The following is a 72,089-nucleotide window of genomic DNA, read 5'->3' as shown; positions in this document are numbered from 1 at the left end:
AGAAAATCACTAAGTTATTCGAACTTGGGACCTAATCATTCTAAACTCATAGCAGACATATGATATTGTTTTTAGTTATTTCCAAGTTATGCTCTGATACTAACTTCTCTCATGCCCCAAACTCGAAAACCGGGCTCACAAACTTCTCGATCGCCAAACTCTGCGCGGACAGCTTCCGTAGTGCCTCATTCCCGGCACCCATATACCAGGTTCCGATCCTGGGATCCTACAAGGAGAATTTTCAACATGAATTTAATTCGTAATAAGCATAACCATAAACATAACCCACAAATAATAACCAAGACACTATCACAAAATCCACTATGATAAAAAGACTTTAAGGTATAATGCGCATAAAGGAAATACAATGATAATAATAACGGGTCCTTACTCTTACCCAGGTGGTAAACTCTCAGGAGTTTCAACACCGGGTCAAGGGTTCGAGTACCCACCAGTGATGAAATCCCACGGCGTGCGTGTATGGGTGTGTGTGCATGTGTAAGCGTGTGTGTGTGTGTGGGGTGTGTGTGTGTGTGTGCGTGTGTAAAAAAAAATTAACAAAAACTCTTGAAGCTCTGCAGCACGCTCCTACTCCTGCTCAGCTACGGTCTGGCGTCACCTGCACGCATCAATCGTGCATAAGCTTATAAAAAGCTTAAAGGGTGGTGAGAGTGTGTGTGCGCAATGTAAGTGTGCTCAAAATGTAATATCAGAGTAATGCGAAATATACTGGTAAGTCCATGAATATTATCAGTCGTACTAAGGTTATGCGATGTAAGGCATGAATGTTATCGGCCATATCAAGGCCATGCGATGCAAGGCATGAATGCTATCGGTTATATCAATGTTATGCGATGTCAGATGCAACTCATGCATATCAATCCTCATCCAAATCCACATATCAATGTAACTCATCACTAGAGCATCAAATATCAATACAATTATCACTCTAGATAATCACCGGAGTTTAATACACTCCAAATGGCACTTCCCCTTTTCCAGGTGCGCAGTCCAAGTGAGCGTAAAAAACCTCACTATCTGCTTGGCCAATAACCTGTTAATACCTATCCGGCACGTCAATAGCAGACCCATTTGTGAACTGATCATACTCAACCTATCAATTGCCCGCTATCCTCGGGGGGGTAAGGTCACACCCCCTTTCAACCGACCACGGCACAGTGAGAGAAACGGCTTCCTGGATTCAGCCCTCGTGCACTCATGTATTTACTCGATCTCGACGTTGGATTCATCCTCTGGTACCATCATGTTTAGGAATTTTCACCCAAGGACATCTATGGCGCTCTGATGCTAGTGATAGTATTTTCGGTATCCAATCTGGCTCTCCATGATATGCCTGTGAAGGCCACGGCCCCGATGTCGCTAGGGTGTATAGTAACCACATTACACAATGTAAGATGCATGAGTCATACAATCCATCATGCATCAATCCTGCGCGTACGGTACGCTCATGAGGGACAACACCACCTATCTGAGAGTCCCATAAACAAGTTGCCAGAAGCCATATGCAATGGTGAACCTCATCTCATCACAAGCATGCAGATGATGTGTATGGGCATGTATCATGATGCTATGCTGTCACATACTCATAATCGGTATCAATAATTGGCATATATGAAAGGCAGGGTCCATAAATGAACAGACAATCTAAACCATAATATAAACATTGACCCTCGACAGTGGCTATATCAAATCCGGTAACACGAAGTCATCCGTCTACGGCGATGATGGACCATGCAACATCAATGGGGCCCAATGATTTGGGTTAACCCACTTAGAGAATGATGTGAATGGGCGTAATAGGGCCTAAGGAAAGGTCACAATATGGATATTTAACCATCATTGCCCATCAATGTGGACATTTAACCAACATTGCTCCCAATGAGTGGCCCACATAAAGCCTATCATATAGTGGGCCCATGGCCTCATATAAGGGCTTAATATACATCACCATGGGCCTCACTCATGGGCCTCATATTCATAATATTGGGCCTCACCGAATGGGCCACAATTACATCACAATAGGCCTCCTCACATGGGCCATATATACATCACATTGGGCCTTACTCATGGGCCTCAAATACATCATACTGGGCCTCATCTTATGGGCCTTAAATATTTCACGATGGGCCACGTCCCATGGGCCTTGCAATACATCGCAATGGGCCTCACCCCATATGCTTCAAATATACCACAATGGGCCCCATACACGGGCCGCAAATATATTTCAATGGGCCTCATATACATCAAGCGGTTTGCACCATCTACACCATTCATCTATTTTTAGAGATCATTTAAGAGCATTTCCCCAAAAAAAAAATTGAATCATATCGGAAGATCATCTAGACCATACCACAAATAACAATGGAGATAATGATTTTCACTGTTAACAATTCACCGGGCCCGCCATAACGTTTATTTTCCATCCAATCTGATCATAAGGTCACAAAGACCTAGATTAAGAGGAAAACAAATTTCATATTGATACAAAGCTTCTGGAACCCCAAACAAGTTTCAATGGTAGGCGTTCAATCCTCCACTGGTTTATGCTGTGTGGTCCACCTGATATGCAGATCTGTCTTATTTTTAGTCCCAAGCCTTAAGACGAGCTCACCATCCGGATGGACAGTTTGGATGTAACACATACATCAAGGTGGATTTCCACCATCCAGATCACTGGACGGTGTGGATGCAAGGCACATATATCAGAAGTGGGGGCCATGTCCCAGCTGGACGGATGGTCAGATCAAACACAGAACCTTGCTGATGCCATCACAGCAGGTGGGTCCCACCGATTGGACAGTGTAGATGAAGAACACACATCATGGTGGAGTCCCATAAAACTTGGTGACGTCACTACAGTAGCTATGGTTGCTCATCCAGTGGGTGGACGGACGGTTAGGATCATTGTTGGCCCCACGTGTGGGTGCCACACATACATTCCAGCGGGCACCACCGTCCAGCCCATCTGGACGGCAGGGATAAAACATATATATCATGAGGGGGCCCCACAGATGTACGGTTGGGATCTAACACATATCTCATGTGGGCCCCACGCGTGCTGACGAGATGTAGCAGCACGCTGCTGGTGTGAGACGCACCAGCCAATCTGCTTCCAAGAAGGTGGGTCCCACGTGGGGCCACCATATATATATATATATGTGTGTGTGTGTGTGTGTGTGTGGGGGGGGTACTATACGCTCAACCATATTGTACCTTCTATAAGGTCGAGTGCTGACGGCACGTTATTCTTCGGATGGTAAAATTTTTATCTCTAGCATATTTTCTGCAAAAGTCTTGTACCCGTCGTTGAAACCCTACTAAGGCCCGCTATGATGTTTATCTGAGATCCAACCTGTTCATAAGTTAAGGCATACATGAAAGAAGGGAAAACACAAATTTCATCTTGATCGAAAACTTTTGTGGCCCTTGAAAATTTTAATGATGGGCAGCATTCTATCCATTGTTTTCTATGGTGGGTACATTCCAGCTTTGGATTTAGCTCATTCTTTGTCTCATGCCTTAAATTGATATCTCCAACTGAATGGACAGTATGGATATAACACATACATTTATGGTGGGTCCCAGATAACTTGGTGACATAACCTGTTCAGAGAATCCGTATGCGTATTGTGTCCTACCCCGCACATACAGTAATCCATCTGGGCAAGGCTTTGTGGGACCCATCGTGATGCAACTATTTTATCCATGCTGTTAAAAGATTTTCTCATATTGTTTCAAGTTATTATCCTAAAAATGAGGCAAGTCCACAACTCTAGTGGACCACGACAAAGGAGGCTGCACTGATAATGACACTCACCGTTGAAACCTTTCTAAGTGCAAGCGTTATGTTTCTTTACCATCCAACATATTCATAAGGTCATGTAGATGTGAGTGAAGTGAAAACACAAATATCAACTTGATTTGAAACTTCTCCAGCATGCAAGAAGTTTTTAATGGTAGACGTTCAATCCCACCTTATGGTCCACTCAAGCCTTGGACCTGCCTCATTTTTTGGTTCATATATTAAAATGATTTGAGAAAATCATTGAACGGTGTGGATAAAATAGTTACATCACACTGGCCCCCACAGAGCCATTAATCCATCCCCACGGGGTAGGACGCAATCCGCGTTCAAGTGGATGTACGCGGATTAGATACTAACAGGTTGAGTAGTGAGTCGACTACTGAGGTTACGTCACCAAGTTCTGTGGGCCCCACTATAATGTATGTGTTGTATCCACACCGTCCATCCATTTTGCAATATTATTTTAGGGCATGAGTCAAAGAATGAGGTAGATAAAAATCTGTAGTGGACCCCACTACAGAAAATAGTGGGGAGAGTGATTCCCATCATTGAAACTATCCCAACGCCCACTATAATGTTTATTTGAAACCCAACCTGTTCAAAAGTTAGAAAAAGACAAGAAATAAGAGAAAATACAAATATCAGCTTGATCTAAAACTTTTGTGGCCTTCAGAAGTTTTTAATGGTGGGTGTCACTATCCTTACTGTTTTCTGTGTTGGGCCCACTAGATCTTTGGATTTAACTCATTCTTTGCATATTGCCCTAAAATGATATCTCCAAATGTATGGAAGGTGTGGATATAAAACATACATCATGGTGGGGCCCACGGAACTTGGTGACGTAACTTCAATAGCCAGTCTAGCTACTCAACCGGTCAAGATTAGAGCACGAAGTGGTTGGAAACAACCTGAATTGAACTATTATCATTAAGAAATTCTAGAAGTGGCATAATGTTTGGTAAGGGCCAACCTTAGTGTTTGTGAGAAATCTACCCAGTCCATCAGTTTTTAGAGATCATTTTAGGACATAGGGTCAAAAATAAGCTGGATCCAAGACTCAAGTGGGCCGCACTAAAGGAAAAGATGGGTAGGGAAATTCTTACTGTTGAAACCTCCCTGGGTCGAAAGTGGTGTTTCAATTGCATTCATACCGTTCATAGCAATATTCCTACCGAGATGAACTTAAAACACAAATATTATCCTAATTTATAACTTCTATTGCCCCACGAATATTTCAATTGTGGACGTTCAATCCTCATATTTTCAGCCCATTTGAATCTTGGATCTGGCTCATTTTCAGCCTCTTGTCCTAAAATGATATGAAAAAATAGATGGACGGGGTGGATTTCACAGAAAAAAAAAAAAAAAAATCACAATAAATCCCCTGTTTATAGGGCCGAGTATATACTCGGTTAGTTCTCTCCTTCATCTCTCACCGTTGAAGATCTATCCCCCATCCAACGGCTTAGGTGGTGACAACGCCCGACCTTATGGAATGGTTCCATACGGTCGAGCGTATAGTACCTTTTCCCATATATATATATATATATATATATATATATATATATATATATATATATATATATATATATATATATATAATCATTATTTTTTTTATTTAAAAAAAAAAAAAAACCAGCGTCTAGGCCGTCCAGGGCCTGGATGCAAAATACATATATATCATGGGGGCTACACCTACCACCATCCAAGTACGGACGGTGTGGATAAAACACTTGCATCGTGTGGAGTCCACGTGGTGGCCCACCAGAGTTTCTGGATCAAGCTGATATTTTTATTTTCCTTTATCCAGATCTGTACAGGAAGGACGGCCACGTGGGCCCTGTCCACTGGACGGTGGTCCAGGTGGGCTGCTAGCCCCTGATGGGTGGGCTGGACGGTGCCACTAACGGACAACGTGGATGCCACACGCGCTAATCAGGCTGATATTTGTTTCTTCCCTACACCCAGGCCTATCCAAACAGACAGTTAGGTGGGCCCACTCGATGGACGGCATGGATAGGATACATTTATCATCGAGGTGGGCCATCAATAAAAGAAAGAGAGATAGAGAGAGAGAGAGAGAGAGAGAGAGAGAGAGAGAGACGTGTGTGTGAGGGAGGTGCTCTGCTACTATGAGCTCCTCTACAAGTGTTGCAACATTTACATCAAATGGGTCCCACCACAAGTGGGCCCTCAAATAGAAATCAAGGGTGGAAATCCCAAGATCACCCACCAATTGGCCTTCTTCTTGGTCCCTTAGCTTCATTAGCTCTTAAGCTTCTTCTTTAATAGAAGATGATAAAGATTGAAGGGTAGAGATGAGGATTTAGGGGTAGGGAGTGGGCCACACACTAGGGTTTCTCTCCTTTGAATTTTTTTCTCATGGAGGCTTGGAAATGGTGGAGAGAATGAGAGAGGAGAGGATGATGTAAGAGAGATGGAATGGGAGGAATGAGTGTGTAAGGAAGGGATGGGTGGTGTAAGAAAAGAGACATGAGACTTGACTTTGGGGATGGGAGAGAGATGGGAGTCATGCCTTGTTGGTAAGAGAGGGATGAGTTGTATACTTGACTTGTGATTGATTGATTGATTGATGTGATGGGTTATAGAGATTCTCTTGTAATTCACAACATGCGACATTTTTTTTAAAATGAATGCGAGCCCACAACTCTTGGCCTGGGTATTGCATCGGCGCGCGAGACGCGGAGTTGGAACCGTGGCGACGACGCGGTCGCTAAGGTACAAGTTTTGAGTCGAGTCAAGTCAGATCTTCGGGATGCGACTTAAGATAGCGCGCAAACGCTGATTATAGGTCGCGGGTTGCCAAAATTCAACCGGGAGGATCACAGGAGTCTACGGAACGGTACGGACTAGGATACAAGCCTTACAAAAGGAGCGTCTCTTACCCCAGTCAAGTCTCATAAGGAAAAGAGTTCATTGCATGATCAAAGATTTGAAATTTTAATTTTACTATCCCCTCCTTCCATGACAAGTCTCATCATGTAAATGATTTTGATGATAGAAACCTGACTATGGATTCAAAAGTGCTTTTAAACTATACATGTACGTTAAATCATGACCATTTAACTACTCATCTTTTTTTTTTTCCTTAGCAACACACTTAATGATTGGATCATGCCAATGGGCAAAGTCGAGCCATTCATCATTGGCCCCAGCTCAGCCCAAACACCAATTCTAGATTTCAAGCTTGGCCCGGTCCTCTATGCTAGTTCGCTTTGGAATTGTAAACTTTTCAAAATTTTCAGTTTTTGGATCCAAGCAAAAGATCCCCTCGTCGATATTATAAAATTTAAAAGCTACAAAGTAATAAATATGATATTTACCTTAGATTTGTGATTTTTTATTTTTTTTTCCATTTTTTTTACACCCACACACACCACGTGGGCACTCGAACCCATGATCTCAGTGTTGAAACCCACAGAGTCTACCGCTAACTCATTGTATGATCAATGTAGGGGCCCTTAGATTTATGATATATGATCAATGTAGAAAGTCCTATTATCTCCCCAATCCCAGAAACCAGAGAGCCGAAACACCCACACAGCCCAGACGAGTAGGCCTAGACGGGTGCAAGGCGAACCTTTGCCTGCGTGCACACCTGTGTCGATCTTCCTCCCTCCCTCCTCACTTAGGGTATCAATGGGCCAGGCTCAGCCTGAAAAAATCAAAATTTTAAATAGGCCCAGCCCAAAACAGTTCAAATCCGGTCCAAACATCAAGATCAGTCCATTATGAGTATCCTGGATAACCATGTGGATCCCTTGTTCGAGCGTGTGGACTTCTCATACCACATCCTAATACCTATGTCTAACCACACCCATGTGCCACCAATATAGTCTCATAGGATGGGTCAAAACTCAAAGCACTAGAATCATACAACACAACTTCAAGTCGAAGGATTAGTCAAAGCCAGTACATGATCAAGTCAATTCAGTCCTGGCATGATGGATCTCCTAAACCTGAGTCTGGATGCGATCCTCCAATGTAAGTGCTTAACCAGGCCTAAGCATAAGAACTAATTTTCCATGAACACTCACACTCCCGAGTGGGTTGGGGTTAAGGCAGCATGGTTAACCCGATGGTGGAGACCTTCCATCCTAACTCATTATTAGTTCCCACACACAAAATGACTGATTAAATTACTCACGGATTTCCCACTTTCGTTATATGGTCATGGAATTTATGATATTGAGATCCATGAAATACAACTATTCCTCCATCGATGGCCCTTGTGTCCAAATTCATCTTTCCCCTAAGACTACCAGAGGAAACCCTACCCTTTAACCAACAAGGTTTTATATGTTTTCATCAGTTCCACACACAAACAATTGAGGAGAAAGAATAATAATCCACTAATAAAGAAATTGAGGTCAAGCATAAAACATTGAATTTCCAAAGCACACAATACTAACACTCAGGCCAAGATTAGGGTCAAAGCCCTAGCCCTACAAGGCCAGGCCGAGCAGCCCGGTTCTTGCCATCCCTAAATGACCTTGGTACTTTATGAGGAATTGTCACACTCTATAGGAGGGTTGACACTAGTAGGAAAATTCGAGGTTGACAACAAGGCATGATGAGAGGTTGTGTGCCGGGCTTGGCACAATAATAACAGGGTTGTCACATTTGGGCCCATGGTCGAGCACGGCCAAAGCGAGGGCATTGTGAGTTGATAGGGCTAAGAGAGCAACAATCTTCTTACTATCCTGATTGGAGAATGTATGGAGTGGAAACCCAGCAAGACATGGATCATGGGTTGGTGTTTATCTTGTTAGGTTAAGAGCCTTTGATGATTATTCTGGTGATTCAGAGGGCTTCTTTTCTTTACCCAAGGCACAAAGATGGGCTTAAAAGGAGGAAAACAGGGATGAAAAGGATGGATTCGGGGCAAAGAAAGGAACTCACCTCTTTGGTGAGAGGCAGAAGCTAGAAATGAAGGGCCACATAGCACACCATCAGAGAAGGACCACCTAGGTCACCATCCTAGTCTTTGCAGATCTGACTTCTCAATTCTCAATGTTTGCCCCCTTCTTCCTCAAAGGTCCACCCCAATGCCCATATATTTCAATGAAGGACTACCATCAATACTACTAGGAACCATAGTTCTAAAACTTTGATAACTCAGCTCTAAGATCTGCCAAGTCAAGTTGATTCAATGGGTTTTTGACCGAGTCACTACAAAACTCACTTGGGTGTTAGATTTTGAATCGATACAACTCGTCGGGCTAGCTTGCATACACGGTTAACTCAACGGAACTCATGGTGACTCAAACTAAGTCACTCGAATGGTCCAAAACTTTTAACAAAAACTAAAAATAGCCTATGAGTTTTCAAACTCACAACCTTATTCAAGGAAGCAAACCCACCATGTGTTGTGTGCTTGTGTATTCCTCTACTAGATGTGAGACATGGTGACTTGAATCAAGTCACTTGTATGGTCAACAAATCATCGTCATCATTTAAGCCTTATCCCACTTAATTGGGGTTGGCTACATGAATCCTCTTATGCGATTCCACTCTATCAAGGGCCATAACTTTGGTTCGAAATAGGTTAATTCTTTTCTTAATAGCTCTACCTATGTCCTTTTGGGCCTTCCCCTTGCCCTTTTAGAGGCTTCAACTTGTACCAACTCGCTCCTAATTGGCGGAGTTTTGGGTCTCCATTGCACCCGACCAAACCATTTGTCTACTTTTCTTCATCTTATTATATATTGGCACTACTCCCAAGTTCCCTTGAATGCATTCATCCCTAATTCTATCCTCGTCTTGCCACTCATCCATCTGAGCATCCTCATTTCAGCTGTACTCATCCAACCTATGAACCTTTTTTTAAAAGAAAAAACTTTTACGCACCACAATGGGTCTTGTACCCATGACCTTACTGTCGAAACTCTTGTGAGTCTACCACTAAGCCATGAGTAAGGACCCGACTTATCCTATGAACATGTTGTTCCTCAACCACCCAACATTTTTGTCCCATAAAGCATGGCTAGTCTTATAGCTATCTTATAAATTTTCCCTTTCAGCTTGAGTGGCACACTACTATCACATAAAACTCAAAGACACATCTTTGTTTCTTCCACCCAGCATGGATTCTATATTCTATAGGCAACATCCTTCTCAATCTCTCCACTCTCATGAATTATCCACTCAAGATATTGAAAGTGGTCATCTTGGGAAACTTCTTCGTCTATTGTCTTAACTAATTCCTTGTTTTGACTCCTATTGTCACTAAAATTGCACTCCATATACTTTTTTTAGTTTGGAATTGTAAACTTTTCAAAACTTTCAGCATTTGGATCCAAGCAAAAGATCCCCTTGTCGATATTATAAAATTTAAAAGCTACAAAGTAATAAATATGATATTTACCTTAGATTTGTGATTTTATTTTATTTTTTTCCATTTTTTTTCTACACACCACATGGGCACTCGAACCCCTGATCTCAGTGTTGAAACCCACTAAGTCTACCACTAACTCATTGTATGATCAATGTAGGGGCCCTTAGATTTATGATATATGATCAATGTAGAAAGTCCTATTATCTCCCCGATCCCAGAAAACAGAGAGCCGAAACACCCACACAGCCCAGACGAGTAGGCCTAGACGGGTGCAAGGCGAACCTTTGCTTGCGTGCACACCTGTGTCGATCTTCCTCCCTCCCTCCTTACTTAGGGAATCAATGGGCCAGGCTCAGCCTGAAAAAATCAGAATTTTAAATAGCCCAGCCCAAAACAGTTCAAATCCGGTCCAAACATCAAGATCAGTCCATTATGAGTATCCTGGATAACCACGTGGATCCCTTGTTCGAGCGTGTGGACTTCTTATACCACATCCTAATACCTATGTCCGACCACACCCATGTGCCACCAATATAGTCTCGTAGGATGGGTCAAAAATCAAAGCACTAGAATCATACAACACAACTTCAAGTCGAAGGATTAGTCAAAGCCAGTACATGATCAAGTCAATTCAGTCCTGGCATGATGGATCTCCTAAACCTGAGTCTCGATGCGATCCTCCAATGTAAGTGCTTAACCAGGCCTAAGCATAAGAACTGACTTTCCATGAACACTCACACTCCCGAGTGGGTTGGGGTTAAGGCATGGTTAACCCTATGTTGGAGACCTTCCATCCTAACTCGTTATTAGTTCCCACACACAAAATGACTGATTAAATTACTCACAGATTTCCCACTTTCGTTATATGGTCATGGAATTTATGATATTGAGATCCATGAAATACAACTATTCCTCCATCGATGGCCTTTGTGTCCAAATTCATCTTTCCCCTAAGACTACCAGAGGAAACCCTACCCTTTAACCAACAAGGTTTTATATGTTTTGTTATATGTTTTCATCAGTTCCACACACAAACATTTGAGGAGAAAGAATAATAATCCACTAATAAAGAAATTGAGGTCAAGCATAAAACATTGAATTTCCAAAGCACACAATACTAACACTCAGGCCAAGGTTAGGGTCAAAGCCCTAGCCCTACAAGGCCAGGCCGAGCAGCCCGGTTCTTGCCATCCCTAAATGACCTTGATACTTTCTGAGGAATTGTCACACTCTATAGGAGGGTTGACACTAGTAGGAAAATTCGAGGTTGACAAGGCATGATGAGAGGTTGTGTGCCGGGCTTGGCACAATAATAACAAGGTTGTCACATTTGGCCCCATGGTCGAGCATGGCCAAAGCGAGGGCATTGTGAGTTGATAGGGCTAAGAGAGCAACAATCTTCTTACCATCCTGATTGGAGAATGTATGGAGTGGAAACCCAGCAAGACATGGATCATGGGTTGGTGTTTATCTTGTTAGGTTAAGAGCCTTTGATGATTATTCTGGTGATTCAGAGGGCTTCTTTTCTTTACCCAAGGCACAAAGATGGGCTTAAAAGGAGGAAAACAGGGATGAAAAGGATGGATTCAGGGCAAAGAAAGGAACGCACCTCTCTGGTGAGAGGCAGAAGCTAGAAATGAAGGGCCACATAGCACACCATCAGAGAAGGACCACCTAGGTCACCATCCTAGTCTTTGCAGATCTGACTTCTCAATTCTCAATGTTTGCCCCCTTCTTCCTCAAAGGTCCACCCCAATGCCCATATATTTCATTGAAGGACTACAATCAATACTACCAGGAACCATAGTTCTAAAACTTTGATAACTCAGCTCTAAGATCTGCCAAGTCAAGTTGATTCAATGGGTTTTTGACTGAGTCACTACAAAACTCACTTGGGTGTTAGGTTTTGAATCGATACAACTCGTCGGGCTAGCTTGCATACGCGGTTAACTTGACGGAACTCATGGTGACTCAAACTAAGTCACTCGAATGGTCCAAAACTTTTAACAAAAACTAAAAATAGCCTATAAGTTTTCAAACTCACAACCTTATTCAAGGAAGCAAACACACCATATGTTGTGTGCTTGTGTATTCCTCTACTAGATGTGAGACATGGTGACTTGAATCAAGTCACTTGTATGGTCAACAAATCATCATCATCATTTAAGCCTTATCCCACTTAATTGGGGTTGGCTACATGAATCCTCTTATGCGATTCCACTCTATCAAGGGTCATAACTTTGGTTCGAAATAGGTTAATTCTTTTCTTAATAGCTCTACCTATGTCCTTTTGGGCCTTCCCCTTACCCTTTTAGAGGCTTCAACTTGTACCAACTCGCTCCTAATCCGCGGAGTTTTGGGTCTCCATTGCACATGACCAAACCATTTGTCTACTTTTCTTCATCTTATTATATATTGGCGCTACTCCCAAGTTCCCTTGAATGCATTCATTCCTAATTCTTTCCTCGTCTTGCCACTCATCCATCTCAACATCCTCATTTCAGCTATACTCATCCAACCTATGAACCTTTTAAAAAAAAAAAAAAAAAACCTTTACGCACCACAATAGGTCTTGTACCCATGACCTTACTGTCGAAACCCTTGTGAGTCTACCACTAAGCCATGAGTAGGGACCCGACTTATCCTATGAACATGTTGTTCCTTAACCACCCAACATTTTTGTCCCATAAAGCATGGCTAGTCTTATAGCTATCTTATAAACTTTCCCTTTCAGCTTGAGTGGCACACTACTATCACATAAAACTCAAAGACACATCTTTGTTTCTTCCACCCAGCATGGATTCTATATTCTATAGGCAACATCCTTCTCAAACTCTCCACTCTCATGAATTATTGACTCAAGATATTGAAAGTGGTCATCTTGGGAAACTTCTTCGTCTATTGTCTTAACTAATTCCTTGTTTTGACTCCTATTGTCACTAAAATTGCACTCCATATACTTTTTTTAGTTTGGTTAATTTCAAACCATTTCAATTCCAAGGTGCCCCAATTAATTGGAATAAGGCTTAGATGATGATTCTAAAGCACCCCTCCATAAATATAGCTTTGTGTTTACACCCTCCTCCATCCTGTCAATCAAAACTATGTCACCTGCAAAAAGCATACACCGTGGGATTGCTTTCTACAAATGCCTCCTTTAACTCACCCATAATTAATCTGAAAAAGTGTGGGCTCAATGCCGACCATTGTGCAAGCCTACAATAATTGGGAACTCATTATCTTTCCACCAGCGGTCCTCACATTTGTTATTGCTTCTCGTACATTTCCTTAATCATTTCAATGTCATCTTACAACTCCTTTCTTTCCCAACACCCACCAAATTAACTCTCTAGGGACCCTGTCATAAGCTTTCTCTTGGAGATCCTTCCTCCTCTCCCTATATTTCTCCATCAATTGTCTAAATAGGAAAATAGCTTTAGTGGTAGATCTCCACTCGTTTGGTCATCAATTATTTAACAAAAATTAGTAGCAAACTCAAACCAAGTCACCTATATGGTTAAAATTTTCTTAAGAAAGACTATAAGTAGACAATGAATTCCAATTAGTTTTCGACTGAGTCACTAAAAAACTCACTTGTGGGAGTTATTCCTGAATTGACAAACTCATTGGGTTAGCTTGCATACTTGTTGACTCGACATGATTCATTCAACACAACTTGTGGTGAGTCAATCCAGTCGCTCCTATAGTCAACAATTTTTTAACAAAAATTAAAAAGTCACCGTGTTTCAAACCCACAACCTTATCAAAAGAGGTAAACGCACCATGTATTGTGTGCTCATTTATTCCTTTACTTGATACAACTCATTGTGATTCAATCCAAGTCACACACATGGTCAACAGTTTTTTGACAAAATAAAATAAAAAAGAATTTTAAAATAGCCAATGAGTTCTCCTCCTCTTGCTTCTCCTTCTCCTCATTACCATTGTCATTATCACCATCACCACCACTACTTCTTGTTGTTGTTGGGCATAATTGTAATATGCGCCCCTTGACAAACTAAAATGAAATGTGAGAGGTTCTCCACAGTAGGACCTTTTTACAGAGGACTTGTTGAGGAGAAATGACAATTTCAAATAGTATCTGCTTTTTCATTCTGTTGTAGATCGAATTGTTAAAAAAGAAAAATTACCTTCTAAATCAGAAAATGTTCACTATATTGGTCTATTCTGGAGCGAATTTAGTAGTGGTGAGATCAATGCGTGCTGCGAAATGGTCGACACTGACATTGTTTACTGGTCTCGAAGTTCGAAGAATAGACACCTGCATATCACATTTCAGAATTCAATTTCTCACTTGATTAACCAAATGACTCATCAGGTGTGATTCCCTCCCTCTCTCATTCATCTGGTGGGTGCCACCATGTCAATTCACAGGGCCAAAAAATCGGGCAGGTCTTCTCATTGGGCAGGCCATACAAATAAAATGAATAATGACAGCAGTTAAATTTCTTCTGTCCATCCAGTTCTTTCGTACACTTTGTAGTACAAGTGATGGGCCGACCAGTCTGAACTCCGGGCAAGGGCATCCATACTGTAGGCTGGACCACTCCCTCAGTCAGCAGCACATGTATGAGAAATATAGAGCCAAAAGAAATGATTTACAGTCCATTCATCTTAAACATGAACAAATGGCCTGGATCTTGCACACTTGTGCCATATTGGCACGCATGCTGCAGAGGCCCTTATTGATCTCCTTCACATGAATCTCCTTGGAATCTCTCATGCAGGAAACTTATATAAACTGAAGATAAAAATATAAAAAATCAGATAATCCCAATAGTGCAATTCATTAAGATGGGGTACCTTTGGTCGATCCATAGAGCTCCCAAAGTAACCTATTCCAAAGGATGAAGACGAGTAGGCAGCAACGAGCTCTACTGCTTTCAACTGGGATGAATTTCCTGAGGCCTAAAAGCAAAGAATTCAAGCATTGGGAACCTTCCGTGGCTGGTCGAGATAGTAGAAACCTGAAGCCCACCCTCCCCACATAGGACTGCAATATCCAGCCCTTGCATCAGATAGGCCTCACTGTGTACACACCATGGTCAGAAGATTGGACCAGTCCAGCAATCATGTGGGTCCCACATGAATGTTAAATGTGAACCTCTCATCAATCTTTCTTAACCATCGATTTCCATGCACATGCAGCACAATTGATGACTGGACCAGCCTGATTTTGGGCCACGGGATATGTACAGTCAGCCCCAGCTGATAAATCTCACTGACATTTGCCAGATTGTCACATGTAGGGAGAGAGTTGGCGACGTTTAGGAGCTCACCGGCGTTTTCAAAGCATCAGCCTGCACAAGCAACACTCCGGAACCTCTATCCACACCTTGATGATCACTCTCATGGACAATGGACCGCAGAACTTTCATACAAGCGGAGGCTGGACCTGCTTGTGATCTGCAGCAATGAAAATAACCACATTGTTACAAAAAAGAAGAAGAAGAAGAAGAAGAAGAAGAAGCTTGCCACTATGGTTTTTTCTGCTTTACTGTAACTTTGATTGGGAAGCATGAAAAGCACCATGGTTCACCACCATGTTTTTTCTGCTTTAGTGTAACTTTGATTGGGAAGCATGAAAAGCACCATGGAGCAGCATCAACAGTGATGCTGTATTACACCCTCTCTTTATTATACAAGCACTTTTCTTTCAACTTTTGGTATTTTAGAATGGTACACTTTATTTTTCTAACAACCAAGTAGAGAAAGGGTTGTATGCATAAAAACATAAGGTTTATATATCATCTGCCTCTCCATTGTGGCATCTAGTAACCACAGATTTTATTGTTGTTGTTGTTATTTTCTGTTGCAACTGTCAATGAACCAAATCCAAAAGTTGATCCAAACACGCTCAATCAAGAGATGGACGAAGTTAAGCAACATTATTCCTTTGCATCATAGGACACTTGCAATGTCCTTGAAACCAATGTTACAAACTTGAGTGGGCATTTGCATGGACTCAGTGAGTCAATTCAACCCAATCAAGTACTTGAGAACTTGAAAATTCACTTAGAAAACAATATTGAGCTCGATAAATACGAAAAAAGCAGATTGCAGCATAAGCTTTCTAAGCTCAAGAAACTTGATTGAGCATTCAACTGAGTTTGACTTGGCTCAAGCCTCAGGCCTTGTCGTTGCAGATGCAGCTTGCTACTAGTACTAGAACATCATGTGTAGGACTTCAACAAAGGTACTAAGGCAAAAGCAAGCAGCAACCAACTTGACTTCAAGAGGAAACAAATGCAAAGGCTCTTAGTGAGAGTTGGATTACCATTTCTCCCCATGTGCAGGGTGGCAAGTATGTGAGAGATCAAGGGGGTTCATCAGGTCGCACAAAGAGTTTATTTTTATTTTATTTTTTGGCCCAAATATCAGGCCATCGAGTCATCAGGTGGACCATGTTGAAGAAATCAGCAGCAACCTGCATTCAATTTACACGTGGCCCATTTGACAAGCAGACCAGATTGATTTCTGGCCCAAGGGATTTACGAGGCAGGGTTAACCTGTTGAATGGTCAAGATCTTGCACACATGCAACATTAGCCCGTTCATCGAAAGAAGGATTATTGGGAATCCTGCTCCCATGAGAAGCCTTAGCTGGCTCAAATGTTTATAAGTAGAGGTTAGAAGTTAGGAGCATACAGCGATGATGACACACAGCATTCGCGTGCTGCAAATCCTTTCATCAAGTATTCTCCAGCTCCTGTAGCACAGCAGCCGACCATGAATGGAGCCCCAAAAGGACCTTTTGAGGAAGCCCAGCATCCAGAGCCATACATCGCCGCCAATCCAACACGCCCACTAACCTATAAAAACTTGCCAATGTCACATCTCTAATTATTAAAAGAAAAAACAAAAATTACACCAACACGTTACAACCAAGAAAGCATCACTAACAACAATATTTTCTTTATGAACATTACAAGATACTAGGTGCAAATGATTTCTTTTCTGATCGATAATAAATTTTATTAATAGAAACACCCACAAGCAAAAAGCTACAAAGATCCATCAAGGAAACATTTAAAAGTTCCCAATACATAGAGAAGAATGAAGGATGCCTTCCTAAGCATGGGAATCGGCCCTAGGCATTTGATGATCACTAATATGCAGATTCCAGGAACATAGTATCAATGCCTTAAAGGAAAGATTTCATGGAGGATGGGTGGACTCCTTGAGGCCCAGGCTATCACATCGCAAGAGTTGGTTTCCAACATATGCATCCAGTGCACTTAATTAGTGAAGATTTCCAACCCCATTTTGATAGCCAACAACTCGGTTTTGTTCGAGAGACACTTCCTCCCAGTCCTGAAAAATATAATTTCATGGTACCATGATCCTCCCTTAACAGGAACAATCCTAGATGAACAAGATTTTCCAAAGAGCTACCATCTATATTCAGCTTTCAACAGCCTGGAAGAGGAGCCAATCTAGAGGCAAGAAGGATCATCTCCTTTACTCATCCAAAAAGCAAAACTCCAGTGATATCATTTTTACCAGCAATATCATAAAATCAATCACTGGATTCATCCTCATGTCATCACAGGAAGTGACGACTCAACTAGGAGAATCACAATTGTCCAGAGTTGTGAACAACGTTTCTAGAGAAGCATCATTAAATTGTGCTTTTGGATATTACCAGTTATTGTATCTAATGTTTCCAAGGAAACAAAAAGTTCAATCAAGTGTTTGCTGGCCTAATTAACTGTACATGGGGAGCCCACTATAGGTGATCTGATCCTAATCATTCCTGTGGACCCCATATGATGGATGGGAGATACCAAGGAAATCTCTCCCATTGGATGATCAACTCTGACTGACCTCCAATTAAATATGGACAGAAAGTTGTAAATGTGCATTCTCATTGGAAAGCTAGGATCATGTAAGAGGGGAGATCTTAAGGTAATAATGCACATTGCATTATGGGTCCAAAGAGATCAATGGCTTGGGTTACCAAAAGGTTGTGCCACCCATACTATTGTTGGATCAAACAGAAAAAAGATGGCAATCTCCTTTGATGAAGCAAGGTTGGGATGAATTCCACTCTCAAGAGTACCAATCCTGCTCCCCCATCATGGATATTCCATGTCCCCAAAATCCTCCGGTTGGAAGGTCCTCGCCACCAATCCTAGGCCTCTTATCAGTAGAATACAAGCCTACCATGGCCCCTCCATATGGTGAACTACTAGGATTTTAGCATGGAGGTTATTTGTGGCATCGCCCCATCCGTTCCACAGTGAGGTGCGGCCTAACAGACCAAAGGTCAACAATAGCCCTGCTTGTACAAGCTGTTAAAGCCAAGTATCATATTCTTGTGAGTGGAGCATCATATAATCCCACAAACTCATGATAGTGTTAAAAAAATATAATATAATATAATATAACAAATATGGGAAGGCACCATCAAAATGAAATATTCCACCAAAAAAAAAAAGAAATCAGCACCTCAGAAATATACCAAAATCAACAGAAAACAGCAAATGTTTCAAAAGAAGGTTTTGCAAGCAGTTATAAAAAGCCAACAACTAAGTAAGAAAAGCAAAGGCAGAAGAACTAAAAGCCATAGAAGCAGTTATATGTCTAGGTCGAGAGCAAATGGAAACAGTAAAATAATATATGAAAGGATCCAACAATCAAGTGCACACAAGGCACACATGTATGAGATGTGGAAAGTGCATCTGGGGAGCCATGTTGTGGATGATCATGCCCCATAATTACAAGTCCCATGGTCCTGGCCACTGATTGGAGGATCTTTTACCATTGAGTATCCAAGATATCGCCGTCCACATCTAATCATCAAAAGTCCTCCAATTGGTGGGGAAGATGATCCAACCCACGCGATTTTTGAGGTACAGTGTATCAATGTGATTTTTGCAGATGACAATTTGATTCATTGTGAAGCCTCTAGGGGTCAAATGAGGAACCCTAAAGGGCTGTTGCGTCGCTTTGAAGTTGTGTCAGGCGACTCAGGCCTGAGGATTATTTGAGTAAGAGTGTCATTGTGGGGGTGGCTATGGATGAAGGGGAGGTGAACCTGTTTGCTGAGAGGTTGGGTTGCAAGTCTTCCCAACTCCCTATGCAATATCTTGGTCTCCCGATAGGGGGAAATACCAAGGCCATATCTTTTTGGATCTGGTTGTTGAACAGATGGCCAAAAGGTGAACCAAGTGGAAAAAATCCTCTCATTAGGAAGGAGAATGTCTTATTAAAGCAGCTCTCTCTAATTTTTCTGGTTTATTCTCTCTCCCTTTTCAAGATGCCGGCTAAGGTGGCTAGCAAGATCAATAAAATCCAAAGAGGCTTCCTGTGGGTAGGTCATGTAGAGGGGTGGAGGTTCTGTCTCGTAAACTGGGAGGTGGTTCAAAGGCCGAAGAAGGAAGGGGGCCTTGGGATGGGGAGGTTGAAGGAAAAGAACTGTGCATTTCTTGCAAAATGGAGGTGGAGATTTGGAGATGAGACAAAGGCATTATGAATAGAGGTTATTCTTACAAGTAATGGTCATGTGGGGGTGGTGGCTGGTTTCCCTATAAAGTGTTAAATCCCGTTTCCCGTTGGATCATCTGTTTGGAGAGTGATTAGTCACATTGGTCGAAGATCAGGTCAAGCTGATAGGTGTATCCTAGAAAGAGTGGGTACGCTGATTGGAGAAGGTTGTAGATTTGTTGCCAGGCTTTCGAATAAGGTTTTGGAAGGATGTATGGGTTGGGTATTCATCACTACCTGACTCTTTTCCCTCTTTGTTCTCCCTTGCACTCAATAAGGAGATGACTATGAGGAATGCTATGAAGTTTTGGGGGATTCAAGGGTTTGGAATAGTGCTTTCCAAAGGAATTTGAATAAGGATGAATCTAGAGATTTCGCTGCTCTTATGGGTATCCTTTATGAGGCTACCATTGACACATTGAGTGAGATACCAAGTATTGGAAGTGGGCATCCAATGGTCAATTCTCTACTAAATCTGTTTTTCATGAAGCTTAATGAATCTGGCCAACCTCCCCATCCATGTGCTAAATTTTGGAAAGTCCCTATTCTGCACCAAGTGCAAGAGTTCGTATGGATGGCCATTGCCAATAAGATCCTTACCAGTTACCACTGACAAGTAACCTATTGATCAAATGTGCAAGAGGTCTAAGGAATCTATTGATCACCTCTTCCTGCACTAGCAGGGTGCGAGAGTTATTTGGGATCAATTCTTTAAGCTATTCAGAGTCTGTTGGGCCTTGGAGAGGTCTCTGGGTGACGCTATTGCAGGATGGGACCGTGGCCTATTCTCGAATCGGGGAAAGTGCATCTGGACTATGGTCCCATTCGCCATTATTTGGGGACTTGAAAAGAGAAAAATGCATGGACTTTTTAAGACAGAGCTCAATCTATCAGCTCCCTATCCTTTATATCATCTCCGTGGTCGGCCCTTGCTGTCCCAGAATTCTCAGGGGCTTCACTTGCTTCTTTAAGGCCAATTGGGAGGCAATTATCTTTGGGGGATAATGCTTCCGAGCTGCTGTATTAGAATTGTTTATCTTTTCTTTGTTTTGTTGGCATTGTGAAGTGACAATAGGGTCACATTTCAGGGCTGCTTCCTGTTTCCCTTTCCTGTGTTCTGATGAAATCGTCGTCTTTCAAAAAAAAAAGAGCAGATGAACCATCTCCCATGCATGTGTGCTACTTGAAAGAGCATGGTTGAATTGTGATTAATATACAATGACAGAATCATATTGGATGAAATTATAATTAATGCATAAAACGATAACTTGTCTATAACCTTCAATGCAATACCACCACTTGAGGCCCCCGATGCTATGTGTCCTTGAGCATCAACACAAATCACTCCAACCGTATCCATAATCCTATCTTCTTCAGAACCATCCTTCACAGATTGCTCCTCGCCCCCATTGCTGGTCTCCTCTGCAAGATCACATGGTTGAGCTTCTGATTTTGGAATGGAATACACAGCTCTAGAAAGAAATTTTCCCTATAGTTAAGCTTCCCAGACTGAAATAAGGACACAACTGATCTCCTATCCAAGTTAAGGTGTATAAAGGATATTCACGTGTAAGACTTGCATTTATCAAGAGAAAGTGTAAGATAGGAAATAGACCCTACCACAAGGACATGATGGCCGGCAAATCCAATATACTATCTACCCATGCTGTGTAAACTTGGTATCTAGAGAGAACAAGATGACTGGAGACAAGGGAAAACGTGAACTCTCTCCATTTGTCAAAGATCAAGACTTAACAATACAGCACAAGAACAAAGCATAGAAAATGAGATGGAGTACAGTATAAGTACTACCCACCTATTTTTGAATTGCACATACTGTGATGCTAACACCAACAAAGATACAAATGAAGAGCCAGGAAGTGAACTTGACTGCAAGTAACTCCTCGCTTTCTCTTTCATTTCCACAGTCATTTGAAACACCAGTTGGTCAACTTGTGACTCAGCCAAATCAAGTTGAATGAAAACCTTATTTGCCCAGTATTTGGGAAAAACCGAGGTCACCTGGATCGCGGGTCGCTCTAGTGCATGGAAAGGGAATGGGTATGCAGTATGCAACTTCCTCCAATACATGGTATGATAATGTAGGTTAGTTTAGCACATGCACTAGGTATGTGAAATATAGTTTTATCTATGAATTTATATTGTAATTTATGAATAAAATGATGAATGTTATTACTATAGACCCATACACAGTATTATATCATGCACATTCGCTTACATCAGTCAAATTTTGTCTTACATTCTAATTATAAATTTAAATCACAATTTAATCAACACTAAAGAGTATAAACCATGACCCAATCAACATTCATGTTCTTGACCCACCTGGTTGACCCACTGAGTCTGGGGTTAACCTACCTACTGACCGAGTCCGGGGCTGGATTTAAAACTCATTAGATGTTACCAAGCAAACATAAATCCACTTTACTCGCCTTTCTATTCAATACTTTCTTTCCTATCTATCTGTAATACATAACACTCTTCATTCTTTTACATTTTCTTATCCTAGATTAAGAAAGAAATGCTTCCAAATTGTATTGAAGTGCCAAATGTATACATAATACTCTTCATTCTTTTACATGATTCTTTTCAAATTACATGAACAATCCAACAGGAGAGAAGACTTCTTCATAGCTTGGTTTTTTGAAAGATGGCCACCACAATCCAGCCACAAATTTCAAAGTTGTCTAAAGACAACTACGAAAATTGGTGCATACAGATAAAAGCTTTTTTCGGGTCACAATATCAATGGGAGCTCGTCACTGAAGAGTACGTAGAACCCACTACGGAGCAAGAACCCGCCTACTCCACTGAGCAAAAGACCGCCCTAAAAGATCAAAGGAAGAAGGACAAGAAGGCTATGTTTCTTGTCTATAGATGATACAACCTTTGAGTGGATTGTCAAAACAACATCAAGCAAACAAGCATGGGAGACCCTAAGCACCATATTCAAAGGCATCAATTGTGTAAAGAGGGTCGGCTATAAACACTCAGAGCCGAGTTCGAGGCCGCACATGTGAAGGAATATGAGACCATTTTTTATTTTTTTTCAAAATTGTTTGTAATTGTTAATAACTTAAAAAGAAATGGTAAAAAGATTGATGACATTTGTGTCATTGAAAAAGTACTTCGATCTCTTACAACCAAATTCGAGCATGTGATTGTGGCTATCGAATAATCAAATGACTTGGAAAAACTCTTCATTTAGGAGTTGATAGAATCGTTGCAAGTTCATGAGCAACGAATGCAAAAGAATATCAGATCTATGATGCTAGAACAAGCCTTAAAGTCTAAGATGACTCTAAATGAACAAAAGAATGGTCATACAAAACCTGGGGGCCATAGCACTCGTGTAGGAGGCAGAGGGCATGGATATCATTCAAGCCATTTACGAAATCAACAAAAGTTCACCAATTTTCGTGGAAGAGGAAATGGTAGAGGCCAGTCCATGTGTAGTTGTGGAAACACAAAGAATATTCAATTCCATAATTGCAAGAAATTTGGCTACTATGCATCTGAGTATTGGAACAAAGTGGATCAAGATGAACAATCCAACTATACCGAAGCATCACATCATAAAAATGAAGACTCCACACTTCTCCCTGTACAAGAAAAGGCATGTGAACAACTTGACATATGGTATCTCGACACTGGTGCAAGCAATCACATGTGTGGCAATAAAGAACTGTTCGTTGAACTCACAGAAAGAACTCAAGGCAATGTGAGTTTTAGCAATTCATCTAAAGTCTCAGTGAAAGAAAAAGGTAAAATTAAAATCTATCAAAAAATGGTGTGTCAAATTACATCTCTAATATGTATTATATGCCCAACATGAAAAGTAATATCCTCAATATTAGATAACTCCTCGAAAAAAAGGTACGTTATACATATGGAGAACTATTCTCTTTATATAAGAGATACACGCGGGATATTGATTGCTCAAGTCCAAATGCCAAAGAATCGGATGTTTCCACTCCATATTAACACATGACTTGAAAAGTGCCTCTATGGACCTATGAAGGATTATTTATGGATATGGCATCTTCACTTTGGGCTTCTCCATTTCAGTGGCCTTAAACTATTATCCTCATCAAGCATGGTACATGGCTTGCCTGCTATTTAAGCTCTAGAACATGTGTGTGACATATGCACACTTGATAAGCAACAAAGGAACTCTTTTCCAACAAAGAAAATTCTTCATAGTCTACTTTGTTTGTAGACTTTTGCCACGAGCCTTGCCTTGTAGCGATCAATCTCACCATCGGTTGTACATTTAATCTTGTACACCCATTTGACACCAATACTCATTTAGCCTTTGGGAATAGTAGTCAACTCCCATGTATGATTCTTTTTATGGCATGAATCTCTTCTTCAGTTCTCCAGCATTCTTCTTTTACGACTTCTTGAAATGTAGGATGCTCATGGTTTACATATAGGCAGAACAGATTGACCTCTTCTATTTACTCATGGATATCACTTAAACTCCTCATTTTGATAGGAGCCATGGGTGAAGGAGAGTTGGTAAAGAAGTGCTGGCAGAATTTTGAATTGATGTACTTCCAGGAGAGATGGAATGTACTCCTAGACTTTTGCGCATTGCTGGTGAACCAGCTCGAGTGGGTGTTGCAATGGTCTACTCCTGGCTTTCATGTTCTTTTACCTCGATTTAATTTTCTTTCGTCATTCCTTCTTCATTACATTTTCATGCTTCTTCCTCGCTGAAGATTAGATCTTTACTCATCACTACTTTATTGGTTAGTAGATTGTAGAGCTTGTAGGCGTTGGATTCTTCACTATATCCGATGAAGATACATTTCCCACCACAATCGTCGAGCTTCTTCCTTCTTGCCTCTAGAACTTGAGCATAGGCGACACGCCCAAAGATTCTTACGTGTGCCACACTCAGTTTGTAGCCACTCCATGCCTCTTATGGTGTCATGTACTTGACACTCTTGGTAGGGCACCAATTGAGCAAGTAGGCAGTACATGCAACTGCCTCTACCCAGAAACTCTTTGGCAGGCCTTTCTCTTTCAACATGGTCCTTGTCATGTCGAGAATGGTGCAGTTTTTTCGTTCCATAATTCCATTCTTTTGGGGCATGTAAACTACAGTGTGTTGTTATTTGATGCCTTGTTCCCTGCAATAGTCTTGAAATGCATTCGAGGTATACTCCCCACCTCTGTCAGATCTAAGAACTTTGATTTTGTAGTCACTTTCAACTTCAACACGAGCTTTGGAACTTTTAAAAATACTGAAGGCGGCCGATTTCTCTTTGATTCAATATGCCCACAGCTTTCTACTAAAATTGTCAATGAAGGTAATGAAGTATTTATTACCTCCAAAAGAGGGTGTCTCAAGTGGGCCACAAATATCAGCGTGAACCAACTACAATGGTTCCTTTGCTCTTCGAGAAACTCCACTTGGAAAAGAGTCCATTTGTTGTTTACCAAGTGTACATGCCTCACACACATGTTCTACAGCTTCAATAGCAGACAAGTCATGTACCATGCTTGATGAGGACAATACTTTAAGGCCATTGAAATGAAGATGCCCAAAGCGAAGATGTCATCTCCATGAATCATCATTCATAGGTTCATAGAGGCACTTTCAAGTCTTATGTTAATATGGAGCGAAAATATTCGACTATTCCCCATTTGGACTTGAGCAATCAGTCTCCCGTGTGCATCTCTTATAGAAAGAAAATAGTTCTCCATATGTATGACGTACCTCTTTTCGAAAAGTTGTCCAATACTGAGGATATTACTTTTTATGTTGGGCACATAATACACATTAGAGATGTAATTTAACACACAATTGTTTTGATAGATTTTAATTTTACCTTTTATTTCACTAGAACTATAAATGAATCACCAAAGCTCACATTACCTTGAATTCCTTTTACGAGTTCAACGAACAGTTCTTTGTGGACATACATGTGATTGCTTGCACCAGCGTCAAGATATCATACATCAGGTTGTTCACATGCCGTTTCTTGTACAAGGAGAAGTGTGGAGTCTTCGTTTTTATGATGTGATGATTCGACATAGTTGGATTGTTTATCTTGATCCACTTTGTTCCAACACTCAAATGCATAGTGGCCGAATTTCTTGCAATTGTAGCATTGAACGTTCTTTATATTTCTACGATCACGCATGGACCGGCCTTTACCATTTCCTCTTCCACGAAAATTGGTGAACTTTTGTTAATTTTGTAGATGGCTTGAATGATATCCACGTCCTCTACCTCTTACATGAGTGCCACAGCCCCCACATTGTGTATAATCATTCTTTTGTTCATTTAGAGTCGTCTTAAACTCTAAGGCTTGTTCTAACATTCTTTTGCATTCGTTACTTATGAACTTACAACGATCACATCAACTCCTCAATGGAGAGTTTTTCCTAGTCTTTTGATTCTTTGATGGCCACGACCACATGCTCAAATTTGGTTGTGAGGGATTGAAGCATTTTTTCAATGACACAAATGTCATCAATCTTTTCACCATTTCTTTTTAAGTTATTAACAATTACAAGCAATCTTAAAAAATAATAAAAAATGGTCTCGCATTCCTTCATGTGTGCGGCCTCGAACTCGGCTCTGAGTATTTGTAGCTAAACCCATTTTACACGATTGAAGCCTTTAAATATGGTGCTTAGGATCTCTCATGCTTGCTTGCTTGATGTTTCTTCGGCAATCTGCTCAAAGGTTAAATCATCCAACCCTTGATAGACAAGAAACAGAGCCTTCTTGTCCTTCTTCCTTTGATCTTTGAGGGCGGCCTTTTGCTCGGCAGATAGGCGGCTTCTTACTCCGTAATGGGCTCTATATACCTGTCGATGACAATCTCTCATATATATTCTAACCCAAACAAAGCCTTCATTTAGATGCACCAATTTTCATACTTGTCCTTAGACAACTTCAGAATTTGTGACTGGATTATAGTAACCATCTTTCAACAAACCCGGCTTTGATACCAGTTTGTTGGTCAGAAGATTGGCTTTACTAAGCCTTCGGATCATACACACACCACAAAGAGAAATGGAATATTAAAAACTATATGTATTGAATTATCTAACTACTTACAACATGCGACACCACAGCCTTTTATATAGAGATTTGCTACCATGTAAAAAGACCAAAATGCCCTCATTTTAGAAGAGTCTATGTGAGACAAGGGCATTACATTAACTACTTTTTACAAATAATAATAATAATAATAATAATAAATAAATAAATAAAAATGAACCTATTTTCAAAGCATTGGAAAACCAACGGCCTCCATTCTTAGCTGCCAAGAAATGCATCTAGATGAATTTGGACAAATCTGAAAAATACCAAGGAGAATGGATGGAACTGGATGAATCTAGACCGTCCAAAAGGCTGGTTTGGTTTGGACGTTCCAACATGTATTATGTGCTTGAGAGATGTGGAGTTGTTTGATCACTTGTCCATGTATTGTATCTTTGCTAAGGTTGTGGAGAAGATTTTTTGAGGTCTTCCAATGCTCTCAGGTGATGCCACATTTGATTGGTTCCTTCTTCCTTACATGACATAGTGGTGGCATCAGGCATAGAGGAAGAGTTGTGGCATCTCTCTCTCCTAGCAGGTTTGTGGGCAATTGGGCCAAGCGCATTTATAGATGTTTTTACATCATTATTGTAACCCCCAACGACTGGACATGACTTTGCATGGACTTAGATTTCAATTCTCAAGCCTTTTGCAAGCATGTTTGTTGTAACTTGTATCTGAGTATCTCTTGATTCTTTTCGGTCTTAATTTAGGAGATCCTGGGCCGTTGATTCCTCATCTTCGCCTCTTTTTTTCTATTAATAAAATTGCAGTGCTGTTAAATAATAATTTTTTTAAATAAAAAAAAAAAAAAAGAAGTACCCAATATTTCTAAATTCACCAACCCAAATAAGCAAAAACTTACTGAATAGACGAATAAGAGGATAGAAAATGATGATGATTCATTTGGAGTTATTATTTTCATAACCAAATGGGAAAAGAAATAATACTTGATTGTGCTTGCAACATGGAACCTGGTCTAGGAGTTGAAGAAAGTTCCTTGGTAGAAGATCCACCCCTTCCTTTGGCCTCATCAAGCATTGCTTTGTATTTCAACCATTGTGCTTTTGCCTTCTCTGTAACCAGCCACTTCTCGTGTATGCATAAAAAAGAAAAAGGTTTTTCAGGCCAAAGATCTATATAAATACAGCTTTTCTTTTCTTATTTTTTTGAATCATCAAAAATATATATACAGATACAACTTAACAAGCACTATTTTCACTAGTTCAAATACAAGAACAAAGAATAACAGGAACTGGTGGATGACAACAGCACTAAACCAGAAGAATAATTGTGCAAAATTAGAAATATTACCTCATGAACCTCCGACATTGTTTCTGGCAAAATGATACTCTTAGATTCTGCCCATTTCCGTGCACCTTCGCCAACCAAGAAGCTGGAAAATAGAATAGCATGCCTTCAGTAATTGATGGAAAGAAACTGTCTTCAGTGTCTTTAATAGTCGAAACTATATAGAATCGCAACGCGGTTCTCTTAATATATAGGCAGGGAGGCATCTATCTCAAATTAAAGCTGGATCCAAGTCCGAAAGCACAGGTAGACCACTGAAGAAAAGGCTTCAAATTTAGGCCGCTTTCTAATGACAAGTTAAGAACAAGCAACCTACTGTAGCTTTTAATATGTTGCTGAACGAACTAACGAAATTCATGCATTTGAATAATAGAGGCCAACCAATGACGAGAAGGTGTGAGTTCTACTTTCAGATGATCATCAAAAGGGAATGACAATGAACAAGTCATGCAAATAACACAACATAAAAAGAACATGAGATCAGACAACCATTTAACTGATTAGCAACACAACATTGCCATTTCAAATTACTAGGACCCATGTAACAAGAACATTGAGACATGTTGAGGTTACATACATAAGGCACCAAATGATCCAGCCCTTTAAAAATTAAAAGCCAACATGTCATATAGATATAATTATATGAAAGGGAGGTTCATATAACAATCAGTTCATGGAAGCACACGATATCATTGTTTCTATCATCAAGAAAATCACTTCATAGAAAAAAGGAAGATAATTGCAATAAAAAGATCAAGGAAATGGACAGGAGAATCACACGCATAAACAAGAATGAGAAAACCTTTCCTTTTTCAGGGCTATCAACAACCATGTTAGCTTCTCTAGGCACTAGGTAGGAAGATAAGCAAGTGGGAACAATTTCCTTGAGACAATGCATCAAGAAAATTAAAATTACAAAACTAACAACAGTAAACAAGAAAAAATAATTTGAAACGCATTAAAACCACACAAGCAACACCAACAAACAAGGAAAGATCAAATAAAAACTTCCTGAAATAGTTATATCGATGGTGCCCATCATAAGCATCCAGCATGAAGATTTCTAAGTAAAATGCATTGTCCTTGTTACATAAATTCAGTATTCTTTTCTTTTTTTGAAATCAAGAATAGTGATAATGATAGTGGTATTGATCAGGAAAAAGGAAAGACAGTGCTAGTAATCATTACATCGGAGGTATTCGCCCAAGCAAAGAAGGTCCCATCATTTGTTCCTTCGCCAAGCAAGCAGCAATTTTGATGGGATTCCGCACGCCTGGTCTACAGTGAAGAAATGGATATTCAGTACTTTCACAGTAGCATCAGCCACAGAATCATAACTCAGTTTAGGAGGCAACTGGCCCAAGACTGAAAACACAGACTACATCAGAATGGTTCCAACTCAGTGCAATGATGTACACTTTTTGAGGGGCAAGTTGGTTATTTCTCCACCAAAATTGAGTTGACCCAGAAAAAAGCCAACTTGGTTTTGGATTATCCTACTATCTCGCACCAAAGCTAGAATACACTCAACTATCTCAACTGGATTATCTTACTAAAATCGTGAAATATGTGATCTGCCAATAAAAATACCTTGTACTACACCAACAGCTCCAAATGCTCCTGAACAACCATCCATGATACTAGCATCACACTCTACATGACCGTCCTCTGTCAAATTTGAGCCTCGTCCTGCGTTTGTGCTTGGATCATCCTAGAGAAAAATAACTAAGTTTACAATGGTTTTTCTCATTGATAAACTCTCCAGTGTAAGTTACTTAAAAGGAAGCAACTAGTTACAATTAAACCTGCCTCAATTGACTTGTGAACCCACATTTTCCATTTTGTGAATTAAAATTGTACGCTTCTCTACTATTTCAAACCCCAAAATGGAAAATGCGTGTATGCAAATTGTAGGAGAGTGCATATGTATATGCATCTGAGTGTTTAGGACTTTATATGTACATGAAGTCTCATTTACAAGTCTGTGTGTGTGCTTTGGTGCTCCCTCAGGACACCAATCTTTTAAGTTCACTAGGGTGTGAGGAGAGAGAATTCTCTATACAATCCCTTTCTCCAAGGTGGCACCTTCTTTAAAAACAAAAGAAAATTGAGAACTGAGGATGAAATGACGCTTGTAGGAAAAATGAGAAACCACTAGTTTCAAGACATGATAAAACTCTTTTTGGAGAAGAGTAAAAGAAATCCATTTCGATAAATCATTTAGGAAAAAAAATGTGACTTTCAACAACACCAACAACAAAGAAAAAAGAAATGGTAAGAAACCTCTACTACAAAGATAGCATATAATGTTCAATAATACTTTCCACCCTCACACACATCTGCAAAACAAAATCATCAGAAAGAAACCTTAAAAAAGAAAAAAAGAAAGAAGAACCATATCTATTTAATGAACCACATACAAAAACTCCTTGTAAGGACATGATCCACCAATGGGTGGGTGTTGACAGCCTCATATTTCATCATAAATAAATGAAACAAATTGAAGGGCTAGACTACAATGTGTGCTTGACACAATTTACTAAATAATCATCGCAGGTCATCTACGGTATGAATTGCATACATGCATGCCAATCCAAGCCATCCAAATCCAAGGCCTAATTGTGGATGGATGTTGAGGGTCAAATATTGCATATTATCCCCCATTATTACCTTAGTTTTATGAACATGATACTACTTAATGTCCTATTTTACTCATGTTTGTGTTGCAAGGTGAATTCAAGAACTTGGATTGGAAAAGGTGCTAAAAGCATGGATTTGATGCTCAAAGATTACCAAGGCAAAGAATGGATCTTAGGAGACGAAGATTGAAGATTTCAAGGTCCCAAGATTCAAGAAAACCAAGTGGAGAAGGAAAGAAGTCGAAAGAACAAGTGCAGAATTCACATTGATTGTGTCATCGATCACCGTTCGATGCCATCGAAACTACCATTCGATGACATCAAACACGGGTCGATGACATCGAATTTATGAATGGAAATCAAGTTGGTCGCTGGACAAATTAAATACGTTTTTTGATGACTTGCTCGATGACTCGAAGCCTTGCTCAATGACATCGAAGTCAGTTCGATGACACCGAATTTTCTGTGGATTTTCGACAAAACTCGTTGGACTATTTTGGACGCATTATCGATTCCTCAAACAATATTCGATGACATCGAAGGCCTTTTCGATGACATAAAAAGTAGGTTCGATGACATAGAAGGTTGCGGAGTCCAGATGAAGTTACAAAAGAGCGGAAAAAACACGTATAAAAGGCACATTCAATGACATTGAAGCCAGTTCGATGTCATCGAACGATTCGCGCAAAATTACGCAGAATTACATGGAGTGCATAAATTTGAGGCAGTTTTCGGATTTTTTCAAGTCGGTGCGAAAGGAAGTGTTGCTCAACTATAAATAGGAGTCCCCAAGGCACTCCTAGGATAAATCTAGGGTTTGGAGGAGCAAAGCACGAGGGTGGAGAGCCGTTGCCAAGCGTTTTTTCCTTTCTTCCTTAGTTTTTCTTACTTTCTTCTAGGGTTTTGGTTCCAATCATGTTTATGGTTGGCTAAACCTCTTAGCTAGGGCTAAGAGGTGAAGCTTGTAGCGTGATGGGATGTTTTTATTGCTTTGATTCATGTTTATGTTGAACTTACTTTGATTCTAGTTTGATATTTAAGGAATACTTTCAGTTTTTAACGATTTATTGTGACTTAAATTACAGTAGATCTGCAATAGCTTTGAGTATCTTCTTTCCTTGTTTTGAGATTATGGGACTAGTAAATCATGTTGTTTGCCATCGTCTCATGGGCATGGTTTGGTGATGGAATCCCTGTCAATTATCATAATTCTCCTCTTTTAAGAATTAGGTCAAAGGAAGTTCAGATTTGATCTTAATTACTATATCTTCCAATTGGATAGGATAGGACTCCAATTCCAATTGTGTTACTTGAATAAAGTAAGGAATCACCTTGATTGCTGCAAGTGGATCCTTGGAAACCCTAGTTCCCACCTTTGAATTTACAAGTTTTAATTAAACAATTCACACTTACTCTCTCTACAATTTCATATTTAAATTCACATCTTCTTCTAGTTGCTTTTAGAATACACACAAGATTAGTCCCTGTGGATTCGACCCCGGTCTTACTGAGATTATTACTACATCGTAACCCTACACTTGGGGTTGTGAACAAGTTTTTGGCGCCATTGCCAGGGACTAACGGTTGCGTTTTTCTGAGATTGACTAGTTTTGGAATTAGGTTAAGATTAGGATTTCTTTACTTTCTATTTTTAGGTTAGGGTTTTTTCTGAATTAATTTTAGAAACTTACTTTCTAATTCTAGGATAGAACTTTCCTAATTTATTTTTAGAAACTAGGTTGCTTTCTTAGAAACTTTTTTTTTTTTTTTAGTTTTAGAAACTAACTCATCTTTCTATTTCTATTTTTAGAAACTAATTTACTTTCCTTTTTCTTTTGCAGGATCCCGATATAGAAACTTCTAATTTGGTAACTTCTTTCTATTTCTAGATTTCTGTTTCCCTCTTTCCTTTTTAGGTTAAGTTATATTCTGAAATTGAGGACTGAGAGTGTTTCATGCCCAAGCGGTTCCATGATAACACTCGACGTCTCTTGAGTGAAGGAGGATTGGTTGAGGGGTTATGTACCCATCACCGGATTAGACACTACTTGATTCACAGAGTTAATTAAAGGTATGGCTGCCAATCAACCGGCCAATCAACCTCCAAATCCTCAACCTATTTTTGAGGAAATCCAGGATGAGAATGAGGTGTATCGAGCACCCCCGCCTCGTACTTTACGAGACTATCTACAACCGGCGAGGGTGAGCACCCCTTCCTGTATGGTTTTTCCAGAAAACACAAGAAACATAGATATTGAGCCAGGAGTGATCCAACTCCTTCCAAAGTTCCTTGGGCTTAAATCTGAAAATCTATATTTACACTTGAAAGAGTTTGATGAGATCATAGCCACTTTATACTTTCCTAATGTGTCTGAAGACACAATCCGATTGAAACTTTCCTTTCTCCTCGAAAGAAAAAGCTAAGATGTGGTTACATTCATTACGTCCACGATTTATTGGCAGATGGAATGACATGACAAGGGAGTTCATAAAGAAATTTTTTCCATATCATGAAACGAACACCATCAAAAAGTCGATCATGAACTTCGCTCAAAGGGAAGATGAAACATTCTTCCAATGTTGGGAGCGGTTCAAGGATCTTGTCAGTTCATGCCCACAACACGATTTTGAAACGCGGCGCATAACAAATTTTTTCCATGAAGGACTGATATCTTCCATGCGCCAATTTGTTGAGACGATGTGCAATGGGGAATTCCTGAACAAAAATGTCGATGAAGTGTGGGATTACTTTGATAAACTTGCCGAAACCGCACAATCATGGGACATCTCCCCAAGAACGAGTATCACATCTAAGCCCACCCAATCAAAGGAGAGAGGTGGAATATATCTCTTGAAAGAGGAAGATGATATCAACGCTAAAGTGGCCAGTCTCACAAGGAAACTTGGGGCCATAGAACTTAGGAAGGATAAGGAAGTTGTCTGCGGTATTTGTACTTGCAACATTCATACAACTGAAAATTGCCCAACAATACTTGCATTTCAAGAAATATTGAATGAGTAATCAAATGCCGTAAACAACTATCAAAGGTCTTTCAAAGGACTCACTTTGAATACATACAACTCCAGCTGGAGAAATCATCCAAATTTCAGTTGGAGGAATGGACAATATGTTACATCTCAAGGGAAACCTCGAGAGGAAGTGGTTCAAAATCCTCAAGAGCTCATCCGGCAAAGTACTCTTCAAGCCTTACAAGAACTCACAAAGGCTATACAAAAGATAGACTCAAGTGTTACGGTTATGAAGAAAGGGATGCTTCCAACCCAACATATCCCTAATTCTAAACCGCAATACGGAGTTAGTGAACCAAGTTCTTCAAATTCAATGGAGCAAGCTAAGTCTATCACCACTCTTAGGAGTGAGAAGATAATTGACAAATCTATTCCGGTAAGGGCTGAAAAGCCTAAGGACCCGGATGTAGATGAGATTGATAGACGTAGCGATGCTCTACATGAGGTAGAACTAGAACTTCAAAGCAAACCAGCTGCTCCACTCCCCCAACGGTTGATTGCACCAAAACCTCTTTCTAACTCTCAGGACATTCTAGAGGTACTGAAATAAGTGAAGGTTAACATTCCTCTACTAGATGTCGTAAAACAAATACTTTCATATGTCAAATTTCTGAAAGACTTGTGTACGACCAAAAGACATCAAAGTATTCAAAAGAAAATCTTTTTAACAGAGAAAGTGAGTGTCATCTTAAAGCAAGATGTGCCACAGAAGTACAAAGATCCTAGTAGCCCAACTATTGCTTGTATAATTGGGAATTACCAGATTGAGCACGCACTTCTTGATTTAGGAGCGAGTGTAAATCCGATCCCATGCTCGGTATACGAACTGGGTCTAGGTGAATTAAAACCCACTCGGACTACATTACAACTTGTCGATCGCTCAGTTCATGTACCTAGAGGGATAATTGAGGATGTGTTGGTCCAGGTTGACAAATTCTACTACCCAGTAGATTTTATCGTCCTGGATACTCAACCCATCGTGGACACAAGCACTCAAATTCCCGTCATCCTTGGTCGCCCATTCCTTGCTGCATCAAATGCAATCATTAATTGTAGGAATGGAATCATGAATTTGTCTTTCAGGAATATGACATTGGAGCTCAATATGTTTTTCATTATGAGCAAACAGGTAGAGGATGATGACGATGCCCACGATATTAACTTGATTGATTCTTTCGTGGAGGATAAAACTCTGACGACCTTGTCCTCTAACTCTTTAGAGACGTGCTTGGCCCACTCCGATGATTTAGATGATGATATGATTAGGGAGACGGGTGTTATGCTTGATACCGTACCTGTACTTGAAGTTAATCGGTAGAGGCCACAATTTGAAGAATTGCCCCAAACTGATGTAGTACCTCTACCGTCTAACCTCAAGGCACTGAAGCTTGACCTAAAACCTTTGCCCTCTGATTTGAAATATGTCTATTTAGGTCAAGATGAGACATACGCGGTGGTGATTTCTTCCCACCTTGAGCCATAACAGGAGAGTATGCTTGTCTCTACTCTCATTAAGCACAAAGGAGCCCTTGGATGGTCGATTGTGGATCTCAAGGGAATTGATCCTTTGATTTGTACTCACTGCATTTATCTAGAGGATAATGCAAATACCTCCCGGCAACCACAACGTAGATTAAATCCAAACATGAAGTAGTTAAGGTTGAGGTTCTTAAGTTATTGGATGTGGGTATCATATACCCTATATCCGATAGTCAATGAGTGAGTCCAACTCAGGTGGTTCCTAAGAAGTCCGGAATCACCATCGTAGCCAATGGTAATAATGAACTCATGCCAACTAGAATTGCTACTGGTTGAAAAATGTGCATTGATTACAGGAAATTGAATACCGTCACGAGGAAGGACCACTTTCCCTTACCCTTCATTGATCAAATCTTGGAAAGACTAGCTGGTCATTCCTATTACTGTTTCCTTGACGGATATTCGGGCTACAACCAGATAGAGATCGCCCTTGAAGATCAGGAAAAGACCACATGCACATGTCCCTTTAGCACCTTTGCCTATCGAAGGATACCATTAGGACTGTGTAATGCCCCCGCCACTTTTCAGCAATGCATGATAAATATTTTTTCTGACATGGTGGGGTAATATTTAGAGGTCTTCATGGACAACTTCTCTGTCTTTGGACCATCCTTTAGCGATTGTTTGGAAAATCTTAAATGTGTGCTGAAGCAATGTGAGGAACAAAATTTGGTACTAAATTGGGAGAAGTGTTATTTCCTAGTTTGCAAGGGGATTGTCCTTGGACATATCATCTCATCCAAGAGAATTGAGGTAGATAAGGCTAAGATTGATCTTATCTTTAACTTACCTCCACCCAAGAACATACGAAACGTGCGATCCACAGATGATTCATAAAGGAATTTAGTCACATCTCTCGTCTTTTGTGCAATCTACTTCAAAAGGATGTATCATACGAGTGGACTGAGCAATGCCAGGAATCTTTTTCTAAGCTCAAGAGCATATTAACCACTGCACCTATCATACAGCTACCTGAGTGAAACCTTCCTTTTGAGATTATTTGTGATGCGTCTGACTATGCTCTTGGGGCAGTTTTAGGCCAGAGAAAAGAGAAGAAGCCCTGTGTTGTACACTAAGCAAGTAGAACTTTAAATCGTACTCAAGTGAACTACTCTACTACGGAAAAGAAACTCTTAACTGTAGTATTTGCTTTAAACAAACTTAGGTCCTACTTGATAGGATCGAAGATCATCATCTACACAGATCATGTGGCGCTCAAGTATCTTCTTTCTAAGAATGATGTTAAGCCCCGCTTGAGAAGATGGATCCTCCTACTCCAAGAATTTGATTTGGAAATAAAAGATAAAAATGGAGTAAAGAATGTAGTGGCTTACTACCTTTCCCGCCTTGATCTCTCTGATTCCCTTGAGACGACACATATAAATGACATGTTCCCTGACGAACAATTGTTTAAAGTCTTTCATTCACCTTGGTTTGCGGATATTTCTAATTATCTTGCCATAGATTTCACGCCAACACATTGGACTGCGCAAGATAAGAAGAAATTCTTCGCCGAAGTACACAAATTCTTTTAGGACGATCTGTATTTGTTTAAATATTGCCCAGACCAAATCTTAAGGAGATGTGTGTCAGACAATGAATACCAAAGTGTCATCTCCTTTCATCATGCATGGGCATATGGTGGTCACTTTTCTGCTAAAAAGACCACAGCTAAAATTCTGCAGTGCGGCTTTTACTGGCCCATTATGTTCAAGTACACTCGTGAATTTTGCAAAGCTTGTGAGCGTTGTCAGAAATTGGGAGCATTGTCCCGTCAAAATATGATGCCTTTGAACCCCATTCTAATCATTGAAGCATTTGATTGCTAGGGCATCGATTTCGTGGGACCATTCCCCCAATCTTTTGAAAATTTATATATTTTACTAGCAGTAGACTATGTCACTAAATGGGTCGAAGCAATCCCGTGCTGGAACAATGATCATCAGACGGTCATTAAGTTTTTAAAAGAAAACATCCTTTCCCGGTTCGGAACGCCTCAAGCCATCATTAGTGATAGAGGCTCACATTTTTGTAATAGGCCATTTGTGAACTTAATGAAGAAATACGGCATCTCGCATAAGATGAGCACTCCAAACCACTCACAAATAAGTGGGCAAGCTGAGATTTCCAACAGGGAGATTAAACATATTCTGGAGAAAACGATTAACCCTGACCGTAAAGATTAGTCAATCCGCTTACCCGATGCTTTATGGGCTTACCGTACTGTATTTAAGACCCTATTGGAATGTCTCCCTTTAGACTTGTCTATGGGAAGGCTTGCCACTTACCTATGGAGTTGGAACATAGGGCTTACTGGGCTATTAAAAATTTGAACTTCAATATGGACAACGCTGGCTCGCTACGCAAACTTCAGTTGAATGAACTTGAAGAGATCCAGAATAATGCATACGAGAACTCGAGAATTTACAAGGACAAGATGAAGGTGTTTCATGACCAACACATTCTTCGGAAATCATTCACACTAGGTTAGAAGGTCCTCTTGTACAATTCTCGGTTACATCTCTTTCCGAGTAAACTCCGATCTCGTTGGACCGACCCTTTCACTATTACTAATGTATATCCTCATGGGGCTGTCGAGATTCAGAATCCAAACAATGGCAATATTTTCAAAGTGAATGGACATCGATTAAAGCCATTTGTTGAGAAATTTGATTAAGAGGACATGTCCATACCTCTGGTTAATCCTGTTTACCAGGATTGACCTCCTAGTCTGATGGAGGTATAGTTAGGTTTATTACTTTCTGCTGTTTAGGATAGTTTGCTTTCCGCTATTTAGGATAGTTTACTTTTCGTTGTTTAGGACAGTTTGCTTTCTGTTGATTTAATTCTTGTGCTAACCCACCTTCCCACTGAGACCAATGGAAAAGCCTCAGAATTCAGTCTTCAGGTACTACCTATCCATCACTTCCCTTTTCTTTTCATTACCTCTCTTGCATTACATGCTTATTTCTTTTACATTGAGGACGATGTAGATTTTTTGGTTTGGGATGGGGCATTAGGTAAACTAATCAGTATTTTCTTAGTTTTAAGCAAAAATTTTGAAAATTTTCAATGTTTCAAGTTGAAATCTGTTTGGGAAGTGATGAATTGTGTACTTAAGAATACTTTGAGTATGATAAGATAGAGACTAAATTTTGGATTGTTGGAGTTTGATCAACTAAGTAATCTATCACCTAAGTTCTTGCGCTTAATTGATTAAGAGGTAGTTTGAATATCATGTTAATCTAGATCACAAGACACATTCAATTTGTCTTCTGCAAGACATGCTAGAAGTTCTGATTGTTAGTATGTGAATCATTAGTAGATGGCTAGAATCAAGTCTGGAGAATTTTATCCACCTTAAAAGAAGAAAAGAACCAGTTAAAAAAAAGGAGATCAACAAAAAGGTCATGTGTCATGAAAAAGATTGAAAAGAATGCTAAATCTGAAAAAAAAATGCAAAAATAAAAAGAATGAATAAAAATTGACCATCAATATAAATCAAAAAATGAAAAAAGGAGAAGGGGATAAGTTCGGAATCGGTACTTGAATTTCAAACTAGTCTTGAAGTGGGGAACATGGCTAACATGATGAATTAATAGTATTCGTACGGGAGGTAAGTTGATTTCCAATGAGCACATTGAAAAACTTGATATGCAAATTATGCTTCGATTTAATGGACAAAGAACTTACTTGATTGGTTGCTTATGTGATTCGGTTCTAGGTTTTCAAATTTTCACTTTCGTATCTTATTTCTACCTATTCATACTTGAGTAAACAAAAGATTGTCTTCCTAGAAAGGTTTTGGACATTGAGCATTGAGATTTATTTCACGCATACTTTGCTCGGGACTAGCAAAATGCGGGTCGGGAATTGTGTTGAGGGTCAAATATTGCATATTATCCCCCATTAATATCTTGGTTTTATAAACATGATACTGCTTAATGTCCTATTTTACTCATGTTTGTGTTACAAGGTAAATTCAAGAGCTTGGATTGGAAAAGGTGCTAAAAGCATGGATTTGACACTCAAAGATCACCAAGGCAAAGAATGGATCTTAGGAGACGAAGATTGAAGATTTCAAGGTCCCAAGATTCAAGAAAACCAAGTGGAGAAGGAAAGAAGTTGGAAGAACAAATGCAGAATTCACATTGATTGTGTCATTGATCACTGTTCGATGTCATTGAAGCTACCATTCGATGACATTGAACACGGGCCCATGACTTCGAATTTATGAATAGAAATCGAGTTGGTCGCTGGACAAATTGAAGACGTTTTTCGATGACTCGAAGCCTTGCTCGATGACATCAAAGTTAGTTCAATGACATCGAATTTTCTGTGGATTTTCGGCAAAACTCGCTGGACTGTTTTGGACGTGTTATCGATTCCTCGATCAATGTTTGATGACATCGAAGGCTTCTTTGATAACATAAAAGGTAGGCTCGATGACATAGAAGGTTGCAGAGTCCGGATGAAGTTACAAAAGCGCGGAAAAAGCACGTATAAAAGGCACATTTGATGACATCGAAGCCAGTTCGATATCATCGAATGATTCGCGCGAAGTTACGCAGAGTTACACGGAGTGCGTAAATTTGAGGCGATTTTTTGGATTTTTTTAAGTCGGTGCGAAAGGAGGTGTTGCGCACTCCTAGGATAAATCTAGGGTTTGGAGGAGCAAAGCACATGGGTGGAGAGCCGTCACCAAGCATTTTTTCCTTTCTTCCTTAGTTTTTCTTGCTTTCTTCTAGGGTTTTAGTTCCAATCATGTCTATGGTTGGCTAAACCTCTTAACTAAGGCTAAAAGGTGAAGCTTGTAGCGTGATGGGATGTTTTTATTGCTTTAATTCATGTTTATGTTGAACTTACTTTGATTCTGGTTTGATATTTAAGGAATACTTCTAGTTTTTAATGATTTATTGTGACTTAAATTACAGTAGATCCGCAATAACTTTGAGTATCTTCTTTTCTTGTTTTGATATTATGGGATTAGTAAATACTATTGTTTACCATCGTCTCATGGGCATGGTTTGGAGATGGAATTCCTGCCAATTATCATAATTCTCCTCTTTTGAGAATTAGGTCAAAGGAAGTTCAGATTTAATCTTAATTACTATATCTTCCAATTGAATAGGATAGGACTCCAATTCCAATTGTGTTACTTGAATGAAGTAAGGAATCACCCTAATTGCTACAAGTGGATCCTTGGAAGCCTTAGTTCCCACCTTTGAATTTACAAGTTTTACTTAAACAATTCACACTTACTCTCTACAATTTCATATTTAGATTCACATCTTCTTATAGTTCTATTTCTAGTTGCTTTCAGAATACACACAAGATTAGTCCTAGTGGATTCGACCCCGCTCTTACTGAGATTATTACTACATCACAACCCTACACTTGGGGTTGTGAACAATGGAGACATGGAACATAGCTTGAAAGTCATACTGATCCGATGCTTTAAAACCCGGATTGGACCTCAACCCGTCTCCATGGGCAGTTCGTTCCAAATGTCAATCCAACCAGTCAGACCCACTTTAACCATTTTGATCTGGACATGCTTTATATAAAATTATAATGAAAAGGAACTAACAAGCAGTCCATTGTTAGCGTAGTAGTTAGAGTAGTTGATTTTCAAGTAGTTGCTTGTTTGAACTTTCATTCATGTGGTTGTGTGGTTGTATGGTTGTGTTCTTTTATAATTTTACAAAACAGCCATCCACTTACCAGACCAGGTTTTTTGTAGTGTATCAGCCTGTTTTGAAGGCTGGTTCCGGCCCAAACTGGTCTGACCATTCAGTCCAGTCCTGGTTTTCTTAACACTTCTTATCATATGATCATAACCATCTGAGCTCACCTGTTGAATTCTAACCACTGCCCATTTTCCTTTTAACCATCAAATTGACAACATCCAATCATATGGTTAGGAATAGTCCCAATCAGTGTTCAAGTTGTCGGTATCGCTACAAGTTTCACTGACTGGAGATAAAGATATAATATCGTTATCGCCGATAATATCGTCGATAACCAGAAATGCGAAGAAAAATGGCGAATAATGGGGAAAATGATGGAATTTTTCGGTAAAACTTCAGGGCATGCCTAAATACACATATTTGCATATTTAGAAATTAAAAAAAAAAATTATAAAACAATGCACTAAATAATAAGTTTTCATTTAATGGGGCCCAAAAAGCATACGCTGCCATAAGAAATCGCTCTAATTATAATCAAAATGAGTTCATATAATACTTTATGGGGCCCACTATAATCAAAATTGCTCCAATTGTATCAAAATGAGTTCATATAATACTTTATGGGGCCCACTGTAATCAAAATCGCTCCAATTGTAATAAAAATGGGTTCATATAATACTTTGTGGACCGAGTCAACTCTATGGGGCTCACTAATTTATATACTTTTATCCACTCCGTCCATCCACTTTACCATATAATTATAGGGGTTGATTCCAAAGACGAAGCATATCCAATGATCAAGTGGACCACACCACAGTAAATAGTGTGAATTTGAATGTCTATCATTGAAAATTTCTTAGGGGCCATAGAAGTTTTGGATCCGTGTAATTTTTGTTTTTTACCTTCATCGATGACTATGTGATCTTATGGACAGCTTGGATGACAAATAAACATCATTGTAGGCCCTAGGAAGTTTTCAACAATAGGAATCATTGTCCCCACTGCTTTCTATGGTGTGGTCCACCCAAGCTTTGGATCTGTCTAATTTTTGGGTTCATGACCTAAATTGATCTTGCTAAATGGATGGACGGTGTGGATATAACACATACAAAATGGTGGGGTCCACGAAACTTGGTGACATCCAAGCCACCAAGGTCAGCACGCCCACCCGCTGTCACTCCTGGTAAAAGGGACGCTGATTGCGTCCTACCCCTGCCCAGACGAATTACCGTCCAGGCAAGGATCTGCGGGGCCCACCGTGATGTGAGTGTTTTATCCATTCCGTTCATCATTTTTCTACGATTATTTTAACATATGAGCCAAAAAATGAGCATGTATAAGGCTTAAGTGGACCATAAACTGGGGATTGAACGTCCACCATTAAAACCTTCTTGGAAGCTGGAGAAGTTTTGGATTAAGCTGATATTTGTTTTTTCACTTCATCAACGTCTACGTGACCTTATGAATAGGTTGGATGGTAAAAAAGCATCACGGTGGCCCTTAGGAAGGTTTCAACGGTGGGTGTCATTATCACTGTATCTTCCTTTGGTGTGATCCACTGGAGCTGTGGACCTACTTCATTTTCATAATTATATCTTAAAACTATCTAAGAAAAGAGATGAACAGTGTGGATAAAATACTTACATCACGGTGGGCCCCACAGAACCCTGCTCGGATGGATTACCGTCTAAGCGGGGTAAGACGCAAGGGGGATGCGGATTGCGTATTGAGTAAGTCAGCACGCTAAGCGTACTGAGTAAAGTCTGTGGGATCTACCATGAGTTACATATTTTATCCACTCCGTCCATCCTTTTTAACAGATAATTTTAGGGCTCCAAACGAAAAACCAAGTGCATCCAAATCTCAAGTGGATCTCACAACAGGAAACAGTGTGAATTGAAATTCTACCGTCCAAAATTTCTTGGGGCCACAGAACTTTTGGATGAATCTTTTATTTGTGTTTTCCCTTCATCCATGTTTGTGTGATCTTATGAACAGGTTGAATGACAAATAAACATCACTGTGGGCCCTAACAAGGTTTCAACAGTGGAAGTCATTATTCCCACTGTTTCCTGTGGTGTGGTCCACTTGAGTTTTGAGAATTCTTCAATTTTCGGCTCAACCACTGAAATGAGCTGGAAACACATATGGACGATGTGGATAACCCACACACATTCACAGTAGGCCCAACTGAGTTTACTCAGCACGATAAAAGCTACACAGTACGCAATCCGATTCGTAAAAGGGTTTCAAAACCCGAAACCCTAAAAAAATCACAGAAAAAGCCGCCGATAGAAAGGTTTCAGAAGGGAACCTAAAATCTCAAAAAATCTCTGATTTCGCTCTTCGCCGAGATTTGCCCATTAATTCCGATCAACGATCCTATTCTACGGGTACATACTTCCAAAAGTTTCTTTTTTCCCCTTTTTTCTTGATTTTTTTTTTTTTGGTATTTACGCAGCTCCCGATTTTATCATCCTTTTTATCGTCGAATAGGAGTTGTCAGCTAAAGTTATCCCTTGACAGGGTCGCGATTTTTGGTCGACAACTGTATTTTACATTAAAAATCGATAAAATCGCCAAATATTCGCCGATATTTGGAAGAGAAACGAAAAAAGTGAGTTTCGGTGTCGCAACTCCGGCGACACCGATAATATCGGCGATATTATCGATTTTTCGCCGATAATATGAACACTGGTCCCAATCAATGTGACTTCTAGGCAAAGCTCCATCTAACATGGATCCCACGTTCATGCTGTGTACTGATTTGTGCCAGAATTGTAGTAACTCCACATTGTAATCTAGCCTGATTTTGAGTTGTGTAAAAAATCAAAACAAAGGGGCTTATCAAATCAAACATTTTCAGCAAGAAATGATGCAATCAACGACATAGACATAAAAGGAGCGATGGTCAAGATGATCACCTCCAACACTTGAATGGCTGCTGAAACTGCATCAACACATCCACCAGAATCCTGTAATAAAGCAACAAATGAGGCAACTGTTAGATTTGCATGAATTAGTCCATAATCAAATCACCTTAATTGCGTGGAAGCATATGCATGCTTTTAGCTCATAGTAGAATCATGAATAGCATGGGAACAACTTATGCATTAAATGTTTCTTTTTTCTAATCAAATCGCTGGAACATGTTAAGCATTCTGAGAACTGAGGCTGCTGCAAAGGCTGCTTGCATGTGCCAGATCAAAATCTTATATCTAAGCCAATCATTGTACCGGCTCACTGTGCAAGTCCCCGAACCAGTATCAACCTATTCTGCTCATGAAATAGGCCATACTAGTTCCATTTTTCATACATGTAATTGCACCTGATCATGACAATTTTGGACAAGATTACATACACGGTGGATCCTGCTTGATGGATGGCCCCCAATAAGGCAGTCAATGGGCAACCAAATTCATGGTTACATGAGGGACAGTCCTGATTTAAATGGATCTAGGCCCAATTCTCAGATGTGGTTAAAACAAAATAAAACAAAAATAATAATAACAAATCCAAGTTGGGAACCTAATGTTTATCCATTGGCTAGTTAGTTAATATTAATGTTGTTAACTATGAAATTTGCCTATGTCATCACACTCCAAGGCAAGCAACTCGCGCACTCTGTGTGCACCATCTTTACAGGTCATGCCGTGGTGTGCATGCTGCAAGCACATTCAAATATGCAGCTCGTGCACCCCTCTAGGGAGGAGGGAGAGTCCTGATCTACAACAACATGAACGCCCCTCGCACACCCAGACAAAGCAAAGCGCGAGGTGAATTCCAAGGTAGCGCAACATGACAAGTCATCCAGCACTTCACCTTTCGGTTTGACAGAAATTCACAAATCATCTGATATGCTTGCGGCACGTGTCCGAAACCTTCATTTGAGCAACACCCAGATCCATAGCTCAACTGGCAGACTGAGTGGAAATACCTCGTTTTGACACTTGAGGTCTTGGTATTGATCCCCAGCAGAGGTGGCTAACATGGAGTGTGTGTACTGACATGGGTGTGTACTAACAAGCTAACCCAAAAAAAAAAAAAACCTTGATTTGAGCAAAAAAAAAAAATGTGTCTGCCTAGCAACTTCTTTGGGGGGGGGAGTAACTATCCAACGACCTTTGGGAAGGAATCCAAGACCCCCTAAAGGCTATAAATACCCCTTTGAGAAGTCCTGCCTCCTACTCCTCGCCAAGTGCGGTTGAGACAAGGTGAGCACGGAGGAGACTAAGGACTCAGCCCTCTCAATAGTAGGCCTCGTGCCCATTGTCTGAGGCCTGCTAAGAGGATTTGCACAACTGATCCAGGGCACCAACAGTAGCCTCGCATCCACTATTGTATGGTCGCTAGAGGTGTCACGACCCCTATTTCAGGCACTAGAAGTAGGTTCGATGCCCTTCAGACTGTGTCATCTCCCAAGTGGCATCATGCCAACCCCTAAGCTTGCTCTGGGTAGTCTTAGATTGCATCTTCATATGCTAAGGCACTAAAGGATTCACGATAATGTCACACACCCAATGGTCGCACTAATCAATTGTGTTGTCTCGCACGCCCCTTGAATCAGCTCACACTCCCTGTCATGCATGCTACCCGGTGCATTCTTTGACATATATGGCATATGAGACACATGGCAATGCTGGAATCTCAAGTCTCGACCATGCCAGGGGTATAATACCTGCAACACATGGAGAGAGGAAACACACACACACAACACACACACACAGAGGTATAACACATGCAACACATGGAGAGAGGAAGCAGTTTGCAAGACATGGGAGAAACGTGAAGGCGTGACCGAAGTATGACACCTAATAGGATATGTTGGGACATCGGATGTTGGATGTGGATCCTTTTCAACCACCAAAATCGTCTATATGATAGGCTTAGTCAGGACCTGCGGGCCAAGTGACAGTCTCAGGTAGACAGTTTCTATGGGACGTAGGCCTCCCAAAAGGTAACGGAGGCGTGCAAAAGTTTCCTCGGGCCGGACGGAGATTGGCCCTCAAGTGCAAAGGCATACCCAAAGTAACTCTCAAATTGAATCCTTTCAAGACTCAGATTATTTAAGGTTATGAAGACCGTCCAAATTCAAAGGAGGTAAATGATCAAAGAGATAAAATATCCCAATCTAAGAGATTTTATTTTTTGTATATGCCCCATCTAAGGTGAGAACTGCCATATAAACAATTTGGATCGCTGGCAGATGAGCCGAATCCAAAGGCTAGTCCCTATGGATCTATGTTGGATGTATTCTAGAAAACCTTGTTTTTTATATGATGCAATTGCATGCAATTAAGGCCGGTGCCAGCTACTTGCATTAACATTTTAAAATGCCAAAAATGCCCCCTGTGAGGTAGATAAAATATACGTCGTAGATAATGCTAAATGGATAAAATCTCAATTATTTGTTACCAAGCATGCAGACACCTCCAAATTACCTAAATGTCCTAAACTTTGGTTCAAATCCCTGCTACTCATGTAGGCACCTCCAAATTACCTGAATGCCCTTATCTTTGGTTCACCCTTCACGTATCCTTTGAAAATCTAAAGCTTAGGAGCCACAGAAAACTATGTTTAGGGGAAAAAAATTGCCCTCGCTAAAGTATGTTAGAGATAACATCTAAAACTGACCTTGAACCCTAACTTGAAGCAAGGATCGTAAGTCCCAACAAACCCAAACCAAAACGGAATTAAGTTTAGTACCTTGAATATGGTTCTTCGACCCAATGGGACCCAAACATGACCTGCTAGGTGGGTCCAAATATGGCACATATATGAGCAATGTTGGCACATTTGCATGCACGAGGGATTATGCATGAGTAGCCATAGCTAGTTCAGGCATTCTCAACAATTGGGAATCCCTTGGAATGGTAATGGGTTGGGTTGGGGTCAGCCCAAGCGCAGCCCATTGCTAATCAAGCCAACAAATAATCGGTACAGCTCGTTTCTTTTCTTTTCTTAGGCTTGAATGCACCCCCGTGAACAGGCCTAGACCTATGCTCCCCGCGGGCTCAATGGGAAATGTTGTTGAATTTAGGCTTGTCACTTCCCGTTATTTTGTGGGAACGAAATTCAGGCCCAGGATTGACCCACACAGCATCTGGTAACGAATTTTATCGAAAAGCCGCCTTATGAACCTAAGACAAAAAAGGCTCAAAAGGGCAATGAGTCTAAATCCGGACGCCTACTTGAGTACGCCAGATACAGTCTTTCTAACAACCATTCCCACAGACTCAAGCATGTTCTCAAAACAGTGATTGTCTCTATCACCCATATAGCCCATAAGGCAGCCATCACAGCCAATTGTCAAATCACCTTCCCTGCTTTGCCCCTCCTCCCTTATGCCATGCCACCAGAAAGTCTACCACAAATCGCAACATCACCCATTGGATGTTAAGGGTTGATAAGAGGCTCTCCCAAATCTTCCACACAAAAAGTCAATGGAGGAACAAATGATCCACTAATTCAGCATCTCTCATGCACATAATGCATATGTTTGGGAGTACCATTGACCTCTTGATGAGATTATCAACGGTGAGCACTTTCTTTCTTCCCGTTAACCAAACAAAAGCTAAGGGGGGCTCCGTATTTCAAAAACTGGCAGTTGTGGCGATCGATTGATTTGGGCTGACTATGCATACTATAGAACGACTGAATCGAAATCCTCCCCAAACTATGAGCACACCACACCACCGTATCTTTTTCTGCTACCTTGGGAACGAAGAACTTAAGCCTATCCAAAAGGCTAATGAAATCAACTACTTCCTCATCCTAGAGGCCCCTTCGACATGGGGGAGTCCACACCACCTCACCACTAATCCAGGAATAACAGCAAGCTACTGAGCAGCAGCATATGTTTTCCATCAATCATAACCAACAATTTTTCAAATTATAACACAAAAAGGGTCCATTTGGATGCTCAACTTAAATAAATCACAATTTGTTCAATGTGGAGGGTGAGCATTTTAATGTTGTATTGGGGGCATATTTCAGTTGATCCAGGCCATTGGTTTACGATCACCGGCCATGGATGGACCATGCGCCAGAAAACTTCCAACATTTTCAGACCTTGCATGCTAATTTTGGGCCACTTTTTATTTGAATGTGCACCATTGCTCTATGTCTCTTCTTAACATCTACTTGATGACTCTACTGAGGAGATTTTTCAGTTATGGTCCATCTACCTTGGGACCCAACCAGCCAGTGGTCTGGATCACCCGAACATGTGCACCATGAGCACAAAAAGAGAACCCAGATATACTGTGCCTGTCCTCCGGATGAGTATCCTATTATCTCTCTTTACTCTGTTTTCTTTAGGGCTGTCAACGGGCCGGGCCTGGGGTAGGTCTTGGCCCGGATTTTCTTTAGGGCTGTCACCGAGACCGGCCCATTGACACCCCTAGTTTTTCTTTCTTCTTCCTTTTTTTTTTTTTTTTTTGCCGGGGGGGGGGCGTTCAAGGATCTCTTTACTCTGTTATAAAACGAATTATTGCAATCCAATTCAACAGAACATCCAAACGCAGATGAAGAATAATATAATTCAGTATAAAATGAAGACAGCAAACAGAGATGGAGGGATGAGAGGTAGTACAGCTCGAAGGATGGAAGCAGCGGCAAGGCAGGCTCGTTTCATGGCTCGCCTGAGGGGTTGCTCGCTTGATGGGCCGTGGTAACCCGCGCCTACGTGGACTGCTACGAAGAATCTACGGCTGCTGCTATTCGTATCCTCCTCCATTTCCATCTCCGCCGTTCCTCCGTCTTGGCAGGGTGCAACTTCTGAGATATGCGAAGATACAACGAACCGGCTCGGCGCGGCTTCCGTGGATCCCCGGATCAGGATCCACCAAAGTGCTTGGATCCCTAAGTGTGAGGCCCACCGTGATTTATGTAACTTAAATCCACGCCGTACATTTGTTTTGACCGCTCATTTAGGGCATGATCTTTTGGATGCGGGAGGGCAGATTCGCCGAGGATACGGGAGATTGACTCTCGCTTTCCATCGTTGTTTGGATGTAGGGGGGTAAAATGGTGTAATATTTAATACGAGTCATCACTATCCAATTATTACGATTCTATAATCACTTAAACTTGGAAAAGAATTATGGTTGAAAACTTGAAGATCATTTACATTAAGATAACTTATGAAATTTACATTTCAGAGATTCTGAGTAAGAACCGTAGTTATAGAGGGAATATGTTAAACACTCAATCTGCCTGTATAGATGTACGGTCTTTACTTTACAATATATAAATAATTTATAGGAAATGAGAGTAATTCTCACATGCGAATACTATAATGAGATGAAATAATAATGGTGATTGATCAATCTAATTTTTTTTGTAGGTAGGATTCGACTATATCAACAAGTCGCAGAGTATACATTCGAAATAATCAAATAATGTGCAAAGTATGTATGTACAGGATGCTTGATGATGCTTATGGTAAAACGATAACCAGCTGACTAAGGTTTCTGGTGAGCCTACTACGATTATATCGGCAAGCCTTGGAGCATATGCCTGCCAATTAAATACAAGAAAACAATTGAATGCAATGCATATGTCAAATGACAGCTAACTAGCTAAGGTTTTTTATGGGTAGAATCTAGTTATATTAGTAAGCCTCAGAGCATATGCCCACCAATAAAATGCAAGAAAATGATGAAACACACCGTAATGCTAATATATATGAGAAACAAGTGTGTTGAAAAGGAAATAAATGTTGCACAATGTTGATGTTATGGTTTGATGAAACTAATTAAGCTTGAATTGTTGGATAAATGGTAGTATCGCAAGGCTGGATCGAGTGGCTTAAATTTGGACTTAGGTGGCTTAGGAGGCCCCTACTTTGGCTAGGCTATGCTATACCAGGGCTGGACTCCCTCACCTTCACTCTCACTTTACTTAGTGGAGGAATGGCTAAGGCTGAAGCTAGGAGATGGGAGTAGATGCTTGAAATGATTTTCTTTGATTTCCTCCGGGTGCTTGAAATGAGAGGGGAACAAGGTTACTTATAGCCTTCAGACCTAGTTTTCTTGTAATTGTTAGTGATTCCAGGTGAAAAGGGTAGTTGAATGGATGAGATTGGATATTGTCACATTATCTCATGGGTTAAATGATGTGATAAAAGGGTGAATTTTGGCAAGAAGATAGAGATATCGGAGTAAATGCACTTCAACCACACACTTAAGGCTTTAAAAACGAGAGTTTCATGTGGTTGAGAGATGCTACCTAAAGATGGAGAGTGCTACGTGAGTGACGACAACCTAGTTGACGCCGGTTCTTACTTGGACTCCCTGCTTTGGCAGATAGCATCTTCCAAGCATGTAGAGGCTCTGCTGTGAAGGTTGCTGCTTCGAGGTTTCACCCATTTCTCTAATTAGGCTTGCTTTTGGGCTTAACTAGGTGAGTTGATCGAGTTGTAGGGTTGGATAGGTTGACCGTGTGAGTTGACTCAGTGAGTTAACTCGTTGAGTTAACTCAAAGCTATAGGGTTTTAGGTTCCTTGGTTTCGGTGTTAGGCTAATTAGGTTGACCAGGTTGAACTTGATTAAGTAGGTTGAACTAGGTTGATTGAGCTAAGTTTATGGTCTATAATTATGGTTTTTATAGTTTAGGCTTATGGGGTTTGGAGTTTGGTTGTCCATCTATTAATTCGAACTCAATCAACTTATTAACATAGAGTATGGTGTCTACAAATCCCCAAAACAAAGCAGATTCAAATCTTAGGTGGACCATATCATAAGAAATAACAATGATTGAATCCCTACCATTAAAAATTTTTTGGGGCCACTTAAATATCTAATTCACATCTAGCCTTTTGATAATGTCACAAAGACCTAGATGAAGGGCCCACACAAATATTAACTTGATCAAACTTTTGTAATGCCCAATCACCACTGTTTCCCATGGTATGGTCAAATTGAGATTTGGATCTACTTCAATTTTTAAGATATCACCCTGAAATGAGATGTCAAAATGGTTGGATGGTGTGATTGTAAGGAACATGTATCATGGTGGGCCCCATAGTCAGGGATCCCACCCACCTTGGTGGATCCGGGGATCCAATATCCACCAAAGTTGTGCCCGAGCAGGCTATTTATTTTGTTACTATGGTAGAGTCCAATGGTTGATACACAGGCACTCAGAAATTATATACGTGTCACGTGTTGAATCAAAATGCCCATACCATGTGATGCATTGTGCTTGAATCAAAACGCCCATACCATGTGATGCATTGTGCATAGGTTTAATTGAAATACTTCCAATTCCATTTACCTTGCAATCTAAAGCTGCCAAACACAAAAGCAACTATTTAAATTGAAATACAGCTATTTACCACCAATCCAAGGTGCCAAACAGAGTGTTAGTAAAAGTGAGGATTGACAATCCATTGGATTCTAAATACCGCCAGTCCACACTACCAAGCGAACTAGTTCTAAATACCCCCCAATCTCCCTAATCCACGCAACCTATTGACCCTTAAATGGCTATATGTTAGCTAGTCAATTAAAGCCCACTTAGATATTGGCTAATTAATTAGAGCCCATTTAAATATCGTAAGTCAAAAAATGTAAAACAAAACAAGCTCGGGATATAATGTATTGCAAAATTAAATTATTACTGGGGGACGAACACTCTCTACTTGTTTTGTTAAAGAAACGTTTTGAAAAATGTTTTCCCTTGCTTTTGTGATTGTTGTAACTGCAGTCCGATGAAAGAAATCAATTTTTTTAAAAAAAAAATTAAAAATAATACTGCATTAGATGCAAATTCTTTTCTCCACTTGATATTTTGGAAAATAAAAATAAAAATGTTGTGCTTTCTTATCGAGGAAGGGAAAGTAGATGCAAATACTTTACTGTAACATCCTGTTACTTCCCAAATAGGTACAAATGTCATGTTGATTCAAACTAATTGCATTCCTCGATTTGCATTCAATTGAAATTGAAGCATGCAATTTGCACCCATTGATTTTTACTCACTTCTCTTAGTGCATATATAAAGTGGACACATGCGCTGAGGGGTCCGTATGTACAAACAATACATAGTGAAGTTTGGTAAGGTAGAAATCATTAGTCCTGAGGATAAAAGGGGCTTTGATACTTACAGGTGCACCAACCACAGAGTAATTACCATAAAGTTTGAAATTGTGGGGGGCTCACAGAGATGTCCATGACAAATCCACTCCATCCATTTGTTTTGGAAGATCACAATAAATTAGGATTTTAAAAATCAGGCAGATCCAAAACTCATGTGGACCACACCAAACGAGACAGTAGGAACAAAATGCACTATTGAAACCTTATTAAAGCTGACCACAATGTTTATATGGCATCCAAATCGTGCATAGGGTTATTACCACTCAGATAAACTATAGGAAAAAAATATATAATCCTGATAAAAAAGTTTGGTGTGGTATGGCCCTCATCAATTTCAAGTCTGCCTGATTTTAAGACTCCTAATCTATTGTGATCCTGCAAAACAAATGGACACAGTAGATTGTTTGTGGGCCCCACACAACCTCAGGCACATGAATATCTTTGTGACCGGCTCACAGGCAATATGCTTCCCTTTACAAATGATCGCCATATTTGCCACCCAGGTTGTTCTTTCTCACACTCGATCATACTTAGGTCTCATTTGGTATGTTGATTCGAAATACCTTAGACTAGAAATCCCCAGGATTTAGAATCCTCCAACTGTGTTTGGTACCCTGAATTCAAAATCCCATGTAATTCTAATGCAATTGTGCATGGTATATTTATCGGGGTTTGAATTTAATTACTATATCAACTTTAATATCCCTAATTAGGGTACATGTGTAATGTTTGACACAATGATTATAATAAGCACGTTGAAATATATATTTTGGTTGAGAATGATGAAATTCCAAATCTCGGATAGGCCACAAGCATGAGATCACATTCAAGTGACTAACCAATGATTTTTAATTGTTGATTTACATGGATAATGTTTGGACTGTACATATCATCCCATTAAAGTAATTTTAGTGATGTAGTTGATAGTTTGATTATCTTGGGATACCATCAATGGGCCATGTGCTAATAGATTAGCAACATAGTAACACACATGTTATACATGCGACTTATGGGAGGATTTTAGAGATGCAGTCCTAGCTTCCACCTTGTATTTCAAGCCTTCTCAAAGTGAGGATTGGAAACCCCCAATTACTTTATGGTGCCAAACAAATAAGGGATTTGAAATCCCTTAAAATCTCCTTAAAAGGTTGTTTTGGCATCTTGGATTTACGAGGGTTTGAGGAGATTTGAGGGGATTTCAAATATCCCAATAATACGATGATCCACGTTGTCTAAACATAATTCATGTAAATCAATGGCTTTGGTTAGTTACTAAGATATGATCTTATGTTTGTGGCCCATTCAAGACTCTGAATTTCATCAATTTTCAGTAAAGCATATATTTTGACAGGTTTATTACAACCATTGTATTAAACGTTACATATGTATACAAATTAGAGACATTAAATTTGATTTAATAATTAAATTCAAACCCTCTAAATATATTATGCTCAATTATTTTTGGATTATGGGGGATTCTAAATTCAGGGTGCCAAACACAATAAGAAGATTTCAAATTCAAATAGTTCCAAATCTATACTCCCAAATAGACCCTTAAATCCCCAAATTCTTACTACAAACCATCCCTTACCACCACTAAGCGTCCCATTATGATACCTAAATTTAAGGCTGGTTGGTGCCATGCAATACTAATAAGTTATAATAAGTTGATAATACATGCTGAATATGGTTTGTCACGAAAAATCTTAACATTTTGAGTACATGTCCTTCAAAGACGCTCCTAAACCTCTGACTGATAGGAACTGTTCAAATGAGATCAGAGTTACATAGGCCACATTGGTGTATTTACTATATCTATGTTGTTTGTCCATTTAGAGAGATCATTTTAAAGCACAAGCTCATAAATAAATCATGTCCAAATCTCAACTGAATCATACCACAATATAGCAATGGGATAATGATTCTCAATGTTAAAACATTTGTAAAGCTCATTATAATATTTATTTTCCATCCAATCCACTCACAAGGTAAAGGGAAAATCAAATATATCCAAAAACCCCATAAGGGTTTCAATGGCAAGCGTTTAATCCCCACTACTTTTATTTTTTAGGCTCGGGACTTGCGAGCTTGCCAAATGAATGGACAGTTTGGATATAACACATACCTCAAGACGGGACCGTGACGTCAACGCACCAGCCAGGTCGGTGGTGCGTGGTGCACCGGTCCATCCCCTTCCCCCTGGGTCGCGCGGCTGATGATGGTGCCCACCATATGGACGGTCTCGATCAACGACAGTGGGCCCACTGTAGGAGACCCAGTGGTCTCCTATTTTTTCAGTAGACTCGCGGTCTACTGAATCGTCCCGCATCGCTTTCTTCTTTTCACAGGACTTCGGCAGAGAGCATTCCGTCGTCGTTAGGGTTTCGAGAGCAATTCTCTCTCTCCATCTCATCTCGCCTTTGCCGATATCAAGCAATTTCTCGCCGTTCGGTTGCTCCCTCAAGCAAGTTGGTATTTTTCTAAAATATCGTATTTTCCCGTTTTCTCAATCTCATTTTCTCGCGAAATCGAAAATTTCTCGTTCCCAGGCTCTGTAGATTTCATCTCCCTAGTCTCTGTAGATTTCATCTTCTTGTTTCCTCCCTTTTCCAGAAGAGGAATTGTATGTTACTGTGGCGGAGTATGGTGAATTGTACTCATGCACGTATCCATCATACGTGTAGTAGAGTTGTACCCCATCGTGAATCATGGTAGCGCATAATCCAGAAATCGGGTTGATTGGACTATTTTAACTTTCTGATTAGTGATAACAAATGGATGGTTAGAAAAAGAATCATTCAATGGTCCAAATTTATCTGAAAAATGTCCGATTATCATATTTTTGGAATTTCAAATCAGCATGTCATTTTCCGGCCTAGGATTGGACGGTTTGGATCGAGGTACATTTATGCTCACTTTTTCTGTCTTTACTTCTTGGATTTTCAGTTTATAGGAATTAGTAGTTGAAATTATGTGGATTTATTTTGACATTTTGATTACTGCTAAATAAAAAAGTTAGGAAGCGAGAACTTACCTTTTTCTGCAAATCATTGATTTGTGGGTCCCATTAGCCTAAAAATCACACTAGCTGGACGATCCAAACTATCCATTTGGTGGCCATCAAATAGGCCGTTAGAACAAAAGTGTTCAGCTTCTGGCAAAATCAAACGGTCATGATCGTCTGGTCAGATCCTTCAGGGACAAAAGATCAATGGATTGATGGGTTTTCAGTCTAAGCTCCATCCACACTGGACCCAGGACTGCGACTCTCTGGATTGAATGTATGCTGTATATAGTATACATTCCAATGAATTTGCAACTTGTGTTGCTGCAAACATTCACTACATTCTAGCCCAGTTTAGTATCTAAAGTTCATAGCTGAATTTGACTAATTCAAGAATGGTATGGAATTCTGCACATTGTAGTCTAGCCCGTTACAGTGGCGAATGTATGTAGGGGTGGCAATGGGCTGAGCAGGCCGGCCCTCTAGGGCCTGGGCCCCTGATGTCCAGGCCGAGCCTATTCCAATGATGAATGGCCCAGCCCGTCTCCCTGGCCTAGTCCAATCATCAAGTTGGCACCATTATAGAAAAAGAATGGACGCTTTAAACACACTTATGATCCATTCTAGGTTACCATGCATGTGTAGTTCAAAGACATTGTTTTGTATACAGGTCATGTTTCAACGATCAAAACTATTTGTATAACTGGGCTCGTTGTAGGTGGATGACATCAAAAAAGGAAAAAAAGAAGAAGAAAAAAGATTGCACTATTTGAATCCCTCAATCATTTATCTTTTCCTAACAGGCTCCTAATAAACTGTCAAGCTGAAACCAATTTTGGGAGGAACTAGATGCTTGTCGTTAAATGTGGCAATTTCCTTGGTGTGTGGGAGGGGATTTCAATATAGTCAGATTTGGTTACGAGAAATCAAATGGAGGCCGCATTACTCACAACATGAAGAAATTTTCAAATTGGATTGAGAAGAATGAGACGATAGATCTTCTCATGGGTGATGTAAAGTTTACAGGGTCTAATGGTCATGAAAAAGGAGGGAAATCCAAGCTAGATTGGTTTTTTAATATCTCTTGATTTGGGCGAGAAATACTAGCAAGTACACCAAATGGGTCTTCTTAGGCCGGTGTTTGATCATTCTTCGATTCTCTTGGAGGTGGAGGAAGAAAATTGGGGGCCATGTTCCTTTAGGTTCGAATTATCATGGTTGAAAGTAGAAGGTTTTAAGGACCTGATTAAGGAGTGGTGCGCATCACTTGAGGTTCAAGGTCATGCAGGTTTCTCTTTGTTTCTCAAGTTGCGGGATATAAAACAAAAAGTCATGGTGTGGAAACTTGGTAATAGAGAGGTAGGGATGTCCACTTTGCCACAAGAAATTCAAACTCTAGATATTAAAGAGTGGTCAGAGTAATTAGAGGAAGAATTGGCATGGCGTGAGGTCTATAGTGCTAAATATAATGCAATGTTAAGGGAGGAAGAAATTAAGTGTAGACAGAGATAAAGGTGGTTTGGTTTAAGGACGAGGACAAAAACACGATATTTTCATGCTATGGGTGGTTTGGCTCAAGGACGAGGATAAAAACGCGAGATTTTTTCATGCTATGGCTAGTGTTCGGGCAAGACTTAATAAAATCAAAAGTATAGAAGTGGAGGGAGTGAGGGTAGAGATAAAAATTAAGGTGTGCGAAGCGATTATGAAATTTTATAAAGATCTCCTTGCTAGGGAAGAGTGGTTAGGCTGAGGCCAGATAACTTTTATTATTATTATTATTATTTTAATGTGATTACTCGAGGAGAGGCAGAAGGATTGGAGGAGAAGAGGAAATTAAACGGGTAGTAGATGAATTGGGTAAGGATAAACTCCAAGTTCAGATGGTTTCCCTAAAAGAGTTTCATTACACAAGTAAAATAGTAGTTGAACTAGGAGCTGCATTCATTGCCTTGGTTCCAAGAAAAGGAGTAGAGAGCTTGTGGGATTTTAGACCGATTAGCTTATTGGGTAGTTCGTATAAAATCCTAGCAAGATATTGTTGTTAAGGTTTCTGAAAGTGCTGAATGGGGTGATCTCAAAATCGCAAGGGGCTTTTGTAGCAAATTGGCAAATAGTGGATGGTGCTTTGATTGTGGGTGAAGTCATAGATTCTCGATCCAAAGGAAAGAAAAAAGTGGTAGTTGGCAAATTAGACCTAGAAAAGGCATACAAGTATGTGGATTAGGACTTCATAGATAACATATTGGATCGTTTGGGTGGGATGTGGTTAGAAATGGAGAAAGTGGATGCAAACTTGTGTCAAGTCGGCATCATTTTTGGTTTTGGTAAATGGCTTCCCCTAAAGGCTACTTCTCAGCATCTAGGGGTTTTAAGCAAGGGGTCCCGCTATCTCTGTACTTATTCGTAGTATTGATGGAAGCGTTTAGTCGTATGATTCAAAGAGGAGTGGAACCAAAACTGATAGAAGGGCTTCAAGGTGGACAAGTTAGAATTTCAAGTGTTACACTTGCAGTATGAGAATGATATGATTCTATTCTTTGATGCGGAGGTAGTAGAGTTGGATAATTTAAGAAAGATAGTTTCGTGCTTTGAGGTTGTTTCAGGACTGAATGTAAATCAGGTAATTGTGAATTGTTAGGGATCTAAGATTCTAAGTGCTCGTTTGAGAGCTTGTAAATGGAGGTAAAGGGGAAATGGAATTGGAGGTAAATGAATTGGAAGTAAATGGCTTACTAAGTTGTGTTTGGATGGGAGTAAATGAAATGCATTTGAAATCTAAATATTCTGTGTAGATGGGAGTCAATGGGAGGAATTGGAATGCATTGGAAATTTTCAATATATTCATAGGAACATATGTGATATCCCAAAGCAGCTTTAATATTCCAAATTAGTGTATGCATGTCATATTTAACAGAATGATTGTGATAAGCCCATTGAAATATATACTTAAGCAAAAAATGAGGAAATTTTGAGCCTCGTGTGGGCCACAAATGTAAGGATCACAAACAAGCAACTTGCCAACGTTTTTTAATCGTCTGGAACATTCTATTGATGTGTTTTTTGTGATGTAGCTAATAATTGGATTGTTTCGTAGTATCATCAGCATGCCACGTGTATGGCTGACATGTGTGTAGCAGCACCTTTGTTTACTTGTGTGTAAGGTGTCCCAAATTGGTTATGTATTGATCGTAACATCCGACATGTAACAATAATGGCAGTTACCGCTACACAATACAGGGCTGAAATGGGGAGATCCTGAAAAAATGAATTGTAATGGCTGTTACAATCCCCATATATATATATTTTTTAAAAAATGATCCCCATAACAGTCGTTATGCAAAATAACCCTACAAGAAAACAGAAAAAGCCTGATTCTTCTTCTTTTGCTAGCTACCACTGCTTTCCCCTCTAGCGCGGCCCCCCCTGTCTTTTTCCCTCTCGTTTTCCCTTCCTATCCCTTTCCCTTTCCCTTTCCCTTTCCCCCTCTCTCTCTTGAAAAATGAATGGGTAGCGTGGCTATAAAAAACGGCTGCACAGCTTTTTTTAAATAGTCCGCTGTGTATGCCGCTTAATGCACTTGCATTGCTTCGGTGCATGGGGCCCACCTTGATTTATGTGTTGTATATCCATGTCCATCAATTTTTCTTGTTCATTTAAGGGCATGGTCCCCAAAATGAAGCAGATAATAATCTCAAGTGGACCACACAGTAGGGATCACCGTTAAAAACTTTCTAGGGCCCATCATAATGTTTATTTGCCATCGAGCCCGTTGATAAGGTCGCATGGACCTGGATCGAGGGAGAACACAAATGGTAGCTTATCTAAAAAAAAAATCACAAGAAGTTTTGATTGTGGGCATTCAATCCCTACTGTGAGGTCCACCAAAGATTTGAATCTGCCTCATTTTTTGGACCATGCTTTAAAATGAGTTGGCAAAAAGGATGGACGACATGGATATACAACAAATGTGTCAAGGTGGGCCCCATGTTCAAGGTGTCACTTGCTAGTTGTCCACCATTGGTTTGGATTTCCCTAAGTTTTGGGACCATGCCTTAAAATGAGTTGGCAAAATAGATTGATGGCATGGATATACAAATACATCGATATGGGCCCCACATTCAGGGCCTCACCCACTAGTGGTTCACCTAAGATCTGGATCTGCCTCATTTTTGGACCATGCCCTAAAATGAGTTGGTAAAATGGATGGACAACATCGATATACGATACATACATCGAGGTGGGCCCCATGTACATGGCCCTAAAAAATTGTACATGTGGCATATGTTAACTCAAAATTAATAAACTAAATTATGGCACTATTGTTGCCAAGTCACAATCCCAAATTAAATTGTTTAAACGATTTTCACTGTTAATTTACAGGCACTTGTTTTTTGAAATAGAACCATTTGATATTTTTCATTCTTCACTGTTCAATAAATGTCCACCAATCCATTAGTGGGATAAGTGCCAGTAGATTGCATGAATTTGAGGTTGATTTGGGGCATCGAACGGTCCACCAAATCAACTCCAAATCAACAACACTATTCACCCGAATATAATTTCAGTTTTTCTTAAAATTTATTGGAGGAAATGATATTAAATTGTTAGATATATGAATTGCATAATATGACATAGAAGTCTCTAGACTTTGCATGTTGAAACGAAATGTATGCGAGTCGCAAGGTATATAATGCATGCACCAATACCTGCAAATATGAAATATTTTGCTATTACATTTATTCTAATAAATTCATATTGGTATTATATAGTTTGGTAATCAAGTATAAAAGATCTGCAATCAATTATCGGTTGTCAAATTCATAAATTCATCAGACAACCTGATACAACATTCTCACCAAAGACTGGACCATTACACTACCATAAACATGTTCAAAGTTATAAATGAATGCATATTTGGAATATTTACAAATTTATGGATTTTTTAGATATTTTTCCTGATTTTTTGGAGCAAAAAAAAAGGGAAAAAGGAAAAGGTAAAAAACTTTTGAAGGATACAGGGGCATATTAGCCGTTATGCTAATTCAAATTATCTATAACGGTGGGCACCGTTACGCCCACTGTTATCGCAACGGGGACACCTTGCTTGTGTGACTCTCTAAGGGAGCTTGAAAAAGGCATTTTGCCCCCATTTACTTCCAAATCCTCTCTCAAAGAGAGGATTTCATTTATAGGTCCATTTACTCCCATTTCATTTCATTTCCATGCATTTACTCCCATCCAAACACACCTCAAATGCCATTTACCTCCATTTACTCTCATCTAAATGGCCTCTAAGGAAGAGGTGGGGGAATTTGCTAGTATTTTTGGTTGCCAGATGGGTTTGTTTCCTTCGATCTATCTAGGCTTACTACTATGTATAGGTAGAGTTGTACATGAGTTGAACCGAGTCGAGCTTGGCACAACCTGGCTCGGCTCGGCCAGTAGCTAACCCCAGCTCGAACTCGACTCGGCTCAGTCCTCGAGCTTGACTGGCCAGCTCGGCTCGGTTCGGTTAACAACTCTGGCCAGTTCGAGCCGAGTTCGAGCCTTCGCAATATTTTCTCAAACACAGAGCGCAACTTCAATTTCTCACAGAATGCAAAATAGTAACAACACTTTACATGTATTTCATCAAACACTTGGCGAGCATCATCGAAATCAAGATATGAGGAGAATGTATGTACCCGAAACATAGTGATTTGTTTCATATCCATTCCTTCCTCGCCATTAGCCGATCTCGCGGAGAATATATGCACCTGAAACAATACTTCGTTGAATCATTTCATCAAACACTTGGAGAGCAGCATCAATATCAAAATAACCTAGCCACCGAGCCGATTCGATTCTAGTTGAGGTTTGATTTGATTTGAGTCGAGCTTTGAAATTGTTTTGAGCTCCAAAAACTAGCTCGATTCGGTCCGAATCTAATTTCGACCCGAGGCGAGTCGAGATTTTCCAAGTCGAGTCAAGCGAGTTGACCGAGCTAACTCGACTCGTGTACAACTCTGTATAGGAAAATCGGTAAAGTATTTGTGGGACAAGGTGATAGAAAGATTTGAAAGGAAGCCATCGACTTAGAAAGAAGAAATTTATCCTTAGAGGGAAGATTAACATTGATAAAGGTGACTGTCAAATTTTTCAGTTTACTTCGTGTCTCTATTCAAATGTCCGAAAGTAGTCGTAAATTGTTTGGTGAAAATTATGTGAGATTTTCTTTGGCAAGGAGCAAACGACAAACAAAAATTCCATTTAATGAAATGGGAGGAGGTATTCAAGCTTTTTCAAGAAGGTGGAGCTAGTATAAGAAGTTTGGAGGTGATGAACAATGTGCTTTTGGGGAAATGGCTTTGGTGCCTTGGCGAGGATGAAGGTTTTTTGTGGAAATAGGTAGAAAGACGGTTTAGAGGAAGGAGGTAGGCGGATAAGAGAGTCATTGCTATATATAAGCATAAAGGGTTTGGAAAGTAGTAACGGGATTGAGAGGGAAATTTAAGGAAAGGGTTTGGTAAGATTATCCGGTTTTGGGTTGACTTGTGGATGGGAGATAAGTCTTCTCTTCAAGAAGAATTTCCTAGTTTGGCTAGAATTTCGGTGGACCTGAATATCTTGGTTGCTAGTTGTTTTTCTATTCAGGGGAATGAGGTGATTTGGGCCCTATTATGTAGGAGAAATCTGTTGGAAGATGAAGGGGAAATGATGATTGAACGTTTGGGAATGCTTCAAAAAGTAGCTTCATCGGTGGGAGAGTGGGATTCTATGGTATGGATGAAAGACAAACTGGGTAAATTCTCAGTGAAATCATTCTATAAATTCATGGCTGCGTCAGAAAAGGAATACAACCACACAGCCTCGACATGGTTTTGTAGGGCTCCTTACAAAGTGGCATCTTTGGCTTGGCTAGTGGGAAGAAAGAAGGTGCCAAGTGCTAACGGTTGATAATCTTCGAAAGAGATGGATGGTGATAATGAGTATATGTTTGATGTGCATTCAAGGTGAAGAATTGGTGGACCATCCTTTCTTCATTTTCCCTTCGCTAGTGAAGTGTGGGATTTTTTTTTTTTGGTTGCAAAATTGTAATATTTTGGTTAATGCCAGAACATATATAAAGCTTCTTCCGAGTATGGGATGGGGGAGGAATTGGTAAGGAAGGGAAAGCTCGGTGGAAGATGTTGCTGCTGGTTGGTATTTGGGTTATATGGGAAGAAAGGAATAGTAGATGTTTTCGGAATTGAAGTAATCGGGCAAGCAAAGTTTTTAAAAAGGCGATAGCAAGTGTAAAGGAATGGGAATCTACCTTTTAGCAGCAGGTTAGATCTACTTTGTTTAGGCTTCTGTCATTTTTCTTCTTTTCTTTTTGTATATTTGTATTCTTTTTTGCTTCAGTCCAGCATCAATAAATTATCGCATTTCATTAAAAAAAAGTGTGGAGCGTGCATGTGTGAGATGTGGTGCAATTGCATCATAGGAAGTGATTCTTGAATCTTAGGGCCTGTTTGGGAGCATGGATCCGGAACCCCCTAGATCCAGAATCCCCTGAATTTGAAACCCCTTGGATTTGAAATCCTCCTGTTGTGTTTGGACCCTGGATTCAGAATCCTCTATAATCCAAAAGTAGCTATGCATAGTATATTTACAGGAGTTTGAATTTAATTACTAAATCAACTTTAATGTCTCTAATTAGTGTACATATGTAATGTTTGACACAATGGTTGTAATAAGCCCGTTGAAATATATACTTTGGCACGAAAATGATGAAATTCCAAATCTCAGACGAGCCACAAGCACAAGATCACATCCGAGTGACTAACCAATGACTTTTAACCATCCATTTACATGGACAATGTTTGGATGGTGCAAATCATCGTATTAAAGTAACTATAGTGATGCAATTGATAATGTAATTGTTTTGGGATTTCGTCAGTGGGCCATGTGCCCAATAGATTAATAGTCTAGTGACACATGTTACACATGCAACTCGTGGAAGGATTTTAGATGTAATCCAAGCTTTCACCGTGGATTTCAAACCTCCTCTTTGAGGGGATTTGAAACCCCTAGTTACTTTATGGTACCAAACATGCCAGGGGATTTGAAATCCCCTCAACACGCCCCCCCCCCCCAAGGATCATTGCAGTTCTTGATTGAGTGTAACTAGTTCAACGGTTGTATGCATTTTGAGACTACATTATGCATATTTGCTATAGATGACTAAGCGGTGATGGCTCAATCACATTAATGTGGCATAGATGCATGTTGATCTGGGCAGTCCAAATTGTGGGACCCATTGTTGTTGGGGCATCATTTTTGGGTTCTAAAGTTATTAATTGAATTTACCTGACCAAGGACAGTGTGTTCAGACACTGTAGTCTAGCTCACTATAGTGTAAAAGATACATCATGGTCGAGCCCATTATACTGGCAGTTATAGTGCTTTTCTAAAACATGGGTTTATGTAAGATAATAATTGATATTTAATCTTACGGTTGCTATCTAGATCTAACACAATTGATTGAATAGTTGTATGCATTTTTGAAATTTTCACTCTTGCGAAGTCGGTGTATTTCAATGAATTTTTGGTTGTACCATTTCATTCGGGAAACTATGGATTGTAGCCTATGAAATGAGTGCAACTAATGAAGATCTGAATGCTTCAATACAATGTTTCATGAACAATACATGTTCTGATGAATGTAGATTGAATTTTCACTCTACAGAGCAGACATCAGCTTTCAAAACTAATGCACTGTTGTAGGGGTTGATTTCAGGAAAACGATCAGACTTTGGGCTATTGATGTTAGTGTAGTCCTGCTTGAATATTAGTATTCATGGTGAGCATCCCAAGGATGGAAAACGGTGTGTGCAGCCGAGTTGATTATAGAAGAAATCAGTCAGAAAGGGATTCAGAAAAGAGGAAAAAAATGAAAACAATTCTCAACAACACCTTCTCTGAGATAGGTCTATTACCAAGGGTGCTGGGGTTACCATTGCTTTGGTGCTCTGAGCCAAGCTCTGACATGTTACAGGGAACGAGGCTCCTTTCTGGTTGAGCTAAGATGCAAGTGAAATGATTGAAGCTGCTGTTGGGAGCTTGCAAGCTCTACCAAGCACTCCGGTCAAAATACGAGCTGGCCGGCCAACAGGTGTGTGGTTCTACTGAGTTGGCCCAGCGAGCTAGAGAAACTAAGGGCCTGTTTGGATACACCTTGATAAGCAGCTTTTTGTGCTGACAGAAGCAAATCAGCTACTTATCTATCAAAAGTTAGTTTGGTAGGGGGCGTTTGGATCACAAGTTACTTTACATAAGCTATTTATGCCTTAAGTAGTTTATCTTGACTTCTACTTATTAAGTAAATAAGTATGTTTGGTAAACAACATACTTGTTAACTAAAAAGTAGAAAAGTATGTTTGGCTTCCAACATCGCATAAATAGTTATCCCTCAGGTTTGTTGGATTCACCCTTAATATCCACCGTCCATCATGTGGGCCCAACACCACTTTGGCCTTGTCGTCAATTGAACCGCCCATCATGTGGGGCCAACCTTCAATGTGGACCATCCACCTTGTGAGGCCCACCTTTGATGTGGGCTATCTGTCATGCGGGGCCCAACTTGGATGTGGGCCGTCCATCATGCGTGCCCACTTTTAATGTGGACTGTCCATCATGCAGGACTGACTTCGAAGTGGGCCATCCATTAAGCGAGGCCCGCCTTGGATATGGGTCATTCATCATTAGGGGTCGACCTTTGATGTGAACTGTCCTCATGTGGACCCCATCTTGATATGGGTCATCTATCATGCGGGGCCTACCATCAATGTCATTATCCATCATGTGGGGCCCACCTTTAATATCCATCGCCCATCATGTGGAGCCCACCTTTGATGTGGACCATCTATCATGTTGGCCCCACCTTCGGTGTAGGTTGTCCATCATGTGAGGCCCACCTTGGATCTGGGCTGTTTATCATTACCACCTTTGATGTGGATCGTCCATCATGTGGGGCCCGCCCACCTTAGTGTGGGTCACCCACCTTCAATATCCATTGCCCCTATTGTGAAGCCCACCTTTGATACAGAGCGTCCATTGTGTGGGCCCCACTTTCATTGTGGGTCATCTATCATGCAGGGCCCGCTTTGGATGTGGGCCATTCATCATTAGGGGCCTACCTTTGATGTGGACAATTCATTATGTGGGCTCACCTTGATGTGGGTCATCCATACTGTGGGGTCCACCTTTGATATGGACCGTTCATCGTGTGGGCCCCACCCTTGATATGGACTATCCATCACATGGGGCCTCCTTTCATATGGACCATCCATCATAGAGAGAGAGAGAGAGAGAGAGAGAGAGAGAGAGAGAGGAGTTCAAAAGTTGAAAAGCAAATAAAAAAAACCTTATGAGAATAAGTAACTTTCATAACATAAATTACCTTTAGATTGGTGCTTACCAAGCTAACTTAAGTTAAAGAAGTAACTTATTAACTTGCATAAGTTAAAAAAAGTTACTTATTGGGCGGTATCCAAATGGGCCTGTAATCTCCTCTCTAAGAGTTGCTTAATACCTTAAACTTATTTATGGCCATAACAAAAAAAATTTAGCTTTTCGACTTTCGACTTTTTTACTCTCTCTCTCTCTCATCTCTCCATGTGATGGATGATCCATATCATAGGTGGCCCCTCATGATGGGTGACCCACATTGAAAGTGGGGCCCACATGATGGACTTCCACATTGAAGGTGGGCTCCACATGATGGGCAGTGGGCATTGAAGGTGTGCCCCACATGATGGACAATTAACATTGATGATGGGCCCCACACGATAGATGACCCACATCAAGGTGGGCCCTACTTAATGGACGATCAACATCAAAGGTTGACCCCTAATGATGAATGGTCCACATCCAAGGTGGGCCTTACCCTTACATGATGGATGACCCACTTTGAAGTTGGGCCTTGCATGATGGATGGTCTACATTAAAGGTGGGCCCTACATGATGGACAACCTACATCCAATGTTTGACATGATGGATAGCTCACATGTCATATCCAAGGTGCCCCCCCACGATGGATGACCGACATCGAAGGTGGAGCTCACAAGGTGGACTGCATTAAAGGTAGGCCCCCCTCATAATGGACGGTTCACAATGAAGATAGGGCCAAGGTGGGCAGTCTACATCAAAGGCTTGCCCCGCATGATGGATGGTGGATGTTAAAGGTGGACCTCACATGAATAAGTAAAAAATTGGAAGAGATTTTAATAGAAGAGATTAAAAAAAATGGAAGAAAAGAGAGGAGAAAGAGATATTAATGGAAGAGATTTAAAAATTACTTATGTGATGTTGGAAGCCAAATAATCTTTTCTACTTTTTGGCTGATAAGTATGCTGTTTGTTAAACATACTTATTTGCTGAATAAGTAATAAACCAAGATAATCTACTTGAAGTATTAGTAGCTTAAGCAAAGTGATTTACTATCTGAATGGGCCCTAAAAAAAAAAATGAAGAAGACAAATCAGGTGGTGGATACTCGCTATCAAATGAAGTAGACTTCTGCCTTTGAACTCTAGTCTCTTCATGAAGAAAATGAAGGCTGTCGTTGTATAGGCATTGAAGGGGGTCTGTTGAGGCAAGGCCAATCAAAGCATGGCACAGTTGACATGCCATTTAACTGAAACCAATCAGAAGATGCCAATCGTCAATGTATTGGTGGGGTTCGTTTCTGTTAGGGGAATCTCCCACATGATTAGGTCAACTAGCCATTTGACTGCAGCCAATTGGAGCTTGCTGGCTGACAGGAGTGCAGTTCCACTGAATTGGGGGCAAGCGAGGGAAGTTAAATGGAAATGGAGAAGACGAAGCATAAGGGAAACTCACTGCTAAATGAACAAGGCGCCTCTGATCTTGTCGTGATGAAAAAAATGGAAGGCCTCATATAGACACTGAATGTCTGATTGAAGCAAGGCAAATCAAAGTGTGGCACAAAGTCGATATGCTGTTTGATTGAAGCCAATTGAAAGCTGCCACATAGAATCAATGAAGTTGTTCCCTGGTTGTCAACAAGGGCAATTGTCTGGCCAGCTGGCCCAATCGGGCTTCGGAAGTAGGGATTCCCCAAACAGAAAGGCTCTACCAATACATGTGGCAAGCCTAGCAGGTGATCATTCTTTACTAATGAACCTTCCTTGAAGAGGACATCCTGAACTTGGGATCTGTGCTTGGCCAATAATGTGACAAGCAATCTTTGAAGACTGACCATACAAGACCATGTACAAGTGATGGCTTTGAACAAATAATCCTTAAAAAAGAAAAGGACTTTTGACGAATACTTCAAATTGAGGGTGGTCAGAAAAAAAGAGCTACTGCTGAACATTACAGTAAAGTCGTTAAAATGAGATTCACTATTCTGGAGAGTGATGACTTCAACATCTTTTGAATTATGATTGCTGATCTTGAGAGCAGTAAACTGTATGAACAAGCAATATAACAACAAGGGCCACTGTGTTAGAAAAGTGGCAAAAAAAGTAGTTGGGAGATTTAATATAATACTTTTATGCTTTTCAATCTTCAAAGCATGCTCTTCATCAAGGGCAAAATTTTCAGAGTTCTTTTTCCTTTTGTGATCATTCTCTTTGCACACCTTCATCAGCCATGCCAAAGTTTGGAGAAATGCTTGTCCAAGTGAATCTGAATGCGGCAGCTTTGATGAAGAAGACAATGATCGGAGGTGCATGGTCGGTTGACGCAAGACCTTCGTCAAGCACACCATCAAGGAAAAGATGGGCGAACTTCACTATTGGTGAGAGTATTGGTTATGAGTCACAAAATCCTCCTTGAACCCACTGACAAACATACAACACATGGTGTCATTCCTCATGAACTATTGTTCATTATGCTGATGGGGCTAGATTGTCATCAGTTAATTTCGAAGGTTGGAGGAACCCGGGCGACTAGTGGGAAGCTTGGTCAAATCAAATTTACTAAAAGTTTCTCAGGAAACGAATGGATTTTAGGATTTTTATTTCATTTTCGTTGGGATGAATTTTAGATTGGTCGATCATTTCTACCTTTCAAAAAGGGGGAAAAAAGTTTTTTCGATCATTTTTCCGATAAGCAATAGATTTAGGTTTATGAATATTGATGTAATTTTCAGGGTTTCAAATTCATCAGAGAACTTGTAGCCTTTTAGGGCCCATTTGGTTACCATCAAATTTATGTTTGAATGGGCTAATCCAAACACATTTGTCCAGCCAAGGCATGTTTGAATATGCTTGTGTATTATGATGTGTTGACTCATCTAGACTTTGCGACACATATATGGCTCCCGTCACATTTGGTACATTGGCAATGTGAAAATGTGTCACACTTGTAGATTAATATTAGCACTTGTGGTATCTTGAAGATGTATGATGGCACATGGGTAGCTCGAGCATGCATGGTGGCACATGTGGCTCGTTTAAATTTGGGCATTGACCCACATGCGGCACATGTGGGGTGCTCGAAGGTTGGATGTGGAAAACGTGGGGTAATGGAGGCTCGTTGGCACGTGTGTCATGCATTTATATAAAAGATAGCTACTCATTTGATTGTTTTATATGAGGTAATGGCTAGTCTTTTGGACAACCATCTTTGTTTTTTTATGGATTGGTACCACTATATGGATCATGGTGGTTGACAAACCATGGATACTACCACTATCTGGACAAGGCTATTCGAATTGAACTTTTTGGGTAACCAACATCCCGTAGGGTTTATATGTTTGGTGAGCAACGTTGTCATAGGCGATCACATAAGTGACTATGCCATTACATGTGCGATTTTGGACAAGTGGACTACATATGCCATGGTGGCATATGCGGTTATTGTGTCGCTGGGGCTTATGTGGTTTTGCCAAGGTTTTTTGTAATGGTAACTGTGGCCGTAACGGCCACCACCGTTACCTTTACGATACGGGGCATAACGGTTGTTACGGCCCCATAACGGCCGTTACGGTCTCTTTTTATTATTATTGAAAAAACCTCAAAAAACCCGTATATGCCCTGTAATGTTGATTAAAAAGTATGAAAAACCTGTATCTACCCTGTAATGAACTATTATGGAGCTATTATGGCCTTTATAGGAGAGATAACGTGCCGTTAACGACAATTATGGGTAAATTTTTTTTTTTCCATAATGGCTGTTACAGCCGTTACGACCGTTACGACCCCGTAACATGTAACGGTTGCCACTGTACCTTTACGTGACGGCCTCTACGACCCCGTAACGGCCTCTACGGCACACCATGGGTTTCACAGAGATTATGCGACTGCACAAGCTATAGTTATGCTGTAATGCCATCACCTTCATTTTCTCTCACATTTTGCCTATAAATAGGCACTCCCACCCCCTATTTTCACAACTCTATTACTCTCTTACTCTATCTCTCTCTCTCTAATACTCTCACCTCTTAATTTCTCTAGCCTTTTCTCTTGTACTCTCTCTCACACTAAATCATTCTCATTCTCTCTTAAAATGACATCAATAAAATTTCTATGTTGTCTTTTCACATTTTTGAGTATAGGCATTCATTTGAGTAGTTGCTAGTTGACTTGTTATAGTCTAATAGTCTAATAAAACTATAAAAACAATTCCCTACACTTGTAGTATTTTTACATAAATTTTCATATATATATAGGATTTTTCCATATAGCCACCTGCCTTTTCGACTATGGACAAAAACCTTCCGCTTTAAACTGTTTCCCAAAATCTGCCTAGATTTTCACAACTGGACATTAAACTGCCTGTTATTACTAGTTATCCATACCAATGAGTTTTTGTATTTTTGTATTGATGAAACTGTCCTCTTTACCGCAATAAGCAATCTTTGGTGTGTCACCGTGTAATCCTTGACCATTCATGGGGCCCACCTTGATGTTTGTGAGAAATCCCCCCTATCCGTCTGTTTTGCCAGCCCATTTTCGGGCATGGGCCAAAAAATGAAGCAGATCCCAAGCTCAAAGTGGGCCTCATATTTGGGTCCATGCCCTAAAATGAGATGGCAAAACAGATGGACAGTGTGGATTTATGACAAACATCATAATGGCCTCACCTACGGTCGAGCAACCCTCCCCTTAGACTAACTGTCCACCAAACATGGCTCACACGTTTATCGGCTGGCATCTATTGCTGTGCCAACCTAACCTTGGCCGTACATGGGCCCACCTTGATGTTTGTGAGAAATCCATCACGTCCATATGTTTTTTCACCTCATTTTAGGGTATGGGCCCAAAAATAGGTAGATCCAAAGCTCAAAGAAGGCTTCATGATGGTCCGAGATGTTTCAACGACGGGCAATCAGTCCCATCGTTTCCTGTTGTGTGACCCACTTGAGCTTTGGATCTACCTCAGTTTTGGGCCCATGCCTGAAAATTAGGTGGAAAATCCAATGGACGAGGTGAATTTGTCACAAACATTATGGTGGGCCCCATCTACGGTCGAGCAACTCTTTATTTGCACTTTAGATGGACTTAAATGTTTTGGCTGGCAATTGATTGGCGTTCATTGCCGTGCCAATCTAACCCTGACTGTACGTGGGGCCCACCTTGATGTTTTTAAGAAAGCCACCCCATCCATATGTTTTTCCACCTCATTTTAGGCATGGGCCCAAAAATGATGTAGATTCGAAGCGCAAAGTGGTCTCCATGATGGCCCCGAGTTGTTTCAATGGAGGGTGTTCAATTCCACCGTTTTTTGTTGTGTGACCCACTTGAACTTCTAATATGTCGCATTTTTGGGCACATGCCCTAAAATGAGATGGAAAATCCGATGGACGGGGTGGATTGGTCACAAACATCATGGCTGGCCCACCTACGGTCGAGTAACCCTACCTCTAGACTTAAATGTTTTGGCTGGCACATTTATTGGTGTTGATTGCCATGCGAACCAAACCTTGACCGTATGTGGGGCCAACCTTGATGTTTGTGAGAAATCCACCTCGTCCATATGTTTTTCCACCTCATTTTAGGGCATGGGCCTGAAAATGAGATAGATCCAAAGCTCAAAGTGGGCCCTGCAATGGCCCCAAGATGTTTCAACAATGGGTGTTCAATAGCACTATTTCCTTACGTGTGGGTCACTTGAGCTTTGAATCTTCCTCAGTTTTGGGCCCATGGCCTAAAATGAGATGGAAATATGATGGGTGGGGTGGATTTGTCACAAACATTATGGTGAGCCCCACCTACAGTTGGGCAACCATCACCCTTTGGACTACGTCTAACAACCTCTTTGAACCCATTTAGTAATGTGGATTTACATGTGACCCTAACTCCGACTGTACGTGGGGCCCTCCTTGATGTTTGTAAGAAATCCACTCCGTTGATCTGTTTTGCCAACTGATTTTGGGACATGGCCCAAGAAAATGAGGTAGATCCGAGGCTCAATGTGGGCCCCATGATGGCCCCAGAATATTTCAATGGTGGGCATTCGATCCTGCTTTTTCCTATCGTGTGGCCCAGTTTAGCTTCGGATTTGCCTTATTTTTGGACCCATGCCCTAAAATTAGAGGGAAAATCCAATGGACAGGGTGGATTTCTCACACAGTTCAAAGTGGGCCCCATGATGGCCCCATAATATTTCAATGGTAGGCGTTCAATCCTGCTTTTTCCTATCGTGTGGCCCAGTTGAGCTTTGGATCTGCCTCATTTTTTGGGCCCATGCCCTAAAATTAGATGGAAAATCCAATGGACGGTGGATTTCTCACACAACCCTTGTGGCCCAACGAATTTTTCAACAGTGGGCATTCATGGGAAGGGTGAAACAGTAATATCTGCATCCGTTAGTGTAAGAGGCTACATGACACATGTGACATAGGTAGGCGGGTTTCGGGAATTAGTTTAAAAGTGGGAGGTTTTCGGTCCACATCCGAAAAAGGCATGCGGCCATATGGAAAAATCCTTTTATATATATATATATATATATATATATATATATATATATATATATATATATCCATTTTTCCTTGATTT

At 40.4% G+C, this 72,089-nt stretch overlaps 2 protein-coding genes and 1 non-coding gene across 9 annotated transcripts in view; 1 reads left to right on the top strand and 2 right to left on the bottom strand.

Annotated features, from left to right (window-relative positions):
- Positions 1-13,888: 13,888 nt before the first annotated feature.
- LOC131224638 (putative threonine aspartase) lies at positions 13,889-48,988 on the bottom strand. 4 transcript variants are annotated; one of them, XM_058219900.1, is made up of 12 exons: positions 48,584-48,988; positions 43,914-43,964; positions 29,682-29,802; positions 29,280-29,364; positions 28,095-28,176; positions 27,731-27,869; positions 20,973-21,163; positions 16,853-17,016; positions 15,489-15,611; positions 15,009-15,114; positions 14,336-14,466; positions 13,889-14,202 (listed from the first exon to the last, which is right to left on the bottom strand). In XM_058219900.1, exons 1-11 carry the CDS (start codon positions 48,731-48,733, stop codon positions 14,368-14,370), a joined length of 1,311 nt encoding a protein of 436 aa, XP_058075883.1. In that variant the 5' UTR covers positions 48,734-48,988; the 3' UTR covers positions 13,889-14,202; positions 14,336-14,367. The 4 variants fall into 4 exon arrangements, with proteins under 4 accessions (XP_058075883.1, XP_058075882.1, XP_058075884.1 ...); XM_058219899.1 differs by having other exon boundaries at positions 13,889-14,466; XM_058219901.1 differs by having other exon boundaries at positions 13,889-14,466; positions 20,973-21,115.
- On the bottom strand, positions 33,252-33,358 carry LOC131226524 (small nucleolar RNA R71). Its single transcript, XR_009161900.1, has one exon. It is a non-coding gene; the product is annotated as a small nucleolar RNA R71 (small nucleolar RNA).
- Positions 48,989-54,408: 5,420 nt separating the features above from the next.
- The window catches only part of LOC131224637 (splicing factor-like protein 1), a 23,436-nt gene continuing 5,755 nt past the window's right edge, over positions 54,409-72,089 (top strand). For 2 of the 4 annotated variants that reach the window (XM_058219895.1, XM_058219898.1), the window contains exon 1: positions 54,409-54,563. The gene's annotated coding sequence lies outside the window, so the exon portion shown is untranslated. Of the gene's footprint in view, positions 54,564-54,968; positions 54,992-72,089 lie in introns of those variants that run through there. The other 2 variants (XM_058219896.1, XM_058219897.1) reach the window with 2 other exon arrangements.

This window comes from Magnolia sinica, chromosome 14 (genome assembly GCF_029962835.1).
Source record: "Magnolia sinica isolate HGM2019 chromosome 14, MsV1, whole genome shotgun sequence".
NCBI classification, from domain to species: Eukaryota; Viridiplantae; Streptophyta; class Magnoliopsida; order Magnoliales; family Magnoliaceae; genus Magnolia; species Magnolia sinica.
This window is presented reverse-complemented; position numbering and strand designations above follow the sequence as displayed.

Bases quoted from the DNA above. Each gene is read 5' to 3' on its own strand.
- LOC131224638 (XM_058219899.1), bottom strand. From the start codon at position 48,733: ATGGAAATGGAGGAGGATACGAATAGCAGCAGCCGTAGATTCTTCGTA. The intron at 27,870-28,094 runs GTAATATTTCTA...ATACACGAGAAG, and splicing joins CAATGTCGGAGGTTCATGAG to TGGCTGGTTACAGAGAAGGC. The intron at 15,115-15,488 runs GCCGGTGAGCTC...TCTTTGCTTTTA, and splicing joins CAGGCTGATGCTTTGAAAAC to GGCCTCAGGAAATTCATCCC.